Here is a 70,531-nt window from a genome sequence, read left to right on the forward strand (position 1 = left end):
TCTACCCAGCCTTCTGGCTCATCTCTATGACTTGGGACGACTCCTGTCCACCCAACCATTGAGCTCTATGACCCCTGGAAGCCTATCCCCCCCTTCCTCCTTGCAGCACCAGGTGGGGGAAGGGGAGGGGAGGAAGAACCCCTGGAGCTGCAGGAGTAGGGGCGGGGCCCTGAGGGGAGACGTGGGGGCCTCCACCTTCTCCCCAAACACTAATTAATTTATTCTGCGTCCCTGTCACCCCACATCTGCCTGTCCCGCAGTGCAGCTGTAAATTCGTAACCAGAACATATGGTAAAAACATCCACAAATTAGTGTTTCTATAACAAAGGCTGGTATTTCCCCTTCCTACCAGGACTATCATATGATAACGCTGAATACAATCTTTGCAGTTTCACACTCACCGCACCAGCTGCAGTACAAAGGGGGCATTCACCTGCTGATTAAAGTCATTAGAGGTAAAATCCTGAGCACAGATGGACCTGGACACTCAGATGAGACAATTTATTGCTTCGGGTAAAAGTTGAAAGACTTCACTAACTTCTGGACCGACTTTGTCTCCTAGGGAGCCTGTAACTACTGACAGGTTTCAGAGTAACAGCCATGTTAGTCTGTCTTTGCAAAAAGAAAAGGAGTACTTGTGGCACCTTAGAGACTAAACAATTTATTTGAGCATGAGCTTTCGTGAGCTACAGCTCACTTCATCGGACGCATCCGATGAAGTGAGCTGTAGCTCACGAAAGCTCATGCTCAAATAAATTGGTTAGTCTCTAAGGTGCCACAAGTACTCCTTTTCTTTTTGTAACTACTGAGGAGTTTCTAGCACATTCTAGCACAGTTTTCAGTCTAAGTCTTTTGCAGACCCCTTAGACATTGTCTGTGGACCCAGGCCCTCTCAGAGCTCCAGAGAGGCCCAGGCCACTTCCAGCTTTTGAAGCTCCTAGCCATAATAAAAATAAAAAATGACGCACATGAAAACAAAATAAGGCACCAAAAAAAAAAAAGTGAGACATAATTTGAATATTTCTTTATTTAACAAATGCTTTTCTAGCCTTTTTCTGTGCAAATGCACTAATTAGTGAGGAAAAATCTTTCTAGCTTTCGTGCAATGTCACAGTTGATATTAAGCATGGCGAGCCCATTCAAACGCTCTTGTCCTTTAGTTGAACAGTGATAGTTCTTTACCTGCTTCAACATGTTGAAGATGCGCTCACCTGAAACCACTGATGCAGGCAAACTGACAAAAATACGCAATGCAATCATAATATTAGGAAACACCCCAAAGAGTCAAAGTTCGAGTATTTCTTGAAGCAATTCCTTTGGCTTGCAATCCGGTTTAAAGTTCGTGGAATATATTCATTTGAGGAAGATGACCTCGTCACTGAGATCTTTTGAGATTTCTTTGTTGTCCTGTTGCTGAAATAGTTCAGCTGCAGAAAGTAGATCTTCATTATTCAGTCTGTTGAACTGCCAAAGAAACCCAAAAGGGTACAAATTAGGGCATGTCTACACTACGAAATTAGGTCGATTTTATAGACGTCGATCTTTAATAAGTGATTTTATACAGTCAATCGTGCATAGCCATAGCCATAGCACGGCAAGCATGGAGTCCATTCAGCTGCGCACTGCTGTTGTGAGCATTGTAAACACCTCGCACATTATCTTGCAGTATGTGCAAAGCCTAGCTAGGAGCCGCCAGCATGAGGAAGATTGTGATGAGGACATGGACACCAACGTTTCTGAAAGCATGGAATGTGGCAATTGGGATATCATGGCGGCATTGGGGCATGTTGATACAGAGGAACGCCAATTCTGGGCCTGGCAAACAAGCACAGACTGGTGGGACCGCATAGTGTTGCAGGTATGGGATGATTCCCAGTGGCCGTGAAACTTTCGCATGCGTAAGGCCACTTTCATGGAAATTTGTGAGTTGCTTTGCCCTGCCCTGAAGTGCAGGAATACCAAGATTCCTGACAGTTGAGAAGCAAGTGGCGATAGCCCTGTGGAAGCTTGCAACGCCTGACTGCTACCAGTCAGTCGGGAATCAATTCGGAGTGGACAAATCTACCGTGGGGGCTGCTGTGATCCAAGTAGCCAGAGCAATCAAGAAGGGTAAGTGCTAAGAAGGGTAGTGACTCTGGGAAATGTACAGGTCATAGTGGATGGCTTTGCTTCAGTGGGGTTCCCTAACTGTGGTGGGGCAATAGACAGAACGCATATCCCTATCTTGGCACTGGACCACCTTGCCAAAGAGTACATAAACCACAAGGGGTACTTTTGAATGGTGTTGCAAGCACTGGTGGATCACAAGGGTCGTTTCACTGACATTAACATGGGATGTTTGGGAAAGGTGCATGATGCTTTCATCTTTTGGCACTCCAGGCTGTTTGGAAAGCTGCAAGAAGGGACTTTCTTCCCAGACCAGAAAATTACCATTGGGGATGTTGAAATGCCAATAGTTATCCTTGAGGACCCAGTCTAGCCCTTGCTCCCATGGCTCAAGAAGGTGTACACAGGCAGCCTGGACAGCAGTAAGGAGCAGTTCAACTATAGGCTGAGCAAGTGTGGAATAGTGGTAGAATGTGCCTTTGGGCATTTAAAAGGGTCCTTGCGCAGTTTGCTGAGTAGGTTAGACCTCAGCGCAACCAATATTCCTGTTGTTATTGCTGCTTGCTGTGTCCTCCATAATATCTGAGAGAGAAAGGGGGAGACGTTTATGGCGGGGTGGGAGGTTGAGGCAAATCGCCTGGTGGCCAATTTTGAACAGCCAGAAACCAGGGCAATTAGAAGAGCACCGAGGTGTGCTGTGCATCAGAGAGGCTTTGAAAAGCAGTTTCATGACTGACCAGGCTACAGTGTGACAGTTGTGTGTGTTTGTTCTTGATGCAAAACCGCCCCCTTTGGTGAATGTACATCCCTGTAAGACAATCCCTCTCTTGCCCTTCGACCCCAGCTGGCTCAGAAAATAAAGTCCCTATTGTTCTGAATCCATTCATTCTTTATTTATTAAAAAACACTTGAGATCACTGACAATGCTGACTAGTAAAAGGTTGCCTGGGTGTAACAAAGGGTTTGATAACGGAGTGAGGTGGGGGAGGAAGGACAAGGCCACACTGCTTATTTAGCCACACTACAAATCAAAACTGTTTGAATGACAGCCTTCTGTTGCTTGGGTCATCCCCTGGAGTTGAGTGGCATGGTGCCTGGAGCCTCCTCCCCCCCGCGTTCTTGGGCATCTGGGTGAGGAGGATATGGAACTTGGCAAGGAGGGCAGGCGGTTATACAACATGACATCAGAATGCATTCAAATTTGGACATGGGCTTCTGAATAGACTGAAGTTCAAGTCGAGCCTGTGCAGTGAGATTGAGAGATTCAAGCTCAGATAAAGCCTTTCTTACTGAATTCAAATGCTGCGCAACTGGTTGAACACCAGCAATCCATGCAGACCATCTAGTACTGGACATCCCATGCAGTGAAACAGGAAGATATTGCTTCAGAATTTCCCACCTTTGTGGACTCCTACTGAAGAGATTGTACATTTGCTGAACAGTTCCAAAGTAAGTAATTGCTTCCTTGCGTGATTCAGCACAGTCAACACCTACAAGGTTTAGTGTGTGGTTTCCACAGCTGGAGAAAATACAGTTTGAATTATGCTCAAACAGAACTGCTTGTACACCTTTCATGGTGTCAAGTATCAGGGGGTAGCCATGTTAGTCTGTATCCACAAAAACAATGATGAGTCTGGTGGAACCTTAGAGACTAACAGATTTATTTGGGCATAAGCTTTCGTGGGTAAAAACCGCAATTCTTCAGATGCATGGGCAAATAAATCTGTTAGTCTTTAAGGTGCCACCGGATTCCTCGTTGTTTTTGTACACCTTTGTACTTCCCAGCCATATAAGATCCATTGTCATAGGCTTGACCAATGCCGACTTGAAAATCTAACTTAAAACCTTCTAGAATTGCTAGTACTCGAGGAGCAATTTCTTTTCCAGTTTTTCTCATGAAATTATCAAACAAAATAAACCTTTCTTCAATTGAAAATGTTGAGCTGTCTACAAACTTAACATATCGAATAACCATAATAATCTGTTCCTTGTGAGAACAATCTGGAGTGGCATCAACAATGATTGAAAAACACTTGGCATTTCGAATCTCATCAAGAATTGTTGTTTGTACGAATGATCCACATAGCTCAATAAACTCATTTTGTATGCGTGTGGAGAGATAATGGGCTTGCATGTGTTTTTGACTCTCTTGCGATTCTCAAACACGTTTAACATGCTCTGATAAAAGTGGGTCATATTTGCTGAGGAGCTCAGCTATGCCTAGAAAGTTTCCATTTGCATGATCACCAATACATTGACTAGAACCAAAGAACGCCAATCCCTGCTCAGAAAGAAAAAGGATGACATTCAGGATCCGCTTAAGAAGTTTTTTCCAGTTATTAGCTTCTGTAGAGCATTCAGTCAAGAGTAAATACTCAACGAAGGAATAGTAATTAAGAACACAAAATGAAACAGTCAGATGAGTTTTGATTCAGTGATAAGGATAATAACCTAAGCACACAAAGTATAATATAACAGGCTGAGCTGAAGACAAAGGGATGGCATATATATCATAAACACAGACACGGATACAGACAGAGGGATAATGTCCAAAAATTTCAAATGTGTGTCCTCATGAAACTCTCTACAAGATTGTCCTCACAAATTTTCACCTTGAATCTGGGCTTATATACTACGAAAGACTATGATGATGGCCAAGCTACCAAGCTAGGGCTCAACCAACCAACCAACCAACCAGTCACCTCTTTTAGCTACCATAGGAAGATAATAATGAGGAATTCTCACACATAAATAATTCCTTAGTCAACTAGACGTAAAACTATAAAGACACTAAAATGTAACAATTCTCTACCTTTCAACATGCAATTGATCCAGCACCAGTCACTAGTAGTGGTTTGTTTATATAATCAGCTGATCTGAGAGGACACGTTCATCATGTTAACAAAAAAAATGATGTCTTTTACCAAATCACACCTCTTATTTGCTTAAGTTTGCAGCTCTAAGCTGAGAGAGTGTCACAGTTTGGTCCGATAGGGATGTGCATAAAAACAAGTTGCAAAATTTATCAAATGCCAAAAAATTAACAAGTGTCTAAATCTGAGGCCCCCTTTGAGCTTGAAGCCCAGGCCAAATGGCCCTCCTGGCCTCCCCTCTGATTGGCCCGGTGTGGACCCTGAAAACCACTGCCATAAACTATTATTCTTGTCTCCTATGTATTAACTACTATTAGCTTAATTAAACTCACTTTATAGGTAACAGTTTATATCTATGAACTAACAGAATTTTGAATTAGAAAATCCAGTACACTAGAACAAACTCTGACTGATACACGTTCACTCTGCAGTTTCACAGTTTTCAGCCTCTGTCAGCCCAGAGTTTGGAGGATGTTTAGTTATATCTTGAGGAATCCTTTTATGTAATCTTTGTTTACTGTTTTGAGCTCCAGCTTCAATAAAGCCACATATTCCTCAGTGTGATATCTTGGTTTCTTGACTGAACAATTATCCCTCTGCTCCTCTGGTTTACAGTCCCTTTGTACTCTGAAAAAAGAAAAGGAGGACTTGTGGCACCTTAGAGACTAACAAATTTATTTGAGCATAAGCTTTCGTGAGCTACAGCTCACTTCATCGGATGCATTCAGTGGAAAATGCATTCATGCATCCGATGAAGTGAGCTGTAGCTCATGAAAGCTTATGCTCAAATAAATTTGTTAGTCTCTAAGGTGCCACACGCACTCCTTTTCTTTTTGCGAATACAGACTAACACGGCTGCTACTCTGAAACCTGTCTTTGTACTCTGACAATTTCTCCATTCCTGTCATTCCCCTTGCATGCCTGAGGGTGCTGTCCAGAGATGTTGTTTTACAGTCCTTACTATTTTCTTATTGTCACTACAGCTCACACCCTGCTTATTTCTTAAGTCAGTTTCTCTTTAATTACAGTTTATCTTTTATTACAGCTTATGTCCTTCACTTATCACTCTTGTGAATGATTGCTTTGTAGCTTCATGATCCTGGGATTTTGTGCGTGCGTGCGTGCGTGCATCCCTACAGAGGGCCCGAAAAATCCTCTCCCTAGAAAAGGGCAATATGTTCCTCTTCACATTCTAAATTTTCAATTAATGAATTTCTAGTTTTTGTGGCTGTGATTAAAATCTTTCCAATGTGAACTGAATGTATCCAATGCAGAGCTCTCTGTCTGAGTCTGCAGTTTTTTGTGTCATAGTTTCATTCTTTTTGTTCTTCCCACCCGTCTCTGTCAATGTGGTTCTGAGCAGAGCTGGGCAAATACCAGATCTTTTTCTCTGGCTAGATATAAAAAAAAAAAAAAATGGCCTGAACCGAAAATTATTTTTATAACATTTTCAGCAAATCACAAAATTGACCTTTTCTTGGTCAAACGAAATGTTTCATTTTGACAAAATCAAAATGTTTTGTTTCAATTTTAACCATCTCCTTAAAAATATATATAATTATATAAAAAGAAGGAATTTTTCAAACAAAAAATAATTTGAAATTTAAAATGCTGGAAAAAAAATTATAACAAGAAAATCTTTTGATTTTTCATTTACTTCTTTTTGTAACAAAACAAATGGGTGATGTTACCAGGAATTCATGAAATGTTTCAATATTGACAAAGCTGCATTTTCCCTGGAAAAACATTTTTGTGCTCAAAATGCCACCTAGTACTGATCCTGCTGCTTTGGATCTGCATCTCTGAGGCCATCGATAACGCACTAACAGAACCATGCCAGACGTGAGGACATCCCTTTACGAGATTCTGGAGCCAAATGGAAAGGTGTGAGAAAATCCTCTCTCTAGTAACCACAGGATATTGTTCAGTGTCAGATGACTTAGAATTTACAAATAAATTCTCCCTCCTGCACACTCAGCTCTCTATGAAAGAGCCATAGGCTCCATGCATGTCCCTGACCACCCCTTTCCCTCATTTTTTTACAGCGAAATACACAAGCCAAGAGGCAGAAGATTGTGTCTGAATTTCAGCAACTGCGGCAGTTCCTGGAGGAACAAGAGCGACTCCTGCTGGCCCAGCTGGAGAAGCTGGACGAGGAGATAGTGAAGATACAAAAAGAAAATATCACCAAACTCTTGGAGGAGATTTCCCATCAGTGAGCTGATCAGTGAGATGGAGGGGAAGTATCAGAAGCCAGCAAATGACTTCCTGCAGGTGAGAGTGAGTTAGAAATACTCCAGATCCCACCATAGGGACAGGACTGCTCCTAAAACATGGGCAGGGGAGTGCATCAGTCAGAGATCACAGTGTAACTCAGTGTGTATATTCCTGAAATGCGAATGACTATTGTTCTTTGCAGCCTCATGGACACATTTTTATTAGAGATGGAAAAGCCCCATTAGCTCAGGGAGTCCATGGCCCTCAAGCCACAGCAGGGCCTCTTTTCCCCATACTTGCTAAATCCCTTCTTTGGAATTAAAGTGTATGTCAGGTGGGACTGAAATTCTCTATTTCTCTCCTCTAGGACGTCAGAAGCACCTTGAGCAGGTATGTGGCTCTCTCACTCCCCCTCACACTTTGCAAAGCTGGGGAAGAGCTTGGAGATGATGTTAGCACCACATCTCCCCAGGGATCTACAGCAAAATGTGTGGGGAAGGTCACATTTTGCATACAAATCTCTCTGATAACTTCATGCTGAGGTTCGCACTCTTGTACAGAAGACTCTGGAATTTCCCATTCAGTGGGAAAGACTGACCTAAGACTAGCTTTCTCTTTCCCCACAGCCAGGGGATGTCACATTTCTGGGGGACTGGCTGCCTCAGGTTTGCAGGGATGGAATATGGGCCTTTCACTGTTGGGACATTAGGTATCATTCGCCCAGGGCAGCAGTGATCAAGAGTCTTTCCCACCAGAGGACTGTTTGGAGACCTGTGTGGAATGAGCTGGGAATGGGGGAGTTGGTGTCTCAGTCTGGTTCCTAGTGGACAGATTTCTACAGCACTTAAAATGGGAACTTTATGTCCATCAGAGCATGAAGGCCATGGAGAGAATTGTCCATGGAGACTCAATTCCCCTTTTATCCCCAGAGCTGGGGCAAAGGCGGGTGTCAGCGATTTTTCCTACGAAGCTCCGACTACCCCTTATGTTGTCTGACATATAATACACATTCAGATTATATATTTATTAGTTCTTTTCCAATAATCTTTGAGTGTTATTAAGTATCTTATATAACTCATAAAATACACATACATAAACTTTCTAATTGGCAGGGCTTTTGCTATCCAAGCTATTTTCATCTTATTGTTCTCTTTTCTGATTGGACTCTTACCACTGATTATGCATAGCTCACTTTGACCCTTGTCTCCGCATAGGGATATTAGGACTTTGATAACTGCTCCTTGGCACTACATTTTGGATGTCTGCTGTCTTTAACACATTGTGTGGTGAAAACATCTCTTTGTCCCAAATAGCGACTTAAGAACATGTCACTTAATAACAAGGTCTTTTAAGGCAACATTTCCCTTATGTCAAGCAAATGGCTCACCAGGCCAAAGCCAAGTCAGTCAGTACAAACGCACAGTCTCCGTCTGTCCAAACTGCTGTATAAGAAATGACCCTTGTACCAGTTCTCAATACTGAACATAACTAGTGGAAAGCAGACAAATGGAGCAGATATAGCAGGGGCCCAGACATCAGGATGCCTCCCATTTATTCATGACTTACTAAAGTTTACAACCATAAGGCCAAAATTTAGGGGAAATGGCCTAATTTGGGGCACCTCCGTTTCTCTCTCCCCACTAGAGAGCTGCAGGGCAGGTGCTCCAGAGCTGTGCAGCCTCCACATCTGCAGGTGGAGTCAATGGGAGCTGCAGGTGCCCAACCCCGCTGAGAACCAGGCCCTAGGGGCCTATAAGTCAGGATTGTAAATTAAGGGCCACTTGTTAAAGCTGGACCCAGCCCATCACTGGGCTCTGGTCAAGTACAGCAGCTAGTCTGGGCACATGGGCTGTGGGGAAGGAGAAAGCCCCACGGTGAGGGATCCCTCCAGCACAGGAGCCTCTTGTGTCTCCTCCCCAGCAGCTGCAGGCAGAAGGCGGGTTCCTGAGAGGGCTGGGAAGGGGGTGGGGGTGGGGGTGGGGGTGGTGAGGGCGGGTGGAAGAGGCAGGGGAGTGGAGCAGGGACAGAAGGACGTGGGATGTGTAAAGCTGGGCCTCTGACACTCTGCACGCTGGGCAAGACACACGGGGGCCACTGTCCTAGGGAGGTAGCTCTGGCTGGCTTCAGAACTTCCTCAGCCTGGGCCAAGGTCTGCACCGGCCCCTGGAGCCACTGAATAGCGGAGTCACAAATGGCCTCTCCCCTCTCTCCTTTTGCCAGTACAGGGGTGAATCTGGCCCATGGAGTCAACCTTCCCCTGCCTCAATTTCCACATGGATAAAATGATTTTATTATTATTCCTATTTTTGCCTATGGAGGATGAGGGCCCCGTCATGCTGCTCGCTGTAGAGACGCTGAGTAAACAGACCCCACAGCTCACAGTTAGAGCCAGGACTTCGCAAACTCTCAACATCCTTTAGCATTGACCAAAGTGGGTAAAGTTACTTTTATGCCAAAGTGTTTGCATGATCTGGGTCTAGGTTACAACAAAATGCAGTAAATGAATGAGAGAAACCAACTGGAGTCTGAAGGGTGGGAGGGGATGATGAGGGAAAATTAAATCTTTTAGAGATTATATGTCCTGGGATGGTTGTGAGACTTCCATTTCTGTGAGGTGCCTGAATGAGACAGGAAAGAGAAAGTTTCAGATTAGTTTATATTAAATACCTGAGGGTGTCTCTGGGCCTCTCGTTCTGTTTCTCTGTAATGATGAAAACACAGTTCTAGGAGTTCAGAGTGGTCATGCTGTTATAAATATGAAAGCCTGATATCCTGTCTCTTTTCTTCTTTCCCCCTCTAGACACTCTGCCATCTGCACTGGAGATGTGGGCTGCAGCCTGGGGCTGTGGGTTGGCGCCCTGGACCAGCACCCACTGGAGCCCAGGGTCAGTGCTCGCAGTTGTGTGGCAAGGCCGGGGATCAGCACCCACTGCTATGCAGCCAGGGGTCAGCACCCCAGAGCCAGCACCAACTGCTGTGCGACTGGGGCTGCGGGTTGACACCCAGGGTTAGCGCTTGTGGTCCGCACCTGCTGCCGTACAGCTGGAGCTAGGAGCCAGTGTCCTGGGCCAGCACCTGCTGGACCCTGGGGTTGGTGCCCACTGCTGCATTCCCAGGGCTGGGGATCTGCGCCTGAGGCTGGCGACTGGGGCTGGGGATCAGTGCCCATGGCCAGCACCTGCTGGAACCCACGATCAACACCTACGAGCTGTGCCCAGGGTCAGCGGCCAGGGCTGGGGGTCGGAGTGCACGGCCAGCAGTTGGCTGCCACCGGGGTTTGGGGCTGGCGCTTGGGGCCTGCGCCTGCTGCTGCATGGCCAGAGCTAGGGGCTGGCATTCAGAGCCAGCACCCGCTGGAGCCCAAGGCCAGAGCTGGGGATCTACACCCAGGGCCGGCAGCCGCTGGAGTTCAGGGTTGGCACCTGGGGTCAGTGACTAGGGATGGGGGTCAGAGCGCACGGGGTCAGCACCTGGGGCCAGCAGCCGCTGGCAGGATTGGGGGTCGGCACCATGCAGCCAGAGCCAGAGATCGGAGCCTGCTGCCTCGCGGCCAGAGGTCGGAGTCTGAAGCCCCAGAGCTGGAGCCCTAGTCTGCAGCCAGGCTCCCTAAGTCCCTCTCCCACCCCCAACCCCAGGGCTGAAGTCCAAGCCCCACTAAGCCCCCCCGAGCCCTCCCAAGGTAGAGAACTCACCTTGCTCCTTCAGCATTGTGCTCCACCTGTCTCCGGAGATGTGCAGAGTGGTGCATCCAGGAGCATTCGGGAGGGAGGAAGAGGGGCCAATGCTTTGCCACCGCCCCCATCACCGCCCAGGAAGCTGTCGTGGTGGCAGGAAACCCCCTGGTGGCCGCATTTGAGAAACGGTGAGTTAGGCCACGTCTACACTGGCACTTTCATCGTTATAACTCTTGTCACTCAGGGGTGTGAAAAAACACTCCCCTGAACGACAAAAGTTATAACGATAAAAAGAGCCGGTGTGGACAGCGCTACGTCGGCGAGAGCCACGATCCCGGTGACGAAGCTGCCGCCAACTCTCACGAGGGGTTTTATTTTGTCGCCAGGAGAGCTCTCCCCCGGCAACCCAGAGCGGCTACACAGCACAGCCACGCCATTGTGAGGTGTGCACTGTAGACGTAGTCTTAGGGAGACTCAGGGAAATAAACAACTGGAGAAGGAGTGCTAGAGAAAATGATGGGTAAGACTGGATGAAATGAGAGAAAGGGGAAAGGGGAAGAGAGAGGGGGATGGAGATGTACAAAATGCTTCTGAAAGTGAGACCGTAACATTAATTCCACCCCAAAGTTCATGGACAGTAATTCCACTTCAGAATAACACTTCACATTTGTGGATGTTTTTACCCTGTGTTCTGGTGATGAAAGTTCCCTCTCAGCTCCTTTTAAGCCTGACATTTACTTAAGGTAAATTAAACATATAAAACATTCTTCTTGTCTATTTCCCTTTAACTTCCCAGCTGTGATTTTTGAAGGTAGACATAGGATATTTCCCCCTAAATTGGCTGTGTCAATCCAGCACCAGTGGGGATATCTGTGTATGTGACTAGGATGGTAGCCTGGACCCTACTGTAGTATGTTGCTCTCCAGCCTGCACTTTGGGCCATGTGCTTTATATAAACATGTATGTCAGGAATTGTCCAGCTGTGCTCGGGAGAGAGCTGGTTGGGTCACTGTACTTCTCATCTTCCAAACCTGCCCATGTGTGACAGCAGCCATCGAACTGTGTGACAGATGTTTGAAATTTGGAATACCTGGATTTTATGGCACATCGCCTGACAATCAACAGATTATCACAATAATTAAAACCATTATAATCAAATCAACTATTGAAAAACGAAAACTAAAATGTATGTCAAATGGAACCACTCAATCCCCACTCCCACAGCCGCAGGGTTTATAGTATGGCCTCCCCAGTCAGGGCCGGTTTTAGGGAAAATGGCACACTGGCTAACTTGTATTTGGTGCCCCACTTTGCCCCTGGCCCCTCATGGGCTCCCCACCCTCCCTTCCCCCAAGCCATGCACTGTGCCCCCTTCACCCTAATCCCTGCACCTCTCTCCTGCACCCCTAACCCCTGCACTCCCCTCCTGTGCCCCGAACCCCTGCACTGTGTCCCCTTCACTCCTACCCCCTGCACCTCCCTCCTGAGCCCCACCTCTGCCCCCTGCCATGGCAGTGCTGTGACATGGTCAGTGTGGTCACGCTTTATCGCCAGGGGAGAGCTCTCCCGGCGGTGAAAAATAACCACCCCAAATGAGGGGTGGTAGCTTTGTCACCGGGATCGCGGCTCCTGGTTGTTACCCGAAATTGCGCCAGCTAGTAAGCTTAGGGAGGACTAATGACCCACCAGAGTTTGGCGGAAAGCAGCACGTTTATTATACTGATAGCTAAGCTCAAAAGAAGGTGGGTGGGGGTGGTCACACTCGCATACTCACGCTCCCAGGACAGGCACAGCACTGGAGAGGTCAGGATTCTTCAGGGTAAGTGTATGAAGGTCAGTCTTCCCAAAGCACGATGGACTGCGACGCAGCGAACCACTGGCCGGGCGAAGGGCCTTCAAGGGAGGTACAAGCTTGTGAGTGCACTCCTGAACACATGACCCCTTCCCCTTTTAAGGACCTGCTCTTCATAGCCTGCGACTAGAGATGACGTGGCTGCGTCTGGTTAGTCACACTCCACCTCAGCCAGTGTCCACGCATTGCGGGGGTGATTGTGATCACTGCCTAATTAGAGTCCCAGACACCTTGTCTACCGGGGAGCTCTTCTGATCTTCCAGCTGTTTAATCAGTCCATTCATCCCACAACCATTCCAGGAGGGGGAAAGCCACTTCACAGGTATTCAAGGAGGGAGAAGAGACAAAATGGGGGGGAAGTGTCACAGACCTTTCGAGCATAGTCATACAGAGCACACAGATCACGGCTGTTCCTACAACACCGGTGATAAACGCTGTGTATACTGGTGCTTTTCAGCACTAAAACTTTTGTCGCTCAGGGGGGTGTTTTTCCATTTATGGCTGGTCTAAACTGCCAAGTTTTTCCGCCAATAGCCAGCTGTTGGTGCTGACACAGCAGAGGTGCACACACTGGAAAGTCACTTTCTGCCACGAAACGCCTCAGTTGCAGCACTGTAAGAAAACCACCTCCACGAGAAGGATAAGGCTTTTTGCACAAAGGTTTTATTGCCAAAGTGCCAGTGTAAACACATTGTAATCGGCCTCCAGAGGTGTCCCAGAAGGCCTGCAGTGACCGCTTTGCTCACTGTTTTGAACTCAGCAGCCCTGCAGGCATGTGCCCCTCTCCTTTCAAAGCTGGGAAACAAAAGACCAAATCATTAACGTGGAATGCTCCTGCTGCGTCCCACAATAGGAACATAAAAAGAAAAGGAGGACTTGTGGCACCTTAGAGACTAACCAATTTATTTGAGCATAAGCTTTTGTGAGCTACAGCTCACTTCATCGGATGCATACTGTGGAAAATACAGAAGATCTTTTTATACACACAAACCATGAAAAAAATGGGTGTTTACCACTACAAAAGGTTTTCTCTCCCCCCACCCCACTCTCCTGCTGGTAATGGGGGGGGGGGGGGAAGAAAACCTGGATTTGTGCTGGAAATGGCCCAACTTGATTATCATACACATTGTAAGGAGAGTGATCACTTTAGACAAGCTATTACCAGCAGGAGAGTGGGGTGGGGGAAGAGAAAACCTTTTGTAGTGGTAAACACCCATTTTTTCATGGTTTGTGTGTATAAAAAGATTTTCTGTATTTTCCACAGTATGCATCCGATGAAGTGAGCTGTAGCTCACGAAAGCTTATGCTCAAATAAATTGGTTAGTCTCTAAGGTGCCACAAGTACTCCTTTTCTTTTTGCGAATACAGACTAACACGGCTGTTACTCTGAAACCTGTCAATAGGAACATAGAGGCAGGCAGGCAGGGGTGGATGTGCGTATGTGTGTGAGAGAGAGAGAGACACTCTGTTCTGCACAGAGCCAGGGAGGGAGGCGAGGGCTGATGCCGGAGTTTCCTCCTCCCCATGCATCAGGACAGGTTGCTTCCAGCAGCTGTCTGAACTTAAGAGATAGCATGCCCACACAGTCACCTCTCCCAACACACACTGTCTCTCACCCCCCTCCCCCCCGATACACACATGCTCCCTGTCACACACTCGCCCCCGCAACACTTCAGTTGAAAAGCGGCTGGCAATCTAGTAGGATGCTCATGGAACAATGGGATTGAGAAACCTGCACCATGTGATGCTGTACCTGCCCCATGAGGCATTGCAAATCCTTCCCAAAGTATCCTGCGGCCAGTTGTACGGTGAGATAGTTACCACAGTGCCCTGCTCTCTGTGTCGATCCAAGAGCTGCTAGTGTGGATGCTCCAGCGACGCAAGGAGCTAGTGTGAACATGCAACAGCAGTTTAATTAAAGCTTGGCAGTGTAGACAGAGCCTTAGTTTTATCTCAATCAGTTGGGGTGAAAAGCAGAAATTGGTTAAGTGGGGAATAATCACAAGTAAATCAAAATTAGTTGTTGTCAAGGCTGATTCCCCACTCTGGCAATTCGAGTGCAGAAGGTGGGGACCTGCAAGTATTCTAAAAATTAATACTGGCCACTCCAGGCTTATATTAGACTCCCAAGGTTACAGCTTTTCTCTGACCTTGGATGGGTAGATGCTGCCACCACCCAAGTGCAGAACCCCTTTGAGAGCCCAGGAAGGTACACTTGGGAATTCCTTCCTGTGGGGTACCCTCAAGCCCTTTCACCCCACTCCGGAGAAGAGCTAAGTAAGAAAAAAAAAAAAAGAAAAAGGGAAATCAGCTGTTGCCACCAGCTAATTAAACACCATGTGCACAAACCTCCTAGGACACCAAAAATCCAACCCTGTTCTTAAAAAAGGTAAATTTTATTAATTAAAAAAAAATACATCTGGGAACTCAGGCTATTGCTAGCTTTTAAAAGAGCAACTATGAGGATTAAGCACCAAGAATAGCTTTCTTGAGGTCCAGTTTAAAGGTTACAAGCAAAACAAAAGCACCTGGGGTTAGCACAGAAGAATCCACAATCCATAAAGAAATAAAAGGGATAAATCTAATCGCGTCTTCCTAGACGTTTCCTGATCCACTTACATATCTGGGGTTTCAAATGAGATTAATCTAGTCCTGACCGGAAGAGCACGCCCAGCACCGCCAAATGTCAGGCGGACTGCGTCCATGCCCAGCCGCTGCACGTGGTCCAGCTCTTCGTGCATGTGGCAATGCCACACCGGGCCATCCCTTTCAAGGGGGCCCACTGACTGCCCTGCCCTGGGGCCCCAAATTGCTGTTGGCAGGCCTGCCCAGGGATTGTGCAGCCTATTTGCCACCGTTCTCTATGATCCAGGAGGACTCTGGGGATCCTGAGTCAGATCGGGTTGCAAATTCTCGTTGGACGTATTCCTGGAGGTTTCGTCATATGACATAATCTTTAATTAAAGATTAATCCTTAATTCCGGGAGACTCCAGGACAATCCTGGAGGGTTGGCAACCTTAGGGAGAGTTGGTGTCACTGAGATGTAGTGGGGGGGGAACAGCCCTTGGGAATGAAAAAATGTGCTTCTCTAGGCACAGTGATCCTAATTGGTATGACCGGGAGGATCCCCTTCTACTCAGCATTCTGGTTCATCTCTATGCCCCTGGAGGACCCCTGTCTACCCACCCCCCAATACCTCATCTATATGGCCCCTGGAAGCTCCTCACTCTCCCTCCCTGCAGCACTAGTGATGGGAGGTGGTGGTGGGAAAGAACCCCTGGAGCTCTAGGAGGAGCAGAGGGGCTCTGAGGGGCAGAGGTGGGGGCTGGTTAGGGGGTAGAACTAATAGCCGGGCTGGGGACAGTCAGAGGTGGGCGTAGCAGGGACACAGAATTAATTAGTTGGGATTTGGGGAGAAGCTGGAGGTTCCACACCAGCTGGGAGCCTAGGAGAGGGAGACCCAGGGACTAGGGAGTGTGACCTACAGGCCACCAGGGAAGGGATGATGCTGTGGGAAAGAGTTGAGGGTGGGGAGATGTCACCTGGATGAAGAAGAGGTGGCTGTGTGGAGGGGAGAGTCAGGGACTGGGCAGATTTAACCAGAAGGGAGAGAAGAAATGAAATGGGAAAAGGTGAAAATAAAGTAATATAAGAATAAGGAGAGAAGCCTGGGGAAAGTGGGGTAGCTGAAATCTAAAGAGTGAAAGCAAAACCATCCTGAGAAGGGAAACGTTCAATGGGCACCGAGAGGGTAGGGGATAAATTCAGCAGAGACAACTGAGCACCTGGAGCTGCCTTGTGTTGACCTAACTCTGGGGTGTAGACCAGACCTTCATTTCAAATGATATCTCACAGGGCAGACTTTGCATAACTTTTATTATAATCTTGTAAAAGGGGAGAACACAGGCGTACATCCCGTCACACAGACCAATCAGAAAGGAAAACAGCATGAAAAATATCTTGGACAGCAAAAGCCCTGACAATAAAAAAGTTCATGCCTGTGAATTGTATGAGTTATAGAAGATAAAAATATTAAACAACACTCAAAGGTGATTGGAAAAGAATTAATAAATATGTGATTTGGATGTGTATAATATGTCAGACATTGTAAGGGGGTAATAAGAGCTTCATAGGAGAAATCCCCCACGACCCGCCTATGACCCAGGAGAAGGGAACTGGCCAGCATTTCTTTCTATATGCAATGGCAAGTATCAAATATCCTGATGGTTGGTGATGGGGCACTAGACGGGGAAGCTCTGAGTTATAGAGAATTATTTGCCGAGTGTCTGGCTGTTGGGTCTTGCCAAAATGCCCAGCGTCCAACTGACCACCATATTTGGGATCTTGAAGGAATTTCCCCCATGTCAGACTGGCAGAGAGCCTGGGGTTTTTCTGCCTTCCTCTATGGTATGGGGAACAGATCACTTGCAGATTTAAACTAGAGTAAATTGTGGATTCTCTGTAAGTTGAAGTCTTTAAATCATGATTTGAGGACTTCAGTAACTCAGCCAGAGTTTAGGGGTGAATTGCAGGAGTGGGTGGGCGAGGTTCTGTGGCCTGCAATGTGCAGGAGGTCAGACTAGATGATCATGATGGTCCCTTCTGTCCTTAAAGTCTATGAGTCTAAAGTGTTTAAATAAGGAGCAGAGCCTTTCTAAAAGATTTGCTGTAGCCAGAGGTGAAAGTAAGCCGGTACGGTGTACCAGCAAGAGCCAGTATGCTGTGCCGGACTGGCTTCCCCGGCGGTGATTTAAAGGGCCAGGGCTCTAGCCACCGCGGGAGCCCTGTCGCCGCTACCCCCAGCAGCGGCCTAAGCCCCTGGTCCTTTAAGTCACCACTGGAGCCCGGCTGCTGGAGCCCCAGAGCTCTGGCAGCTGGGCTCGGGAGGGGATTTAAAGGGTCCGGTGCACCGGCCACTGCGGGGAGCTCCGGGCCCTTTAAATCACCGCCGGAGCCCTGCTGCCGCTACCCCGAGCGGCCGCAGGGCTCCAGCTGCTGTGGCGAGCCCTGGGCACTTTAAAGCGCCGCCGGAGCTGCTTCTTGGCAGTATGTTGTGGGTGTCTGTTGTCTCTAAGCACATTGTGTGACCAAAACATCTTGTCCCACATAGGATCTTATGAACACATCACTTAATAACACGGCAACTTAAGGAAACATTTCTCTTATGTCAGTCTGTCAAAACTGCTGCATAAGAAATTACCCTTATACCAACCTTCTCCCTGCCTCAATGTCCACATGGATAAAAGGATTTTATTATTATTCCTATTTCTGCCTTTGGAGGATGAGGGCCCCATCTACTGCTCTCTGTAGAGATGCTGAGTAAACAGACCCCACAGCTCACAATTAGAGCCAGGACTTCACAACCTCTCAACATCCCATTAGCATCAAAGGGACGAAAGTGGGTAAAGTTACTTTTATGTCAAAGTCTTTGCATGACCTGGGTCTAGATTATGACAAAAGGCCGCAAGTGAATGGGAGAAACCAACTGGAGTCTGAAGGGTGGGAGGAGATGAGGGAAAATTAAATCTCTCTTAGAGATCGTCTGTCCTGGGATGGTTGTGAGGCTTCATGGATATTGGTTCCATTTCTGGGAGATGCCTGAGAGAGGAAATAGAAGGTTTCAGACCTTTTTATATTAAATACCTGAGCATGTCTCTGGGCCTCTCGGTCTGTTTCGCTGTCATGATGAAATGAAAACACAGCTCTAGGAGTTCAGAGTGGGGACGCTGTTATAAATATGAAAGCCTGAAATCTCATCTCTTTTCTCCTTTCCCCCTACAGACTCTGCCGTCTGCACTGGTGACAAAAAGAGGTAGGGTGACGATAATTCCCAAAGGGATAATAGGACACCGTGTGGGGCTAGCCCTCCCCTCCCTCACCCTAGCAGGGCTGGAGTTGCTGCTCACCCAAGCACTGCCTGCCCCCACACACTGGCTGCTAGATTGAGCCCCGCTTGCCTCTCTCCTGAGCCCTGCCGCTCGCCCCCCTGCATGGTCTTCTGCAGCCCACTTCTGCCAGAAAAGTCGGGATGGCTAGCACAGGGCTTTAATGGGATTGTTCCGACAGGATGAGGTTGCAGCTAGAGATTTAAATTATGAGAAAATTCCCATGAAAACATCTTCATGAGATTGTAGCTAAGTTACCAACCAAATCGACACCCTGCCATGACACACAGCCCTAAAAATAAGCACATTGAATAGTGAGGAGATCCCACGCTGAAGTCACAGGAACAATCCTGACACCAACATTGATGCTGCATTCATGTCCACACTGATGCACAGAAACACTCTCCCTGAGCAGCATCCAAACACCCTTAACTCCGACCCTGGGGTTTTCATAGGCAATCACAAGACTTTTAATATGAAATTGAGATGAATGAGTAGAGAGCTCCCTCCCCTTCATGCCAGTGCAGGGGGTCTCCCCATTGCTCTTCTCCAACATCCTGCCTTTCCTTTGGGCAGGGCTGGGCTCTCCCATTGGAGCTGCTCCCTGCTTTCTGGACTGGGGAGATGCTCTCCCTCTGACACGGTCTCGTCTCTCTGGGCTGGGGATGGGGCTACCCCACCGAATGCCACTTTCTACTCTTTGGTCTTCAGTAGCTCTTCCCCAGTGTTGCACCTTCCTCTGTTCCCTGGCCTGGGAGTGGAGGCTGCATTAGGGGAGGGAGGTTTTCTCAGGGGGTTAAATCTGGTACCTGCCACCTCTTCTCCCTCCTCAATAAAAGCTTCTGACACCTTCCTGGCTGTGTCTCTGCTGCTGGGAATGGAGCAGCCCCAGAACAGGAAGCTGGGAGGCTGAAGCCTCTGCAAACAAATGAGAAACCAGTGAAGTGGGTCGCATTATATAGACTGAGGAGCTCCCGTGACATCTCTGTTCAGTCTCAGGTACCCAGGACAGAGGCAGCTCCCTGGGATCCAGGCCTGTCCCAGCCAGAATGAGGCTGCTGGGGAGTGTGAGAAATGGTCCCAGCCTCCCCCAGGGCTGAGCTCTGCTCCTAACGTTCTGATTCTCTCTCCCCAGTGAATGTGACTCTGGATCCAGATGTAACCCTTCTGCCCGTCAGAGTAGGCAGCAACAAGGGCCGGGTTCAATATCTAGGGGATTCATTACAATAACACAATGCAAACCGGCTCGAGCCCCCACCCAGTGACCTGGGACAAATATATACCACCCCTGCTGGGCGCCTCCAAGAGGCAATACTTCCCCTCTCGCAAGCACATAGTCTGAGTGTAGCAAAAGCCTTTTAATAACAGAGAGAAACAATGTGGCATTATGTTGGGGAAACACCACCAACAGGATTCCTAACACAACCCATGAGCAAAAAACCCACCCCAAGCAAATTGGGGCATGTCCTTTCCCTTTGGTTCTTGAGTCCAGCAACCCAAAATCACCCAAAGTCCCAAAAGTCCAATGACCCAAAAGTCTCTTTTTCTGGTCAGGGCAGCCCCAGAGTTTGAAAGTTTATCTGCAGAGCTTTACCTCCCAACCTGGGTGGAGATTGGGGGGCGGGGTGGGGAAGAGGTAAGGGGCACCTTACGTGATCTGAAGCTTACCACCCCACAGCTCCATAGGCCTTCACTCCACTCCGCCAGCAGCCCCACAAACTGCTTCGCTCCACTCCACTGCCCACAAGCAGCTCCCACCATCCCACAAACTGCTCCACTAACCCATCCACAAGGCACTCCAGCCATCCCACAAACTGCTCCACAATATATCTTCAGGCTTCCCCACTACTTAACACAACACTCAGTAATTTCAGCTCTTAGTCAGTTCAGCTCTTTGATGAATTCAGCTTGTAGAAGGGTAGCCTCAGGGCTGGTGCACCATTAGCCCAAAGTGAGCTCAACAGCCTGTAATTAGACTCCTAATGGAATCAAAATTAGCTCTGATATTCCACAGTAAAGAGAGGAGGAAGTGCAATTAGCATGTAAGGCCCTCACCCAGAGGCCCATAGCACCAAGTATTAATACTTGTCCCCAGCCTCTCTCAATTCACAGAGTTTTGGAACCCATGACCCTTGCCTAGCGAGTGCTACTTAGTTGATGGTGAGTCCCTCCATCATAACAAAAGGCCAAGTACAGTTCCAAGCACAGTTCCCATAATCAGGGTAATAACAATTTATTCTTCCTGCCCCAATAACAGAGACACTGGGGATCCCACAGCAGCCAAAGTGACCATTTGGGCAGCTATGGCCTCATTCTAGGCAGGGTGGGTGTGCCTATGCAAATGAGATCAGCCCCTGAAGTTCTTTTCCACAACTTGCCACACCTCACCACTAGATGTCAGGGTGCAGCTCATTCTGACCTTGGTCCTGTCTGAGGATGGGAAAAGTGTGAGATATGGATTAACCTGGCAGGATCTGCCCAAGAACCCCGAGAGATTTGACAAGAAGCGCTGTGTGCTGGCCTGTGAGGGATTCACCTCGGGGAGACATTGCTGGGAGGTGGAGGTGGGCTATCCTGGGCTGCAGGGGTCGCCAGAGAGTCTGTGAGGAGGAAGGGAGAGATCAGTCATAGCACTGAGAGGGGGATCTGGGCTATGGGGCAGTGGGTGGGCCAGTTCCAGGCTTTCACCGACCCTGTGACCCTCCTGCCCCAGCACCGGGTCCCCAGCAGGATCCAGGTTTGTCTGGACTGTGACCGGGGGCAGGTGACATTTATTGATGCTGGTGACAACACCCTGATCTTCACTTTCCCACTGGGCTCATTCCGTGGGGAGAGAATCTCTCCCTCGTTCTGGGTGGGATGGGGATCCCAGTTCAGACTGTGTCCCTGAGGGTGGAAGGAGCTGGAGGTTCTGTACAGCAGGGATCCTGGGAGAGGGAGACCCAGGGACTGGGGAGTGTGATCTACAGGCCACCAGGGAAGGGATGCTGCTGTGGGAAGGAGTTGCGGGTGGGGATATATCACCAGGATGAAGAAGAGGTGGCTGTGCAGAGGAGAGAGTCAGATACAGGGCAGGTTTAATCAGAGGTGAGAGAAGAAATGAAATGGGAAAAAGTGAAAATAAAGTAAAACAAGAGTAAGGAGAAAAGCGCGGGGAAAGTGGGGGAAGCTGAAATGAGAAGAGTGAAGGCAAAACCATCCTGAGAAGGGAAAAGCTCAGGGGCCACCAAGCAGGGAGGGGATAAATTCACCAGAGAAAACTTGGCATGTGGGTTGGTATGATCAGTGACATGGATTACAGAAGAGTTAGGGAGACTCCGAGAAATAAAGAGATGGAGAACAAGAGCTGGAGAAAACAATGGGTAAAACTGGATTACATGAAAGAAAAGGACAAAGGAAAGAGAACATGAGAGGAAGATGGGGATCTATAAAATGTTCCTGAAAGTGAGACTGTAACATTAATTCCACACCATAGTTCATGGACAGTACTTCCACTTGGTACCTTTCAGAAAAACATTTCAAATTTTTACCCTGTGTTCTGGTTATGAAAGTTCCTGATCAGCTCCTTTTCAGCTTATTTACTTAAGGAAAATGAAACATAAAAATATGCTTCTTGTCTATTTCCCTTTAATTTTCCAGCTGTGACTTTTGAAGGAAGACATGGGATTTCCCCCCGCACCCCGCCCCTGAATTGTGTGTGTCAACCTGACCCCAGTGAGGATATCTGTGTATGTCACTATGATGATAGTCTGGACCTTACTGTAATATGCTGCTCTCCAGCCTGTACTTTGGGCCATGTGCTTTATATAAACATGTATGTCAGGAATTGTTCAGCTGTGCTGGTGTGACACCAGCAATCAAAATGCATGACAGATGTTTGCAATCTGGAATACCCGGATTTTATAGCAGATCACCTGACAATCAACAGATTATAATGGTTTTAACTATTGTGGTAATTAAATAAACTATTAAAAAAAGAAAACTAAAATATCTATCAAATAGAACCACACAATCCCCACTCACACAGCATCAGGATTTGTTGTACAGCCTCCTCAGTCCCCAGCACATGTCCCCACTACTTGAACTTCAGGAGAAATTGCCATTATTTCTGAGGCCAATCACCGGAGGGGGACTTGACACACACTGTGCAAGCAGGTACACAAATGCTTACTAGACAGATTAGAATATTAGAGATCAGAGCTCCAGGGTTCTCTTCCTGGCTCCATTATGCAGTGGTGGGTAGTGACAGGTAACTAGATCGTATCTACTGTATGCATTCATTCCAAAAGGCAGTAGGAATGAACAGCTCCTGCCTGGACTTTCCATATTGAAGACCTGGGTTCTGTTCCTAGTTCCACCTGAAGTGACCTTGTGCAGCCACTCAATTAACTTGTAATCTGGAGGAGAAAGTGTCTAATACTTCATCGGATGTGAAGTGAGCTGTAGCTCACGAAAGCTTATGCTCAAATAAATTTGTTAGTCTCTAAGGTGCCACAAGTCCTCCTTTTCTTTTTGCGAATACTTCTCTAGTTACTCGGGTTGGGATTGTGGTGATATTTGAACTCATGGGTTTCTAGCTCCTACTTTGTTGCACTTTGTCATTGGTACTGGATATTTGCTGGCAGAAGAGTCTGTCTCACGTGTCTATGAAAGGCTGCCTGCTTTTGAAGCATGACAGAAAAAGCAGCTGAAATTAGTGCAAATAGTGAACGTCCCACTAATTCAGTGACTAGGGAGCTCTGCTGGCCACATGGTGCTGATCTTCCTGCTTCCCAGTTGGGAACTTATATTTAAAGGGAACTAAAGTACGTGAAACACGTTGTCTGCATTTCTTCCACCCATCAGCAATTGCTAAGGTAGCCACAGGGGTGTTAATGGAGGAGAGATGCTCCAAGGGTCAATCTTTCTAAGATGGAGTCCAAACTGTGAATATGTTTGACCCCCTCCCCCGCTGTAAGAGGTGAGGATTTATTTTCTCTTGCTCCTCATTTAAGAAGCTAGGACCCTGCATCTGGCTGCCAGGGAGCATCAGGGCCTGGAGTAGCTAAATTACAGCTCAGTGGCCAGTTCGTCTTACATAGCTGCAACAGGGTAGCCAATGTGATGCAACAGCAGTAACACTGACCCCGATTCCCAGCTGCAATGAGTGCGGTTTCATGGACTTCAGTGGATCGCAGCCAACTGATAACTCCTGGAGATGTGGCCAGTTACAGAGCAGCCAGTGTAACTGCCTGCATCCCCAAGAGCATCTCTAGTCAGTGCTTCCTTCCCACCATGGTCAACTTCCTTTTCCTGGGCCCAGGAGGCTGCTCCCGCGGCTCTCCCAGGCCCCCTCAGTCTGGCCCCAGATTCCCCTCTTGCAGCTGAAACAGACAAATACACTGAGAGCCTGGCAGACTGGAGTTCTCTGTTTAACCTGGACCTTTTATGGGTGCAGGAGCCCCCATGTTGGCTGCCCCCTGCAGAGTGCCAGGACTTTGCTAGAAGTGGTGACGCTGGTAGGGGAACAGAAGTAGTAGCCAGGCCAAGAACAGGCACCAGAGTGAGCCAGGGTCTAAAGGGACCTGAGGCCAGGTGGGGAGGGGGCAGTTGCAGTCAGCAGGTTCAATTCTCACACTCTTCCCAACGCTCCTCCTCCATTTTGCCCCTTTTCGTTTTCTTTGATGGACTTTCCAGCTCGGTATCTGCCCCAAACCTTGTTTTTCCTTTTTTCTGTGCATGGGTGCAGAGACCTCTCCCCGCCAATGCTGCTGCTGTTCAAAGCATTCTGGGAATCATGACATTGGCACCAAGAGCTGCAAATGGCCCAGACTGAGGAATTCATCTCCCCGGTCTCCTCCCCTGGACGTCACTTCTGTTGGCTTAAAATAATGGATGCGGAGAGGGGGAAATGAATACAGGCATGAAGAAAAGCAGCAGAAACTCTCTGGGAAGAACAGCATAATAAAATAACTCTTGGGTCTGTTCCCCCTAAGCTGGGGGTTAGGCTGATCCTCCCGGCAATGAGACCCCAGATAGACTATCACTCTGTTTATATAACAAAGGCCTATATTTCCCCTTCATACCAGGATCGTGATAGGATAACTCTGAATACAGTCTTTGCTCTTTCACGCTCACCGCACAGCTGCAGTACAAAGGGGGCATTCACCTGCTGATTAAAGTCATTAGAGGTAAAATCACTGAGGACAGATGGACCCGGACACTCAGATGAGACAATTTGTAGCATAGGCACCAACCTCCCCCCTGCCCCGTGGGTGCTCGACCCCCGGCCCCACCCCTGCACCACCCTCACCCAGCCCCAATTCCACCACCTTCCCCCAAGTCCCAGCCCCTGCTCGCCTCTTTGTCACCGCCTCCCCTGAGCGTGCCACATCCCCACTCCTCCCCCTCCCGGTCCCCGAACTAAGGGCTGCCAAACAGCTGTTAGGCAGTGGGCAGGAAGCACTGGGAGGGGGAGGAGCGGGCACGCCGCGCACTCGGGGGAGGTGGGGGGGGCAGCTAGGCTGCTGGTGGGTGCGGAGCACCCACTAATTTTTCCCTGTGGGTGCTCCAGCCTCGCAGCACCCACAGAGTTGGCGGCTATGATTTGTAGCTTAGGATAAAAGTTGAAAGACTTCACTAAAAAGGCAACTTCTGGACTGACTTTAACTGCCAGGGAGCCTGTAACTACTGAGGAGTTTCTAGCACATTCAGGCAGTACAGTACCTAACGAGTTCTCCCATCTCCCTTGGGCCTGTGCTTAAGCTGAGTCTGTGCTCTGTTCAGGAGGAACTGTGCTGTATCGACCTGAGCACAGGATGAAGGATCCCCTGGTGCTAGATCCTGCTCTGCCCCCCTGGGTGAAACCCACCCACAGCCTGGGGAGCCAGTGCAACCCCCATCCTGACTTAACCCCAAACCTGGAAGCAGCCCCAGTGCCCCATGGAAGGGGAATCCAGCACCACCAAGTGATGCAGAAGGGCTGCATTCAGCCTTCTAATGCTGGAGTCCTATGTCCAGGTCTCAGGATGGGGGTGGATTTCAATTTCCTAACCCCCCTGTGCTTTATCTGCAGAGAACCTGGTTGCTGGAGTGAAGTGTATTTCACTCTGGGTGACTGACCAAGTCACTTAGGAATTGAGCCAAAGCCCTTTGAAGTGATTGGGAATCTTTCCACTAATTTCAAAGGGGAACCAGATCAGTTAATTACCTATGCCCTTTATTTATTTATTAAATCTCCAGAGACCCACCAATCACTGTCTCCCTTCCAATTAGCTATAACTATCTCAAGGACTCAGCTGCAGCCCCAGTATTGGGTACATCTGTTTCCCATCGCTAACGCTCTTAAAACAAGATGGGTGAACAGTATGATGGTTTGAGGCACCTCCCCACTACCTGCCTCTAGTGTGAAATGGGCTGCAACACAGCCCTGCAAAATCCACAGCCTCTAGCAACCCAAGCCCAGTCATCTGGATCCCCACAGACAAAGATTTTTTTAAAGATCCCCCCAAACAAGAAACAAAAACAAAACCAATGCAAACCACACTGAGCACAGGATGAAGGATCCCCTCCATGGTTCTGCTACAGGATTTGAATCATGTCTTTGCAGATCCCCACTGAACACCCCACCGCATCCTATATGGGAATAATTGCTGTGCGTAGACCAGCTGCCACCTTGCCAGTGGGTTACAGAAGTATTTGATAGTCAGCTATAGAACATTTGCAATCAGGACTCCCAGCTCCTATTGCTGGTTCTGGTGAAGTCTACCAGATAGCAACAGGAGAACCAAAACACGTACCTGATGCTTTCAGATTAAAGACAGTGGAGCTGACTAGCTAAGACCTGAGGCTTCCCTGTGGGAGACTGTGGTTCTATTCCCCATTTTGATTTCAGTGATCTTATGCAACTTCTTTTTAAATTATTTGTAAAATGGGCAGCAAAGACATACAATATTGGATTGCCTTCTAGAGCTGGGAACACACTGGCTTGGTCAGCAAAAAGGGCTGGGAAGTGCCTGCAAATACAAACAGCACTCAGTAAAGGTGAGCTTTATACTCATGGCCTCCTGGCTTCTAGCTTGTTTCCCTTTACCCCAACCCACGTGTTTTTAGCCTTGCTGACAAGGGCAGCGCTGGGCAGGGGAGCTTGTGGGGGCTGTAGCCACTCCAAAATTTTCCTTAGCGGCCTCCCCTATAGCCACCCCTCCCAGCACAAAGCACAAGGCTGACATCCTCACTGCCCTGATGCTGCTGGTCTAGGGCTGGTCCCTACAACCTGCTTGAACGCCACCCCCAGGGCTGATATGGTAAAGCTCCAGGGCTCCCAGCCACCCACATGGCCCAGGCCCAGCGTCATAAAGGAGGGCGGGGAAGTACCTGGTCTCTCCTCCAATCACAGCCCCCTTTGCTCTTCGCACTGGGCCAATCATCGCCCAGGGCCGAACGCACCTTTAAACATCCTCCCCCCGCCTGCCTGAGATGGCTGAAGTATAATAAAGGAGAAGGGGGGACGTTCCCTTCCGTACCAATCAGAGAGCTGGGAGTTGTGATAGGCAGCTGAGCGCGCCAATCAGACAGCGGGGTTAGGCTCCGCGTATTTCTTTGGATGAGCTGGCTACACGGAGCCTCCGGAATGGCTGGCCCGGGGATTCCCCGCCCCCTGCCAGGCCCGCTCCGGCCTGGGCTTTGGCTGCGCTCGGGGTGAATCGCGGCCGCTGGCTCCCGGCGAGATCCCCGCGCCCCGGCGGCTGGTGCTGGGAGCCCGGAGCCCGGGCTGCAGCCGGGAGAGGGGAACCTCCAGCCGGGCCCTGCCCGCTGCTCCCCGGGAGCCTCCCCCAGGGCAGAGCCCCCAGCCCGGCCAGGGCCCCTTCCCGGCCCGGCCCCTGCTCCGGGGGGCCCCGCTCGGGGGGAAGGTAAGAGAGACCCGCCCCCCCCCGGCACCCCCGGGCGGCTCCCCGCGGAGCCGGCTGCGATTCCCGGGTTGTGTATCTCGGGAAAATGGCCCCCGAGTGCCATTGTGCGCAGGGCGGGGGGGAGCGACACGTGGGGGGGGGGGCTGAAGAGGGGCGGGGTGTGGGTCGGGGGGGAAGAGGGAGGCCGGGGGCGGGGTGGGGGCGGTGGTTGCACTGAAGGGAGGATGGGGCGCCTCCGGGGGCAGGGGGGGAATGACGGGGCTGGGGGCAGCGAGGCTGCAATGGAGGGAAGATGTGGGGGGTCACTGCGAGGGAAAGGGGGGATGTGGGGAGGCTGAGAGCAAGAGGAGACTGGCAGGGGAGGGGAGAGACACAAGGCAGCTCCCCCGCCCCATGGGGTAGGAGGGGGTGACGGGCTGCCCCGCCCAGCAACCAGTGAGTCTCCCCCTGCCCTCCCAGCAAGGGTCAAACAAGCCGGGGGGGGTGAGCAAGAGACTTCCCGGAAGGGCTGAACATTTACAAGGCAAACGGCCACACGCAATCCCTCCCCCTCCCCTCTGCACACTCTGCTCCCAGTTTAAAGACAATCTCATTATTTGGGGGGGGGTCTGACTCCTGGGTTGACAGGACTGTACAGGGGCTGGTCTGATTTCGGTGCAGGAGTCAGGATCAAACCAGAGTCCCCGCGAGCCGCAAGGAGTGGAATTGGGGTTTGGTTCAGTGGCAGACGGTGTGTTCAGTTCCTGGTTCAATAGACCCCAAAATGGTTTGGTTACTTGGTAGTTGCCCCAGAAGGGGGGCCCCTGCAGCTTGCTTCAGTGGGGAACTGAATTTGGGTCATGGGGCCCGTGTCAGGTGGGGCAATTGGAGGGAGGAGCTGCACCAGGGGGTGAGGATGGGGGAGAGAAGTCCTGTCTAAGAGGGAGAAGAGTTGAGCAGCCTTTTAACTTGGGCTTGAAGAGTTATTGTTAACTTCTGGGACCAGGGAGCCCCCCACTTCTTCTCTCTCATCTCCCTCCCTGGTCCTGTTGGCTGCCACCTTCTCTTCTTCTACTGAGGCATGCCATTCTGGTAGCAATCACATGCCAGTGTGTTGTTTTATTTTTTATAATGAAAGTAAGATCAGAGTAGCTTTTATTTTATTTCAATTATTGAGCTGAAAAATTGCTGAAACTTTATTTTAACTGGCAACCATTTTTTCCCCCCCAGTTTGATTCAGATTCAGTGAGTAAGAGGAAAAATGATGGTTTAAGTCTGGTTCCAGTTTAGTTAAGCATATTGGTTCTCTGGTTCTGTTCTGGTGTGAGTCCAGGTGGGCAAATGAAAACTGCAGCTGTTGAACTGTCCATGGGGGCTGCTAGGACAACCCCAACCCAGGGAGGCTCAGTCATAAGGGGGCAGAGGGGAGGGGGAAAGCTGGTTATTGCTAAGGGCTTGTCTACACGGGCACTTTATAGCGCTGCAACTTTCTGGGTCAGGGGTGTGAAAAAACACCCCTCCGAGTGCTGCAAGTTTCAGCGCTGTAACGTGCCAGTGTAGACAGTGCACTAGCGTTGGGAGCTATGTCCCTCGTGGAGGTGGGTTTTTTTAGAGCGCTCCCGGCGCTGTGCCGCGACTACACAAGCCAAGTTAAAGCGCTGCCAGCGAAGACATGCCCTAAGGCAGAGGAGGCTGGTGTCTGTGTGTCTCTCTGCTCATGATATTAGAGCCCTAGAGTTAGTTGAGCTTCCTGGGTCAGATGCTTCCAGGGCTTTCCCTGCACTCCCTCCCGCCACCCCCAACTCTGCCATCACCCCCTTCAGTGGTCAAACCAACCAAGATGACAAACATACCAAGAATATGCCAACATGTCACCTGAAGGTTCAAGTGGTGTTTCAACATCTAAACAAGTCCGAAGCACAAATACAGCTACCTACTAAAGAAACAGTGTCTCCCCAACCTAAATCCCAGTGTTTGTTGGTCACTGTCAAAGCCAGAAGTACTTAATGAGGTTGTTAAGAATGCTGGAGACCCAACATGGTTCATGTGAACAAACATGGCTGTCACACACCATACTTTGTATTTAAGCAAGAGATACCACACACTACAAACTGAAGGCCAATGTTAAATGCATTGTCATTTGTTAATCTGGAAGCTGGACACTGGTTCCAAACAAGACCAGCAAATGCTCACTATCTTTCTCTAAGAAACTCAACTGACTGGTTAGAAGCATGCAGTGCAACAGTGCAAGACTCAGCAGTTGGAAAAAGTGAAGAACTCTCTCATCATCTTAAAACATTTGCTTACATGGCTGATGAATGCACTCATGCAAATGGGCATTAAGTCATTGTTTAGATTATCATGATGTTTGTGGTAGGCCAGTAGATACATTTCTAGATGTTCAGGTTATAGAAGACACATTGGCTGCATCTGTGACAACCCACATATTAGAAGAGTTAAATGCTAGTAAACTGGACCCCAGACAGAGGCCTGCTTGTGCATTGGATGGAGCTGTGAACTTCCCTGGAAGACATGGAGTATGAGCTTTGCTCAGAGAAAAGTGTATCCCTAATATTTCCTATAAACACTGCAGAGGCCATCTTATCTGCAGTACCCAGAAAGATAATGGAGCAAATAATTAAGGGATCAATTTGCAAACAACTAGGAGATAATAAATTGATAAGTAACAGCATGGATTTTTCAAGAACAAAGCATGTCAGACCAACCAAATAGCTTTCTTTGACAAGATAACAAGCCCTGTGGATAGGGGGGAAGCGGTAGTTGGTATATCTTGTCTTTAGTAAGGCTTTTGATAGTGTCTCGCATGACCTTCTCATAAACAAACTAGGAAATACAACTTAGATGGAACTACTATAAGGTGGGTACATAATTGGTTGGAAAACTATTCCCAGAGAGTAATCATCAGTGGTTCACAGTCAAGCTGGAAGGGCATATCGAGCAGGGTTCCACAGGGATTGCTCCTGGGTGCGGTTCTGTTCGAACATCTTCATCAGTGATATAGATAAGGGCATAGAGAGTGCATTTATAAAGTTTGCGGACGTTACCAAGCTGGGAGGGGTTGCAAGTGCTTTGGAGGATAGGATTAAAATTCCAAATGATCTGGAAAAACTGGAGAAATGGTCTGAAGTAAATAGGATGAAATTCAATAAGTATAAATGCAAAGTACTCCATTTAGGAAGGAATAATCAATTGCACACATACAAAATGGGAAATGACTGCCTAGGAAGGAGTACTGCGGAAAGTGATCTGGGGGTCATAGGGGATCACAAGCTAAATATGAGTCAACAGTGTAACACTGTTGCAAAAAAAGCAAATATTCTGGGATGTATTAGCACAAGTGTTGTAAGCAAGACACAAGAAGTAATTCTTCTGCTCTATTTTTACTGATACGGCCTCAACTGGAGTATTGTGTCCAGTTCTAGGCGCCACATTTCAGGAAAGATGTGGACATATTGGAGAAAGATCAGAGAAAGGCAAAAAAATTATTAAAAGTCTGGAAAACATGATCTATGAGGGAAGATTGAAAAACCTGGGTTTGTTTAGTCTGGAAAAGAGAATACCGAGAGGGGACATAACAGTTTTCAAGTAAATAAAAGGTTGTTACAAGGAGGAGGGAGGAAAAAATGTTCTCTTTAATCTCTGAGGATAACATAAAAAACAATGGGCTGAAATTGCAGCAAGGGAAGTTTAGGTTGCACATCAGGAAAAACTTCCTAACTGTCTGGGTAGTTAAGCACTGAAATAAATTGTCCAAAGAGGTTGTGGAATCACCTTCACTGGAGGTTTTTAAGAGCAGGTTAGACAAACACCTGTCAGGGATAGTCTTAGATAATACTCTCTTCCTGCCTTGAATGCAGGGAACTGGACTAGAAGACCTCTCAAGGTTCCTTCCAGACTGGTGATTCTATGATCTACTCAACTAGTACTAGTACGAGCTGGAGAATCTTCAAGAGACGTTTAAAAAGCCATAAATTTAATGCCTTTGTTGTACTCTCTTTTTCAACAAGAGTCCAAAAAGACTGAACGTCTTGAAAAAACTAAAAGATGCTCCGGGACTGAAGTTCAAATTAGTCCAACCTGGGTAATCTCACTGGTTTTCTCATGAGTGATCCTTGGCTGTTGTCTTAAAATTACTGCAACCATTATTACTGACTTTAGAAAGTATCTACCACAATGGGATGGATCTAAGTAGTGAGGCGGGTGGACTACTTTTGCGACTGCGTTCAGAAAAGACAATCACCATTCTCTCTTTTGTAAGTCTACTGTTAAAACTACTTGGATGATTAAACAATGTCATCCAGGCATCTGCTACAACACTAGTAGACCTTTGTCCAGCAATAGAAGCTATACTTGGATCAATCAGAGAGATATGCATTGAAAACGTACTGGAAGAAGCAAAGACTTTAGTCCAGAAGTTGACTAATGAAGGCACTTACGTTGAATCCTTAAGTGAAGGTGAGAAGACGTGTTTGTTAAGCCAGCTGAAAAAGTACACAGACTTGATTCTTACAAATCTACAACAGAGACTTCTGGATTCCATTCAGTCTTTTACAGATGCCTATCTTATAAAACACCGACAGTTGAGTGGAGTGATGCACTACCAGAAATGGGGCTGAGATGCGATCAGGACAGAATAGAGAATTTGAACACAGAATGGAATGTCATACGATGAATGAATGAAGATTTCACTTCAACTTCTTTTTTATCGTCACTAGTGGCTTGACCTGATCTTTGTGCTGTGTTTCCTGGGCAGAAAGAAGTAGGAATTCATCTCTTGCTACTCCCAGTCACAACAGCTACAGTTGAGCGTTCTTTTTCATGATAGAATAGAATTTTATCTTCTGAAAGAAGTCGCCTTGTGCCTGATCATAAGAATGAACTAATGAGCATATCATTTGAAGGACTGGAAGTTCTGTACACGCAGGAAGTCACCAAAGATGAACGCATTGCATTCAAGAAGTTCATTAATAGAGTTGTGCAAAATTATAGCAAGAAACGAAGAAGGATGTAGATATTGTGCTTCATAGAAGGCTTGAGTACCCAATTTTAATTTTTGATTTTTTACAACAGGAGTTAAATCTAAATAAATGAAAAAAACGTTTCACAATCAGTTTTTAGTATGATGCCATACAGCCCACCTTTGCCCTCATGGACTCGCTCCTTGGCCCTCATCCTTCCTGTAAACTCGAACACCCCCCAAATTTCAATTCCTGGGGAAAATACTAGATGCTTCTGCCTCCTCCCTTGTGATCTGGGAGCCTAGACTGAGCAGCTGCTGCTTCCTCAGCAGGGTCTGTGTCAGGGAGAGACTGTCATTATAGCTCCCTCTGTGCCCAGCCCAGGTGGGGACTTTCCCCAGTGCCGGGAACTAGCCCCCTGGGGCCGTCCTTGGCTCTGCCAACATCAGCTCCTGAGTCAGAGCCTGCAAGTGAGGAGAGAGACCTGGGGGAAAGGGCTGAGGCCAGGCAGGAAAGTGACATTCTGCTGGTGAGCTTGTACCAGAGTGGGAGGGGCTCCCTATATGTCTGCGGCTCCCAGAGCTGCTGCCCTCGGACCCACAGCCACTCTCTCAAAGGAAAGCAAACGCCCATGGGAACGGGACAGTCACCAGTTCTCCCAGGGAGAGGGAAGGAGATAGAAAGGGGAATGGTGAGAGTGAAAGGGGCAGCAGGAGCAATAAATGGGGAGGGAGGTTCCCAGACCCGCCGGGATCCATTCCCTACATCACCCCTGGGCAGACTGACTCTCCTGGGAACAAGGGGAGGAGCTGACAGAGGAAAAGCCAGGTTTTGCCCCGTCTGAGTCCCCGCGCTGCTGGGGGTACGTGCTGCTGTCAGGGCCAATGTCAGGGGGAACCCCCCCAAAGTGCCTCCTTTGATTCTGCTCTTTCCTAGCATTTGTCTTAGAGACTCTGACCCTGGGGGCAGGGGGTTAAAAGTGTCCCGGTGGGTTCAGTGCTGGTGGGAGGGGCCGGGTCTGTGTTGTAATAAAGTGACTGAGGGTTTTTTAAGCTAAGCGTTTTCCCAGCGTGGCAGAGTCCAGAGTGTCTGTCTGCAGGGAGAGAGCCTGGGGGGAATCGGGGTGTGAAATGGACTCAAGCCCCTTCTGAAACCTCCCCCATCACCGCTCTTCCCCTGACAGGCTGAGGAATCACATCCACGTTTCACTCCCGATGGTCCCATCCTCCTAGGAAACAGGGAAGGGAAGTGGCTGTGGTGGAGCCAGCTCAGGTAGGGGATTTTCAGGGATCTGCAGGGCGGGTTGTTGTGAAGCGGGAGGGGAAGAAATACTCAGGGTGAGACAGGGAGGGGACACGGTGCGATAAACCTGCTGGGACATGTTCAACCTGGGCCTGATTTTCAGAACAGGCCCATTGGGAGGGAGTGAACAGTCCCCCATTTCTGAAAGAGGGAACACTACAGTTACTATATTTCAAGTTCCCAAACAGAGGGGAGGGATGGGGGCAGTTCTATTTTGACTGTACAGTTTCTTTCCGCTTTGAATAGCTAACATTTATAAATAACAAGCGTAATGGCCTCAAAAATAAATGTAAATCAAATTTAAGTGTACCTCTTTGCATGCAGTCAGTCCTTTCGTACTGCGCATCTTCCTGTTGTGCCCATGCATATGTCTCTGTAGAGCGTACCTGAAGTTGAGCTGTACAAGCAGGATCCCTTTCAGCCACTCAACAGTCAATATCATGCCACCCTTATTTCTGGGCTGCTGCTGGTGACGGGACTGCTTTCAGGGCTGGGTGCCCAGCCAGCAGCTGCCGCTCTCTGCTAGCTCTGAAGGCAGTGCCCAGCCAGCAGCAGCCCAGAAATAAGGATGAGAAAACCAGTTAACATGCATGCTGCTGTTAGGGCACGCCAGGAATAGCAGTTCATCCAGATTCAGTGCTGGAAAAAGGATGAGCAAGGAAAAATCACGGATATTCATATTTCAAAAATCTGCCCGGATGGAGATCAGAGGGCCAAAAACAAGGTCATGTCTGGGGAAAACCCAGGTGTATGGTAACCCTAGGAAACACCCCCATGGACAGGGCTGGGAAAACTGACCAGATTCTCAGTGCTGAAGCCACTAGCCAGAGGCTACCATATTTCCCACTAGCCAGAGGCTACCATGAAATATGAAGGTCTTGAGATTCCTGTCCCTGTCCCCTGCTTGGGACAGGATTAGTTGGCAGCAGGCACTGAGGGGAGAAACTGATGTTATTTCAGGGTTCGGTGACCTTCAAGGATGTGACTGTGTATTTCAACAAGGGGCAGAGGGCTCTGCTGGACTCCAGTCAGAGAGCCCTCTACAGGGACGTCATGCAGGAGAATTATGAGACTGAAATCTTGCTGGGTAAGGGATTCCTGTGCCCTCAGCTATTAGAAGCTGTGAGGTCTGCATTTCTGAATCTGGTCCGGTTCTTCCCTACTCAGTTGGATTTGGGGAGAATGGGTTGCATAGTCCACAGCTCCAGTGTGAGAGACACTTCCATCTTCATATCCCCTTGAAGGGAACAGGTCCATTAGGTTTCTGCCTCCCATGCTAATTCATCTTCATCTCCCCAGCTTTCAAGGGGCCAGAAGCAGGGTATTGTCCTGCCTATATTGTTTCTCCTTCACACACCGTTCACCTGCCATCTTGGGACTAGCTCCATCCATGGGGAGGGTTCTTGGTGCTGCATGCTTGGAAATAGGCAGGAGTTTAACATCTGAGGGATGTGTGTGTGTCAGCAAATCCCCCCAGAGCGCACCTACCCTGAGAACTCCTAGTGAGGGCATGACAACACCCTCCGCCCCCAGATATCTGCTGCTCCCAAGGGGTCGGAGTTACCACAGTCCCATGTAGGGTCAGGTTAAATTCAGGGAATGATACTCTACCAAGACTCCATGGACCCTGATCTTGCCTGATTTTATCCCCTGTGCAGGATTCCCCATTACCAAACCTGAGCTGATCACCGGGTTGGAACGAGGGGAAGAACCAGGGGATCTCTAGGCCTCCAAGGAAAGGGAGATCCTGAGAGGCACCCACACTGGTGAGGAGTCCGTGAAACTGACAGAGAAACCATCTGGTGAGTGAAGGAAAAAGCTTCGACTCCTAAAAACATGCTGTGAGCAAGAGCCCCCAGTTCTGCCCCGTCTCACCCAGGTCAGGGCTGTAGTCAGCAGGTTTCGTGGCATCAAGGCAAATATCAGTCACGGCTTCCCACCCATCCTGTTAGCTGTCAGGAGTTTCCTCCTTGACTTTACAGGAGTGTTTGGATGGGATGTGGAGGTAGAACCCAGTTTCTGAGGCTTTGTGTACGCTACAGAGTTAGGTCAACATAAGCTGCCTCACTATGGAGATGTCTACAATACAGTGTTCTTCCCACTGCTTTAACTCGCTTGCTTCGCCAGCCTAATAAATCCACCTTACCAAGAGGCATAGCACTTAGGGTGACACAGTGTTAGTGTAAACACTGCATTGCTTATGTCAACTTCAGTGGCCTCCGGGAGGTGTCCCACAATGCCCCACAGTGACTGCTCTGGTCACTGTTTTGAACTCTGTTTCTTGGCAGCCAGGTACATGCCCCGCCCTTCTTAAAGCCTGGGAATTTTTGAAATTGCTCTTCCTGTTTGCTCAGTGTGGAGAGCTCATCTATCAACTACCCAGCTGAGCATGCCGGCTCCACGCGGCAGACGGGCTCCTGCCTGGAGTACGCCAGAGGTGGTGGATCTCCTGGGCCTGTGGGGACAGGATGACGTACAGGCACAGCTCCGAAACAGCCGTAGGAACTTCGACATCTACAGCCAAATTGCTCGGGGCATGGAGGAGAAGGGCTACGACAGGGACCCGCAGCAGTGCCGCGTAAAAATCAAGGAGCTGCGGCAGGCGTACCAGAAGGCAAAGGAGGCAAATAGTCGCTCTGGGGCGGAGCCGCAGACGTGCCGCTTCTACAAGGAGCTGCACGCCATCATCGACGGCGACTCCACCTCCACCGCCAAGCGTCCCATGGATACTTTGGGGGACCTGGAGTCACAGGGCACCGGGGTGAACCCTGAGATCGAGGTGATGATCAAGGAAGAGGAGGAGGAGGAGGAGGAGGAGTATGGGGGACAGGCGACAGGGGGATCCGGCGGCGTGGCGAGCCAGGACTTCTTTTTGACTCCTGAGCAGTCTAGCCAGTCCCAGCAGTCCAGCCCCGGTGAGCCTGATGCAGGGGAGGGAACCTCTGGTAAGTACTCAGTTTGCTTCAGTACTGCAGAGACACATCTGCTCACGTACAGCTTTTTTGAATAGGCTAGAAGAGGAAGTGAAATAACCAAGAGAGGTACAGTTGCTATCTGCTCATTCCCCTGTACAACTCGGCAGAGGGGGCCCTTCAGCATAGTTTGTTTATTCACACCAGGATGTCCTGCGATCCGTAGAGCTCTCTAGGAAACTTTCCTGGGAGGTAGTCTGCAGTCCTCTGCCAAAGGTTTCTTGGGAGGGCTGCTTTGTTCCTTCCCCTATGGTAGGACGCTTTGCCACGCCACTCAGCAATTACTTCCGCAGGCACCATTGCAGCACACAGGCTAGCAGCATGCCGACCCAGCCTGCAGCCAGGAGCTCTTCCCTTTCAGCCTGTTACTCTCCGGAGCGAGAGATCACCTAGGGTCCCCACCGCCTGTGGAAACGGGGCTAGTATGCAGTACAATAGCCCGATCTGCTTGTGCTGCTGCCCCAGTGCTACCGCCTCCTTATTGTCCCAACTCCCACCCCACCCCACCCCACCCCCCGGCCATACTCGCCATGGGTAGGGCTGCTCTGAGTCCCAAGGGGAAGTGAGCGTGTTGTGCTTGTAACTTGTTTCGATCAAGGGGAGTAAATGCACTGGCAATGGTACCTGTCCATTGTTTCTTTAGCAGCTGCAAATGCGGCCTTGAGGGCCTCTCCGTCCACCCCAGAGGAGCGGCTGGGCCAGGTGAGGAGGAGAAAGAAGAGGACAAGGGAAGACATGTTTCAGGAGGTCCTGCGAGCCTCCCGTGCTTCGGAGCGCGAGCAGAGGGCTTGGAGGGTAATGATCAATGACAAAATGCAGAGGGATAGCGAGGACAGGCGAAACGGGCAGCAAGAGATGATCACGTTGCTCCGGGAGCAGACAGACATGCTGCGGTCTCTGATTGAACTTCAGGCTGAACACATCCGTGCTCGCCTTCCCCTGCAGCCCATAGAGAACTGCATTCCGGGACCTCCCTTTACTGGCCTCCACGTAACTTCCGGGCCTGGAGCAGTACCCCAGGCACTCCACCCCACGGAAGATTACACACAATGACAGCTGCACGAATACCCAACTGTGAGAGCATCTTGAGTGTATGTGCTTGTGAATTCCCTCTTCCTTCCCCTTCAAAGATACTTTCCCCTGTATGTATGAAGTTTTTACTTTAGCATTACCTAGGTATGTCTGCATAGGTGTGGAATAAAAATGTAAATTCAGTTTTCATAAGTATCTTTATTAGTCTCCAGCCAGGGGTGCCTGAACACCATGGGGCCATGGATTTGGCAAATAACTATAGGTATATAAAGGTCTATTATCAAGGGTCAAAGTCTGACTGTGGATAGACTCTTGTTGCACCTATTTAACTCAAAGGGAGGAGCACATCTGTGTTCAAGGGCCAAAATTGTTACTAAGATACTGCTTCAAAAAGTAGTGACTCCTGTGTACCAGTCCACATGATGGTCAAATGACCTGAAAACATTTAGGGACTGAGGCTGACTTACATGAAGGGCGCTTTTACGCAGCTTTGACTGTGTAAATGCTGTACAGGAGCAGATGTGTCTCTGCAGAGGGCATAAACATCAGTTCCTCGCACATCAAGGCCCCTTTATGCCGATTGAGTTATGTAAAAAAAGGACTTTGTGTAAATGAGAATCGGGCTTCGTATTTTAAAAAAAATAAACTTTTTTACAGAAGAGTACAGAAATTAATGCATCTATTTTTTGTTTTTGCATTTACAAACCTAAAAACCAAGAGAGCCTTTTTTTAAAAAAAACCCTGTACCAAAAATATAATTTGGGCTCAGGTTCTTTAATCCCAAAATGGAGCCTGGAGCAAACAGCTATGCCTAAAAGGTAAGATCCTAATGGCTGAGATGTATAAAATAGGACTGTTACAGAGCCTTTAACCATCGCAGCACTGTTCTGCAATGGAGCTGAAACAATACATATTTCCATAAACTCACCCTTTCAAGCTACGCAAAGTGAGATATATAAAAATAGCTATTGCACTAGTTTTAATTATGGATTAAATTGTTACAGAGCTTGGAACTCTTGCAGCCTATCATGTTATATATATATATATATATATATATATATATATATATATATATAACCATATTAAAAACTTTCAAGCCGTTTCTGGCTTATTTTAGTATGAGTTTGAAAGAAAACAATACTTAGTATGCATGAGCTCTCCATCTTATCTTGGATTCCTCTTTCCAGTAATAAATACTCCCACACGTGTATTAAGAAAAAAAATCGTGAATAATTGTGTGAAATACCTGTTAAAACTGTGGTATGGCTAATGAAAATGTCATTTTATACAGCACTACAAATGTAAAATAAAATATGCATGAATAATTATAATACTCTCCATCAGTGGCAGGTCCTCTGCTGGACAAGGGACTTGGAATTTGGAGTGAGTTCAGTCAAGGCAATATCAAGGTTACTTCCCAACTCTGAACTCTCGGGTACAGATGTGGGGACCTGCATGAAAACCCCCGAAGCTTATTTTTACCAGCTTAGGTTAAAACTTCCCCAGGGTACAAACTATTTTACCTTTTGCCCTTGGACTTTATTGCTGCCACTACCAAGCGTCTAACAGATATATAACCGGGAAAGAGCCTGCTTGGAAACGTCTTTCCCCCCAAAAATTCTCCCCAAACCCTACACTCCCTTTCCTGGGGAAGGCTTGACAAAAATCCTCACCAATTTGCATAGGTGAACACAGACCCAAACCCTTGGATCTTAAGAACAATGAAAAAAACAATCAGGTTCTTAAAAGAAGAATTTTAATTGAAGAAAAAAAAGTAAAAGAATCACCTCTTTAAAATCAGGATGGTAAATATCTTACAGGGTAATCCGATTCAAAACACAGAGAATCCCTCTAGGCAAAACCTTAAGTTGCAAAAAGACACAAAACAGGAATATACATTCCATTCAGCACAGCTTATTTTATCAGCGATTTAAACAAAACAGAATCTAATGCTTATCTAGCTAGATTACTTACTAAGTTCTAAGACTCCATTCCTGTTCTGTTCCGGGCAAAAGCATCACACAGACAGAGAGCCTTTGTTTCTCCCCCCTCCAGCTTTGAAAGTATCTTGTCTCCTCATTGGTCATTGTGGTCAGGTGCCAGCGAGGTTATCCTAGCTTCTTAACCCTTTACAGGTGAAAGGGTTTTTCCTCTGGCCAGGAGGGATTTTAAAGGTGTTTACCCTTCCCTTTATATTTATGACAGCAAGAAAGCCCTGTTTACCCCCCACCCAGCTCCCCTCCCCATGCCCCCTCCAACACCTCTCATCTCCCCTTCCCTGATCACCCCCCACCCAGGTCCCTTCCTCTAGCCCAAAGAAGCTCCCACACCCCCACTAAGTGAGCTCTGATATCGGCACCTGCTCGTTCACCCTCATGACCCACTCACTCCTTCCCTGTGCTCCTGTTGGCTACACAAGCAGCCATCTAGGGACACACTGGAGCCTGGCCTAGCTGGGGTGGCCCTGCACTGGGGAGTGGGCACAGCTTCAGCATTTCACCTTTGCACTGGGAGGGGTGGTTATAGCCCTTGGAATTCCCCCCTAGTGCTGCTCCCGATCACAAAAGTTATCATTAATAAAACCCCCATACCCCCAGCCCTAGAAAGCAGAGAAGTATCAGACACTTTCTCCCCCAGTTTACAAGGTAATTGGGAAGCTGCACAAAATCACTTCAGGTGGAACTGGGAAGAGAACCCAGGTCTCCAATGTGGAAAGTCCAGGCACTAGCCACTCATTTCTACTGCCTTTTGGGATGAATGCATGAAATAAATACAACCTGGTTATGTGTCACTACCCACCACTGCACAATGGAGCCAGGAACAGAGCACTAGAGTTGTGATCTCCAATATTCTAATCTGTCTAGTATTTGTGGACTTGCTGGCACAGTGTGTGTGAAGTCCCACTAGGGTGACCAGATAGCAAGTGTGAAAAATCAGGACGGGGTTAAGGGGTAATAGGAGCCTATATAAGAAAAAGCCCCAAAAATCAGGACTGTCACTATAAAATTGGGACAGCTGGTCACCTTAAGTCCCACTCTGGTGTTTGGCCTCAGAAATAATGGCAATTCCTCCTAAAATTCAAGTGGTGGGGACATGTGCTGGGGACCAGAGAGGCCAGGCTATTAACCCTGCAGCTGGGGGAGTAGGGATTGAGTCGTTCTACTTGATCTATATTTCAGTTTTCTTTAATAGTTCAATTCACATGATAGTTAAAAGTGTTATAATCTGTTGATTGTGGGGTGATGTGCCATGAAATCCCGTGGTTCCAAACTGAACATCTGCCACGCGTTGACAGGTTTGGAAATTGAGAAGTAAAGTGACCCAACCTGCTCTCTCCTGTTGAACAATTCCCGATGTGCATGTTTATATAAAGCACATGACCCAGAGTGCAGGCTCGATAGCCTGCATCTTACTGTAATATGTTGCTATCATCATAATGACATACAGAGAGGTCCTCATTGGTATTGGGATACCCCACTCCCAAATCGCTTATGTCAACCCATGTCTGCCTTCAAAAATCACAGCTGGAAAATGAAAGAGAAATGAAACGTAGAAAATATGCATCTTGTTTATTTACCTTAAGTAAATGTCAGGTTAAAAGGAGCTGAGAGGAACTTCTATAACCAGAATACATGGTAAAAACATCCACAAATCTGAAGAAGTGTTGTTCTGAAAGGTACCAAAGTGGAAATATTGGCCCTGAGCTATGGGGTTGAATTAATGTTAGTCTCTCACTTTCAGAAATATTTTATAGATCTCAACCTCATGTTCTCTCTCCTCTCTTTTCTTTAATCTCATGGGTTTTACACATCATTTTCTCTAGCACTCCTTTCCCATATGTTTATTTCTCTGCATCTCCCTAACCCTTCTCTATTCCCCATCACAGATCATTGCACTCCAGGTTCCCAGTTCTCTCCCCTGAGTTTATCCCTTCCTCTCTTGCTGCCTGCCCCAGAGTATTTTCCTTCTCAGGACAATTTTGCTTTCACTCTTCATTTGAGTTTCCCTCCACTTTCTCCAAGCTTCTGTCTTTACACTGGTTTTACTTTATTTTTCTTTCTTTCATTTCTTTCCCCCGTTCTGGTTAAACCTACCCTGTACTTGACTCTCCACACCTTCATCCAGCTGACATCGCTCCACCCTCTAGCTGCTTCCCACTATAGCATACCTTCCCTCGTGACTTGTAGGTCACACTCTCCAGTTTCTGGGTCGCCCTCTCCCAGGCTCCGTGCTGCTTTGGAGCCTCCAGCTTCTCCCCAAAACCCCAAATCCTAATTAATTAATTCTGTGTCCCTACCACCCCCACATCTTCCTGTCCCTAGCCTGGCTGTTAATTCTACTCCTTAACCCCCACATCACTTCTGCCCCCAGCCCCTCCCTCAGTTCTGACCTGCAGCCCCCTCCCCCCCATCTGCCCCTCCGCTCCTCCTGCAGCTCCAGGGGTTCTTCCGCCACCCCTCCCATCGTTGGTGCTGCAGGGAGGGGGAGGAGCTTTCAGGGGCCATAGAGATGAGATATCGGGGGTTGGGTAGACAGGGGTCCTCCAGGGGCACAGATATAAGACAGAGCACTAGTTAGATGGGAATCCTCCAGGTCAGAGAGACTAGGATGACTGTGGCTAGAGAAGCCCATTTTTCCATTCCCAGTGGGCTCTTCCCCCACATGTCAGTGACACTGTCTGATGAAGGATCCCCAGAGTCCTCCTGTATCATAAAGGACAGTAGCAAATAGGCTGCACAATCCCTGGGGCAATAACAAGATTGGCTTCTCTACCTCACCTAATGCTTTCTGTGTGATATATGCCATCATGTGCCAGCAGTGCCCCTCTGCCATGGACATTGGCCAAACCAGACAGTCTCTATGCAAAAGAATAAATGGACACAAATCTCACATCAGGAATCATAACATTCAAAAGCCAGTAGGAGAATACTTCAATCTCTCTGGTCACTCAGTTACAGACTTAAAAGTAGCAATTCTTCAACAAAAAACCTTCAAAATCAGACTCCAATGAGAAACTGCATAACTGGAATTAATTTGCAAACTGGATACCATTACATTAGGCTTGAATAAAGACTGGGAGTGGCTGGGTCATTACACAAATTGAAACTATGTTTGCAATCTAATTTCTCCATGTTAAGTATCCCCCTACTGTTACTCACACCTTCTTGTCAACTGTCTGAAATCGGCCATCCTGATTATCACTACAAAAGTTTTTTTTTCTCCTGCTGATAATAGCTCATTAATTAGCCTCTTAGAGTTGGTATGGCAACTTCCACCTTTTCATGTTCTCTGTGTATATATCTATATATCTTCCTACTGTACGTTCCATTCTATTCATCCAATGAAGTGAGCTGTAGCCCACGAAAGCTTATGCCCAATTAAATTTGTTAGTCTCTAAGGTGTGTGAGAAAACTCTGTCCTTGCCTCTGTGGGTCCCGCGTTTCTTGGCAGATTTTGCTATCCTCAGAGGCTCACTGTGACCTTCCATGTAACCCTTCTTTCTCTAGAGACAAGGGTCACAGTCTACTGAGCCATTTTCATCATAAGCCAGCAAGGGAGGTGAGGAGAAGTTATCCTTCCTTGCACAGTCTCTGTTGTCTCCCAGTCTCAGTGATTAATCAGGGGGAAAAGCGGGGGGCGGGGGGGGAGCCTGGGCCCCCCTTCTACTCCAGGCTCCAGCCCAGGGACCCTAAAAGTATCAGCTATGGTAGCTGATCTTTTAGAAACATGACATGTACAATTTCCTGGGCTACTTCCCCCACAGCAGCCCTTACTTCCTCAAGCTCCACTTCACCCTTACCTCAGGGCCTCCTTCCTTGTGCCTGATATGGAATATCAGGGTTGGAAGGGACCTCAGGAGGTCATCTAGTTCAACCCCCTGCTCAAAGCAGATGTGTACTACTCAGTCTCTCCAACAGCACAACTTCCTCCCACAGTTCCTGACATGCACACCCACCTGACTGACTGGGAGGCTTTTAACTAGTTTCAGCCAGCCCCTGATTGGCTTGAGGTGTCCCAATCAACCTAGCCTTCTCGAAAGTTCTTAATTGGCCCCAGGTGTCTTAATTGACCTGGAGCAGCTGCCATTTCACTTATCCTGGTACCAGGGATTTGTTTAGCCTGGAGCTAATATATCTATCTCCCACTACTTTTCTATAGCCATCTGGCCTTGCCCCGTCACAGATGCCACAAGTACTCCTCGTTCCTAATGCTCTCTGTTGTTTGACACCAGAGACTGGACAGAGACTTCATGATAGAAAGTCCACAGGAGGAGATCATAGAGACTACACTCTCTGAGGCTAGAGAGGCTGATTTCAGAGTCCCCAGTGGGATATTCCTCTCCCTCCCTCCTCCCACCGTGGTCTCAGGGACACAGGCGGAGCCAGGATCCTACCCCCAGCACCCAGAGCCAGGGTCGGATTCTCTCCCCAGGGACAGAGTACGGAGGGAAAGTGAAGATCGGGGCCTCATCACCAGCATTGCTAAATGTCACCTGCCCCCGGCCACAGTCCAGACAAACCCGTATCCTGCTGGGGCCCCGGATCAGGGGCAGGGGGGTGGCAGGGGAGGTGAGAGCCCAGAATAGATCCAACATATACCCCATAGCCTAGATCCCCTCCTCTGGGCTGATATCTCCCTTCCTCCTCACAGACTCTCTGGCCACCCCCACAAACCAGCCTCCCTCACCCCCCACCTCCACCTCCAAGCAATGTCTCCCCGAGGTGAATCCCTCACAGCCCAGCACACAGGGCTCAGTGTCAAATCTCTCAGGACTGTCAGGCAGATACTGCCGTGTTTCTTCCCATCTCACACTTTTCCGATCCTCAGACAGGACTAGTTGGGGATGAGCCATGTCTGGATTCAGAGTCACGTTCACTGGGGAGAGAGAATCAGAGCATTGGAGGCAGAGCTCAGCCCCAGGGAAGGCTGGGACCATTTCTTACATTCCCCAGCAGCTCTATTCTGGCTGGGACATTCCTGGCCTGGATCCCAGGGAGCTGCCTCTGTCCTGGGCACTTGAGACTAAGAAGAGATGTCACTGCAGTTCCTCACCATTTAATAGGAACCACTTCACTGGTTTCTCATTTGTTTGCAGAGGCTTCAGCTCCCAGCTCCCCATGCTGGGGCTGCTCCATTCCCAGCATCAGAGGCACAGACAGGAAGGTGTCAGAAGCTTTTGGTGAGGAGGGATCAGAAGAGGCAGATACCAGGTTTAAACCCCAGAGGGAAGCTCCCTCCCCTAATGCAGCCTCCACTCCCAGGCCAGGGAAAAGAGAGGAAGGGGCAGCATTGCGGAAGTGCCAATTAAGACCAGAGGGTAGGAGGTGGCATTGGGTGGGATAGCCCCATCTCCAGCCCAGAGAGAAGGGAGCGGGACCAGCATCAGAGGGAGAGCATCTCTCCAATCCATGAAAGAGTGAGCAGTTCCAAAGGGAGAGCCTAGCCCTGCCCAAAGGAAAGGCAGGATGTCGGAGAAAAGCGATGGGGAGACCCCCTGCACTGGGGTGAAGGAGAGGGATCTGTCAGCACTCAGGGGAGGGAGCTCTCTACTCATTCCTCTCAATTTTATATTAAAAGTCTTGTTATTGTCTATGAAAACCCCACGGTCAGAGTTAAGGGTGTTTGGATGCTTCAGGGAGAGTGTTTCTGATCATCAGCGTGAGCATGAATTCAGTACAAAGGTTGGTGTCAGGATTGTTCGTGTGACTTCAGCTTCTGATCACCTCACTGTTTAATGGGTTTATTTTTAGGGCTGGGTGTCATGGCTGGGGTTGGTTTTGTTGGTAACTTTAACTACAATCTCATGAAGATGTTTTCACTGGAATTGTCTCATAATTTAAACGCAATTTCACCATGTCTGAACGATCCTATTTAAGCCTTGTCCTGGCCATCCCGACTTTTTTGGCAAAAGTGGGGTGCAGAGGAACATGCAGGGGGGCGAGTGGTGATGCCAGCCCCAGACAGGCAGGCAGGCAGGCAGAGTTCAGGAAGGGAGGAAGGTGGGGCTTGAGCTAGCAGCAATGCCAGTGCATGGGGGGCAGCGACACCAGCCCTGCTGGGATGGAGCGGGGAGGGCTCAGACTAACCCCACATGGTGTCCCGTTTTCCCTTTGGGAAATATCGTCAACCTACCTCTTTTTCAAAAAGAAAAGGAGTACTTGTGGCACCTTAGAGACTAACCAATTTATTTGAGCATGAGCTTTCGTGAGCTACAGCTCACTTCATCGGATGCATACCGTGGAAACTGCAGCAGACTTTATATACACACAGAGAATATGAAACAATACCTCCTCCCACCCCACTGTCCTGCTGGTAATAGCTTATCTAAAGTGATCATCAAGTTGGGCCATTTCCAGCACAAATCCAGGTTTTCTCACCCCCCCCCCCCCCCACCCCCATACACACACAAACTCACCCTCCTGCTGGTAATAGCTCATCCAAACTGACCACTCTCCAAGTTTCTGAGGCTGTGGATGACATTGCGTTCCGCATGGCTGAGGTTATGGGGCAAGTGATGCTGCTTTTCCACAATTTCAGCCCGTGCACGTCGGCGGAAGCACTCTATGTAGAAGTCCAGTCTGCTGTTTCGACCTTCAGGAGGAGTCCACCTAGAATCCCTCTTTCTGTACCAGCAGGATAGTGAGTTTGTGTGTGTGGTTTTTGGGAGGGGGGTGAGGGGGTGAGAGAATCTGGATTTGTGCAGGAAATGGCCCAACGTGATTATCATGCACATTGTGTAGAGAGTTGTCACTTTGGATGGGCTATCACCAGCAGGAGAGTGAATTTGTGTGGGGGGGTGGAGGGTGAGAAAACCTGGATTTGTGCTGGAAATGGCCCAACTTGATGATCACTTTAGATAAGCTATTACCAGCAGGACAGTGGGGTGGGAGGAGGTATTGTTTCATATTCTCTGTGTGTATATAAAGTCTGCTGCAGTTTCCACGGTATGCATCCGATGAAGTGAGCTGTAGCTCACGAAAGCTCATGCTCAAATAAATTGGTTAGTCTCTAAGGTGCCACAAATACTCCTTTTCTTTTTGCAAAGACAGACTAACATGGCTGTTACTCTGAAACCTGTCAGTAGTTACAGGCTCCCTAGGAGACAAAGTCGGTCCAGAAGTTAGTGAAGTCTTTCAACTTTTACCCAAAGCAATAAATTGTCTCATCTGAGTGTCCAGGTCCATCTGTGCTCAGGATTTTACCTCTAATGACTTTAATCAGCAGGTGAATGCCCCCTTTGTACTGCAGCTGGTGCGGTGAGTGTGAAACTGCAAAGATTGTATTCAGCGTTATCATATGATAGTCCTGGTAGGAAGGGGAAATACCAGCCTTTGTTATAGAAACACTAATTTGTGGATCTTTTTACCATATGTTCTGGTTACGAATTTACAGCTGCACTGCGGGACAGGCAGATGTGGGGTGACAGGGACGCGGAATAAATTAATTAGTGTTTGGGGAGAAGGTGGAGGCCCCCACGTCTCCCCTCAGGGCCCCGCCCCTACTCCTGCGGCTCCAGGGGTTCTTCCTCCCCTCCCCTTCCCCCACCTGGTGCTGCAAGGAGGATGGGGGGATAGGCTTCCAGGGGTCATAGAGCTCAATGGTTGGGTGGACAGGAGTCGTCCCAAGTCATAGAGATGAGCCAGAAGGCTGGGTAGATAGGAGTGCTCCATGCCATAGGGGCTAGGAGGACTGTGGCTGGAGAAGCCCATTTCTTCAAACCCAGTGGGCTGTTCCCCCCATGTCTGAGTGACACAGTCTGACCCAGGATCCCCAGAGTCCTCCTGGATCATACAGGACAGTGGCAAAAGGCTGCACAATGCCTGGAGCAATGAGATCAGTTTATCTACCTTGCTCACTGAATGTTCTCTATGGTTTGACAGTGCAGAGGTTTCACAGAGTTGAGACCCAAAGCAATTTCCAGGGTCATAGAGTCGGTGCTGTCTGAGGCTGGAGAAGCTGATCTCAGGGTCCACAGTGGAATATTCCCCACCCCACACCCCACCTCAGGGACAGAGGCTGAGCCGGGTGTCTGTGTCCCAGACCTGGAGCCAGGGTTGGATTCTCTCCCCACAGACGGAGCGGTGGGTTGGTCCTTGCCAATGAAACTCAATTTTGAGTAGTTGAGGAGGGAGCGAAAGCCCCTGCAGTGACTGCCACCCTCCCTAGCCTGAATCAATGCGTCCCTCCTGCTCCTATCACATAGAGCATCAGGGTCCTGTGTGCAACTGGTGAGAGAGCTCCTTCCCCTTCCCGTTCCCTGGCCCGCCTCCCTGTGAGTGAGGGCCTGTGCTCTGAGCCAACCCAGCCGTGCCAATGATCTCTGAGTTCTTGGCTGCAGTTCTAAGCCTGAAACTGGCAGGCAGCCCAGGAGAATTGGGCAATTCTGACATCCGAAACTTTCCAATCAAATTGGTCTGACTCACATCTGGTATTTCTGCTGAGTGAGGGAGCAGTGGCCATATGTAAACTCAGTCTCTCCACTTTACAGCCATGGATCCTAATGCTGCAGCCCTTGGGATCCTGGGAATCCAGCCTGTGAAGTGATGGTCCTCCCAGCCACCCTTAACAAAGCAGACACCAGACCTTAACAATCACTTTATTCTGGTTAGGCTTTTGCACACCCTGGTAGGCTACCTCTGGGTCCAGCGTCAGTTCAGGTGCACTTCACGGACTCACCCTGGGCTCAGCACAGGAACGGAGGGGTTGGAGGAGGGTGGGCACTGGACTTCCCTTCACTTCCCTCTGTTGGAGCAAAATCTTAATACCCCACCTCCCTCACCATCACCCCATCCCTGCTATTGTGCAGAAGACCCAGGTGTTACCCGGTGCAGAGGGAGACCTGGTGGGGCAGGAGGGAATTTCAGTGGCTGCTGCACTCAGAGAGAACCACCCACCGATGCATGCGACCCGACAGAGCCTGCACTGAGGGCTCCTTGTCCAGGAAATGCTGGGACAGCTGCCCTGGAGTGAACAGGTTTAGGTTCCTCCCAAAGACAGCTTGCTGGGAGGTGGGCTGGTCCTTGCCAATAAACCTCAATTTTAAATCTCTGAGGAGGAGGGAGCGAAGGCCCCCTGCAGTGACTGCCACCCTCCCTAGCCTGAATCAATGCATCCCTCCTGCTCCTATCCCATACAGCATCAGTGTGCAGCAGGCGAGAGAGCTCCTTCCCCTTCCCTGGCCCCCCCGTTGGCGCGGGACAGAGGCTCTGTGTGTGTCTAGCCAGGCGGGGCGAGGGAAGAGCAGTTTTGCGCTATGCTATGCCAGGGGGGAGGGAGCGTGTGAGCCCCTGGCTAGAGATCTTGACCTGGGTCTGCTCCTGGCTTGCCTGAGGTAGATAAAAGCCTTGTGCGATTGTTGAGTGTGATGCTTGTTCCAGGGTTACTTTGAGCTGGGACCCCTTCCCTGACGCTGGATACCGCCGCCTGACATGGATTAGGGCTGAGTCTTCACAAATAACCCCTCCCCCCGTGTATGGAGCAATCAAACTTCCCTCTCACCTGGTGCCGGCTGCTCTGCTCAACCATCAACCAAGTCACATGGCATCTGTCTGTCCCCACTCCGTCTACAGGCTCACACCCCAGAGGCAGCCTCTGATTGCAGCCTCCTGAACCAAGATGCTGGGAGCGCTGCCCCCAGGAACCAAGCTCAGTTGTTCAATGGGCTCTGCGAAAAGAAGGCTCCCCTCTGAGCTCTCTTTAACTGCTGAATGGTCGTTCACTCGGCCGAATGCCTGGAACGGACTGCGTGGGAATAAGGAAAGAGCAGAAAGTGCTGGGAGTTTGCCCAAGGCCCGACACACACCCTGGATACTGCAGGACAGGTTTTCATGATGAAGGAGCTTTGCACCAGTCTCCTGTATCCGCCAGCAAATCGCTTCCCTGTGACATCATGTCCCGCAACACAGAGTCCCAGCTTTGCCTCTCTTTAAAACCCAAAGTGACACGAGACTGAGCCCTGCAGTCCACCTGGATTACACCGGGTACCAGCCGCCAGTCACTGTACCGCGTGGGCCACAGTGAGCTAACCCCAGCCTGTGAGAGCCACACAACCTGAGCCAGGAGCCAGCCAAGCCACGCCTCCTGGGAAAGATCCCACAGGGCAGTGTGTTTTCCTCACCATACCCGGGGCAGTACGAGGAGTGTGAGATCACCACGGCTGACTGAAGGAAGCAAACCACAACACTCCACCCTGGCTACCTCGAGCAATACAGCATCTCCCCACCTCCGGGAGGTTCGCCTGGCAACAAGATTCCCGGCTTCATGAAACAAGTGCATCCTGCAGTGACAGTGCCCCACTCTCTAGGCAAGGCACTAGTGGGCAATTGACCTGACCGGGACGGCAAGCCCCGATCTGCGAAGATAGAGAAGGAGGGAAGGAAGGGATTTTGCAATGAGCCATGGTGCAAGTGAAGGGCAGTGGATTGCACCAAGTAGGGACGGCACCCCAAATCAGAGCAGGGGGAGAATGCACTCAGCAAGGACTGTACCCCTGAGTCAGAGCAAGAAGGAGTGGGGAGAACTCCATTCTGACTTCTTTGTTTTGTGTCTGTCAGTGGTAGCTCATCACTGCGACCACCTGAGGGAGGTGTTGGGTTGAGATCAGCTGGTCAAAGCAGGCAATAGGGACAGAATCTGAGACTTGAAGCTCCTCGAGTGACCTCTGACCTTTCTAGACCTGCCCTTCAATCAGACACAGCGATTGTAAAGTTGAATGTGATAGTAACTAGACCCATTTGAAACCCTTCACCACACAACACAAAGCCCGTAGGATTCATCATGAACTATTTATTTCTCCTCCCCTGGATCCCTGCAGCTACCAGCCACCTTGGAGCTTTCCCTCCTCTCTCCCAGGCTGGGCTCACTTGATTGCAGGAGCTCAGCGGAGGGTCCAGCTTTGCTCTTTCGCTTCCATTCTTCACCTCTTTGGACGGCTGCATTTGCAACTGAGCAGCCTGATGGAAACACTGAGTCCTCTGTCTCTGCAGGCAGGCCCAGCCGCCAAAGCCAAAGGCTCCCTGAGAACAGGGCGAGGTTCCCCTGAACTCTCAGGAGCGGAGGCTGGGCCCATAGGGTAGGGTTACCATATTTGAACTTTCAAAAAAGAGGACACTTCAAGGGTGGGGGGGAGTGGTAGCCTTGCCCCCTATCTACTCCCTCCCACTTCCTGCCCCGTGACTGCCCCCCACAGAACTGCCAACCCATCCAACCCCCCCTGCTCCTTGTCCCCTGATCGCCCCCTCCCAGGACCCTCCCCTCTATCTAAGCCTTCCTTCTCCCTTTCTCCAACTGCCCCCTCCTTAGACCCGCACCCTAACTGCCCCCCTAGAACTCCACCCCCTACCTGTCCCCTGACTGCCCCGCCCCCTATCCGCCCCCCCGCCCCCTGACAGACCCCCAGCTCTCCCACACCTATCCAACCACTCCCTGTCCCCTGACTGCCCCCACAGAACCCCCAACCCATCTCATCCCCCCTGCTCCCTGCCCCTGACTCCCCCCCCGAACCTCCGCCCCATCCACCCCCTCCCCCGCTCCCTGTCCCTTGACTCCCCCGACCCCTCTCCAAATGCCCACCTGCTGACAGGCTCCCCCCAGAACCCCTGACCCATCCAACCCCTCCTGCTCCCTGTCCCCTGACTGTCCCTTGGGACCCCATGCCCCTTCTCCAGCCCCCTGGCCCCCGTACCCTGCTGCTCAGAGCAGTGTGTTTGGGGTGCGGAGCCAGACACAGTGCCGTGCTCCCCCGCAGAGCGTGCAGCTCCCCCTCCATCCCCAGAGTGCTGCATTGGGAGGGAAATCCTGGACCTTTGGAGAGTTTTAAAAATTCCTCCCGGAGGGCGATTTAAAACCCCAAAAGCCGGACATGTCCGGGAAACTCCGGACTCATGGTAACCCTACCACAGGGACTCCAGGATCTGCAGCTGCTGCCACCTATATGGTGAATCCTCCGACTCATCACCAACCAGCTCTTCCCCATTCTGCAACCTGGCCCCACGGTCTGACCGTGCAGGAGAACAAAAACCCTTTGGGACAGCAGGAGAGTCTCCTCGATGCTGCACTCTTTGCGTGGCTTCCCGCGGTCACCAGGAAACACGACTACCCTGCCTCCAGGAGTCTCTCAAGGAGCTGCCAGCACAGTCACTGGGCACCCACTCCTAATGGTCTCGGGCAGTGGCATTGCAGAGGGAGCTGAGCAGACCATCCCTTCTGTGACTTCCTGAATTGCTGCCAGGACGGATTCTCCTCTGCGCTAGGGAGAGTCCCCGAGGACAAGCAGCTGTGGTGCAGGAAGGGGCAAGAAAAGCACTCCCCCTGAGCCCTTGACTAGCAGGCAAACAGGACTCTGGGAGCCAAGGGATCGATGTGTCTTGCTGGGAGAGCCGAGCTGGAGAGCAGAAAAGGGCACTGGAGGAATTGTAGAAAAGTCAAGTGTCATGGCTGGGTCATGGGCAGCCAGACCTAGTGGTCAGAGGCAGAGTCCACACTCACAAGACAGGAGTCGAGAGTCAGCTGGGTGAGGACACTGGAAGAGCAGAAGCAAAAGACCAAATTGGGTTCAGAACCTCAAATCAGATGGGTCACCCCGAGTCAGGATGCCAGGAAATCAAGCCTGGGGAGTAGGAGCAGGAACAGCTAACACACGGTCCAGAAGGGGCGAGGAGCTCGGGTGTTCAGACAGCTTCTTGTTCCTGCTGCTGGTTTAAGGAGGTCCCGGGGGCCGATTAGCTGCTCTGGGACTCTGCCAATGGGCCTCAGGGATGGAGCCTCAAACTGGGTCTGGACTTCGTCAGTCCTAGGTAAGCAGTTTTTCATAGGCTTCCAGGTAGCATGCTGGAGTGTGGCTGCTCCCATGAACCCTGCAGACCCGGGTTAATGACCCAGGGGTCAGGACAGTGAGTGATCTCTCCCCGCTCAAACCTCCTGCACGAAACAGTCTCCAGGGTCCCAGATGCATCCTCTGAGAAGAAAAAAACACAAGTCATGAGGACAAATAGACTGTGTAACAGGAGCCCCCTCTTTGTTGCAACAGCCCCAAGTGTCCAGAAGAGTGGACGGTTCTTACCTCCAGGAGATGCCTGGGATCTTCCATCTAAGCCTCAAGGGGACCCCTGTTGCTTGGTCTGACAGGAGGAGATCATCTGTCCCCACTGCTCCCTGCGCTGGGCTGGCTGCAGCACACATCTGTGTAAGAGGCTGGGCCAGAGAGATGTTACAATCAGGGTCCAGGCACCCCAGAAGGAGAACAGAGGGTCTGAAACCAGAAGACGAAGCAATCAAATCAGCGGATTCGACAGAGAAGTTTTCTACCCTACAGGGACATCAAAGAAGGTCTGTTAGGAAAGCTGAGATGTTAGTCTGGAAACTGCTAAGGCAAAGATTGTGACTTGTTAAGATTCAGTTTTAGTCACTACAAAGTGTGTTGTGTTTTGTTTCTCTCTTTGAAATGTGTCTCTTTCTCTTGCTTAGTGTCACTTAAATCTCTTCTTTGTTACTATGCTTCCCAAAGCACCTCAGTGTTGTGTGTTCGAGTGAAGTGTGGGTCTCCAGCCTACCCAACAGGCTGAGCTGTGCCCTGTCTCTCTGAAGGTAGCGAATAATTTCTGAGCGGTGCTGGGACCAGAGTCCAAGGGCAGTTCACCAGACATCTCCTGTGAAGCCCAAAGAGACCAAAGGAGCAGGAGAGATTCTGGCCCCACTGACCCATGGCAACTTCCCACAGAAGAGGCTACACAGGGCTCCAGACACAGCCTCTTTGGGTGTGTACCAGAGTTCACTCACAGCTAGATGCTGGCCAGGCCTCGTGTCACCGCTTTCTAGATGGGCTAGCAACCCCGCTGATACTCACTCTTGCAGTTTGTTGGCTGGGAACTCAGCCCTCCAACCAGGTGACTGTCCTTTATTCCATTCCTTCCTTGGTCATGCTCCTTGCAAACAAAGTCCAAAAATGTCTTGAACAGAAACAAGGCCTTCCACCCTCGTGGGGAGTTCTTCCTCAGCCTGATTTCGGTTCGGCCTGCCCTTCTTGGGTTTCTATGGTCTTCTATGTCCCCTTCCTTAGGGACGGTGAGAGAAGCCAGTCCTACCCTGGACTCCAGAGTTTGGCCCAAGGCCATCTACTGAACAGCTCGCTCTGCTTCTGGACTTTTGCTGCTTTTTTCCCTTGTTTCCTCTCAGGTGGGGCTCACTTGGTCATCAATTTGGCCTAGCCCCAGGCTAGGCAGCCATAGGCCAAGCCACCCTGTTAGATACCCTCCTCCTTCAAATCCAGTCCAGCCCGGCTGACAGGTTTGCTGAGGGGATGGTGAAACCCCATTGCTGATCAGAAGGAGGTCAGAGTCTGTTCTCTAGGAGCTGAAGGTCCGTTTGTCCCGCTGCGGGAAATGGAGCTGGAGAGCGGAGATGTTAGGTGAAAGAGACTGCATGATGGAGTTGGAGACTGAGGGACGGGAGCCTCCTCCCAGAAACCCTCCCAGGAGAACAGGTTTGAGGAGAATTTCTCTGGGGAGCCTCTTGCTTGGAAAAAAACAAGGGTGGCACATTGATGGAGATGTCTCTGTCGCAGGGATGGGGGAAGCTCCCAGCCAGGCTATGCAGCAGGGATCCCATTTCTCCCCCAAGAAACCCATATGCCCAAAGAAGTCAATGGCTCTTACCTCCATGAGGGAGTGGGGTCTTCCCTCTCAGCCTCTTTGAGAACTACCACTGCTTGGTTTCCTAGGACAAGGGACCTGTCCCCACTGCTCCCTGAGGTGGTTCAGCTTCTGACTGCACCCATCTGGGAGGCTGTCACACACCCCAGGGCCTAGAAGACACAGGGGGAGGAGGCTCCTATTCATGTGACACTCTGAGAGCACAGAGAAGGGCCAAAGGAAGAATAAAGGGCAGGAGATGAAGCTAGCCCTCAGCCTCTGTCCCATCCTCACCTCCTCAAATGTGGAGCTTCCTGAGCTTCAGTTGGGCAGACAGTCTGTAGCCCTAACACAAAGGTCCTTCTGCGCCATATGGGGAAGGCAGATCTCTGCCTGGGAACACGGGGAATGGGATGGGGGTCAGAACAAGGAAAGAGGGGAGGGATATGGGTGTGAGGGAAAGAGCTCCTGCCCCAGATGAAGGAATTTGGGGGGCTGAGGGAAGGACCCAGCTCCACAGAGAGGGGAGAGAGTTTCTGTGCGTGCCAGGGGCCTCCATTTCTGCTTCCACTAGTCCCCCATTTATAGTGAGACACAGCAGTACCTGCAGCAGGGAGCGGGACTTGATGAACAGGGAGGGGAACCTTGAAGAGCATCAGATGAGCCACAGCCCTTGCAGCGCCTCGGGCATCCGGTGCAAGTGCCGGATGATGTGAAGCTGGCCCATGACCTTGGCTGTGACATCCTCGTGCTGCAGGGGAACGAGAACATGTCAGAGACTGAGACACTCCCCAGGAATCAGGGAGGATGAAGGGCACCTAGAACCAGCACCATCATTTCCACCCAGCAGCTGCTCATGTCTGAGTGGTAGATTCACCCTCCTGACCCCCAGGATGGAGGCTTGCTGTCCTCTCTAGTGACCTCCAGTGCCAACCCCCCTCTTTGTCGGGTGAGCTCCTGCCACCTCCCCATCCGTGCCCCTGACATCTGTTCCACCTCCAACACACCTAGGGACACCGCTCAAGTTCGTAGAACCCTCTCCTCCACCCCCACCTCCATCCCCACCCAGGTAGGGCAGGGAGAGGGCTCTAGAAGGGTGGCGGGGGGCGGGAGGGATTCTGGCAGCAGTGAAGTGGAATGGGGAGAGGTTGAGACCTTTCCCCAAGTCACCCCAGTGACAAAAACTGAAGCCACAGGATGGCAGCCCTGGTGAACGGGGCAGGTCAGCAGCCCCTGCTGACTGAATCCTCCCAATCTCTCAAGAGCAGGTCCAGCCCGACCAGCAGCAAGACTCAGCTTCCCACGCGCATGTGCCTCAGCCCTTCCTGGTCAGTCGCCATAACCAGTCAGTTCTTGGACTCCCAGGCTGCCAGGGATGGGAGCAACTCTCGATAGTGGCTCGGGTTACATGGACACTAGACTATAGGGAAATGGGTGCAGGTCTGTGGGGCAGGAAAGGTTCCCAGACGGTACTTAGGGGACTCTCCTGTCCTTCCCAGGAGTGATAGCAGAGCACCACATCCTTAGAAGAGAAGTCCATGAAGTCCAGAAGTCCCCACTAGGCTCCTTGCTACCAGGCCAGCGAATGGCGAGAGGATGGGAAGGAGGCCCTGGGCGCCACCCCAAGCTTCTGAGTCGATTGCAGCTGCTTACCGTGTCCCCCATCAGTTGCTGGGCTTCCCCCAGGAGGGAGTAGACCAGCACCAGCCCAGCCTGGCTGACACGCAGCAGGGGGTCGTGGATGGCCAGCAATGCTGTCTGTACGAAGGATCTTCTCTGCCCGATGGAGAAGAATTTTCCAAAGACCTAGAACCAAGAGGACAAGAGGCTCAAGCAGATTACCCAGAGCCAGCCTCCAAGTCCTGTCCATACAATGGCGTCTAGTGCCCCAAAGGGCGGGGAAGAGAGCTGCTGTGGCCAAGGCACTTCATTCCCCAGGAGGCTTTCAGGGTCTCAGGGCTCAGGAAAGCCTCTTTATTAAATGGTCGCAGATGCTTAGGGACCAAAGCCTCCAGTGGCTCTTTTGGGAGGGCAATTCATGGCAGGGGCCAGGATGGGCTGGAAATGGATCTCTAATGTGTGTGAGCAGGCCCACTCTGCTGTGCAGGGCACAGAGATGACAGGGGACCCTGTGTTGCTTCTAGCAGAGAGATCTCCTGCACCTCAGTGGCTAGAGGAGTGTGTGTGTGCAGGGTGGGGAGGGGGTTGGAGCTGACAGACCAAAGGTCTCTTCCCCCCAGTTAAGTGATTTCTCTAGTTGCTGGCTATGGCCTCTGCAGCTCCTTGGTTTCTTCAAGGGGAATCCAACCTGCAGCCTGACAAGGACAAGGAGACTCATGGCTCAGTCCCCATCACAGACACTCCTTGGAGACTTTTTTTCTGCTGCAGCAATTCAGCTTGTGGGAGGCGGGACAAGCTCACACAGTCTCTCTCACGGGGCGTCTGTGGAGCAGCGTTCTGTAGATGCCCTTGTCCATCCAGGAGCCATTCCAAGGCCTCCTCTGTGATGTTGTGGAAATCACCCATTTCACCTTTGACTCCAGTTTGGGGGCACTGTGTTACGGTGTGTTCGAAGGTTTGGATATTCTCACCACAGTTGTGAGACGGGGGCGGGGCAGGGGTGTCTTTGATTTTCTACTTGTGCAGCAAGTAGCCGCAACTTGGCTCAGTGCAATGTGCTTCTTTGGAACAGTGGCTGAGGTCCAGACACTCTGCCATTCCCTGGCCAGGTCTGGAGACATGAGGGGGGCCCATGTGGTCCATATTGGCTCTGGAGCTCACTATGTCCCCTACCCAGTTCCCAGGTTGGGGCATTCTGCTTCCTGACCAGCAATGGAACTGGGCAAAGCCCACCTCCTTTCTCTGCTTCTACAGGGTGCAGGGAATTCAACAAGGGTCTGATCAAGCAATTGTGACTGACTGACCCAGTGCTCTCCTCTAAGATACTTGGGGATCAGCCAGGGGGACAAGGAGCAGAGAGATGCCCAGAGCCATAATCCTATATTAACTCACCCACCCGGTGATTCTCGTCATGCCACGTAGCAATGCAGCCATGTAAGACACTCAAATCACGGCAACTAGCGAGGTTCCAATCTGGGACCTTTAGCACCAGCCTGTCCCACTGGTTGCTGGATGAGGAACTCTGAGCTGGAAATAAGGAGCGGGCTCTTTTCCTGTCTCCAGGAGGCATCCACTGCAGGGAGCCCAGCCAGCCCCACTCCCTGAGCTGTGTCATGCCCTGGCACAGTGCCCTTACCTCCCCCACTCTGGCTGTGTTCTTGTAGCCCAACAGCCTGCTGTCCTGGTGCCAGTCATAGCACCAGAGATCTTCCACTTCATGTATGGTCAGACCTGGAAGAGAGAGAGAGAGAGAGAGACTTTTCTCCTCATTCTGGTTGCAGTTTCTGTGTCCTTCCAATCCCATTGGTGGCTGCACAGTGGAGTGGAGGAGAACAGAGGCAGAGAGAGACTTGTCCTCCGGCTGGGGTCAGTCTGAGAGAAATGGTCTAGGGTCCCATTATCAACCTGTGGTCACTCTCAGTCCCCTGTTGGGTTCCGTGTCCCAGCTGGGTTCCTTACCCCTCTGTTGGAGCAGCAGTTGGTAGAGCCGGTAAGTCCCCTCCCTGGCCTGCCGGCTGATGTCCTTGTCTGGCTCGCTGACCAATAGAGCCAGCTGGGCCACATGGTGACCCATCCTAGGGAACTCGGCTGAGATCTAAGGGAAGGGAGAGCAGAGGGGACTCCATCAGCATTTTCCTGTCAGCTCCCTGTCCCCTCTGGGCCAGAGGGCTCCTTCCCCTTGGCCCCTCTGCAGGAGATGCTGAGAAGAGGAGCTTGAGATCGACCCTTCATTTGCTCTGCTGCCAAGGGAGCCTGGAGCTGCTTTGGGATGCCAAGCAGGGGCTGGAGCATGGTCCCCTTAAAGGCCCAGGGAAAACACTGAACCAGGACAAGAAGAACTTGACATAAGCCTAGCTCAGTCCTGCTCTGACTCTGCCTCCCCATGAAGAACCCTCCTAAGCCACAGCCCTGGCAGCAGCAGCAGATCCTGCAGCCCGCTGGAGCCAGCCCGCCTCCGCCTGGAGCCAGCAAGCTGGGCTCGGAGCTCACTTACGTCAAACTCAGGGAGGCTGACTGTGTATCTCAGAAGGGCTGTGCTGCTCCTGATAGCCCTGGCTCGCTCCTGGGACACCCTGGACACGACCCAGAAGTTGACATGCTGTGGGGAAAGGAGGAAGGTCAGACTCAGTGGCCAGGTGCACTCTCACTCCCCAAGACAGTCGGGAGCCCTGTGCTTAGTGCTCAGCAGAACCAGGCAGAGCTCTGGCTTGAAGTCCCAGCTCCTTCCTCCGTGCCTCAAGAAGGAAGGACCTGACACTGCATTGCACTGACCTCCCCAACCAAGGACGGCCCACTGGGGACCCAGCTAGGAGGACAGAGTAGAAAATGAATCTTCCAGTCTCTCCTTACCAGTCCCCCAAAGAGTTCAGGTAAAATGGGGCTCACCTCCAAGATCAAGTGGAGCCTGTCAGTGTCTGGGGACTCTGCCAGCAGGTTCCCCAGCATGGCATCCAGGACCTCTGGGATGACTTTGTGCAGAGCCTGCAAAGCATGGGTCAGAGTTAGGGAACCTGGGCCTATACCTGTCAAAGGATGGGAAGAGGGGTCTCTGGGAAGCACTCGGGAGACTCCCAAACACATCTCCTGGCCTTTCTCCTTCAAATCCCACTGCAGGCAATTCGCAAGAATTGATGACCCCTGGACCTTTTGCCGTCTGGGCAAAAGACAGCTTATGGAAGAAAGAAAGAAAGAAAGAAAGAAAGAAAGAAAGAAAGAAAGAAAGAAATTCCCCATGGAGGGGTAATCTCTTCCCTGCTGGAGGGAAGGATCCAACCCTGCAGCTTGTTCCATCTCCGCTACCCCACCCCTAAATCTGGAGCTCCAGCGAATCAAGGGAGCAGGGACCAAGGACTACTCTGGAAGAGGAGGAGGATGGAGGAGGAGGAGGTACCTGGATGCCGGTGGTGTCCTTCTCCGTGCCTAGGGTGAAGACGGAGTGAAGGGCAGCTCGCAAGAGGTGGGTCTCTAGGGCTGGCTCCAGGGCAGGTTTCATGGTGCTGGCAAGAGAGAGGAGCTGGTATTAGACTGTGCAGTACAGGGGTGGGACTGTCGCCAACACGGACACCAAGCCACAGGGATAGAGGCACAGGCTGGTGAGAATGGAAACTGAGGCACTTAGCTAGGGAATGACAAGGCCAAGGCATCCCAGACAGACAGTTGCAGGACAGGAATAGCTCCTGTTCCCTGGAGCCTGCTGCCCCTCCTGTATCTGAGCCCGGGAGTGAGCCCCTCCCCAAGGCCCCTGTCATGTGATGGGAGTGAAGAGAAGAGCCCCGCCAGGAGAGAGTGACCCTCCCCACCCCACCATCTCTGCCAGAGGCGCCACTCTTGGGAGGTGACCTGGGAGGGACAGTGACGGTGACTCCCAGCCTTGGGCCTGAGCACCACTGGGGTGAGGGGAGCCGGCGGGGTGGGGGGGTGGGGCTGTCTCAGTACCAGAGGTAGCCCACTGCAGCCAGGGAGTGGGCGAGGACGGCGCTGGGTGACGAGTCATCGGGAAGCTCCTCGATGAGCTCCTGTGAGACGCGAAGGAGACAAAGGAGCGTGTGAGATTCAGGCCCGACTGACACCTCCCAGTGAGGAGATGACACAGCCAGTGCCCCACATGGCCAGCAGGATCCCCCACCGCCTCCCACTCCTCCCATTCCTTTCTGCCCATCAGACTTGTCCCCCTTCCCGGATTCCTGCCCAGCTCACTCCCAATCCCCTTCTCTCCTCCTCTCTGTCAAAAATGCCCCCATTCAGCCCCATCCCGATGACCGAGCTGGGACCATGTGATTCCTTGGCCCCCACTCTCAGCTGCCCTCCAGCCCCACAATTTCCCCCCTGTCCACTACTGACCAATCTCACAATTTCTCCCTTCTCTTCTCCCAAGTCTTCAGCCCCAGCAATCCTTGTCCTCTGCTGCCCGCTCCAACACCACCCAGCCCCCACCCATTAGCCCGGCCATACCCCTGCCAATCCCATGTCTCTCTCCTCCCTCCAGCTGCCGTATGGCGTGTCTCACTCACCACGATCCTCTTCACCACAGCCGCCTTGCAGCAGCGCGGCTCCAGCGTGTCCTCTCCTCTCTCCTGTGCAGCCAGACATGCGGGGTAGATGGCCTGAAGGAACAGGAGCTGCTGCCCCTCGTCCTGGACCCACAGGGAGTGGGGTATAGCGAGAGAGAACCTGTTAGCTAGGGACCTTCCTGCCCCACCCAAACCAGCTCCAGGGCTCAGGCCTCAATGGGGGATTGTGGGGACCCGCCTATTGTCCAAATCCCCCACCACTCCTACACAAGCAGGATCAGGAACTGGGACAGTGCCTGTGGGGGGAGATGACTTCAGCTGTTGTGGGACAAACACCCCCATCTTGGGGGTCCCACATCATGGATGTAAAAGGACCCCATTAGGGGTGGTGGATCATGAGGGACAAGACCTTTGGCAGGGGGTGGGGATGCTGGGAAGGGACAGGGCAATCTTGGTTCCAGCCCAGGTGGGGAACATTTGTACCTTATCTCTGCACTGGAGCTGCTCTCGGATGACCTTGAGAGCAGCTTCATCTTTGGCCACGTCCACCCCTTCCTCCTGCTCCGAATCCAGGGGGGTCCCTGCACCAGGGAGGGAAGGACAGGGGCGTGGTGGGCAGAGCAGGATTCAAGACCCCCCTTCCCACCTTAGGCACCCAGGGCAGATCGGGCCCCAAACCTCCCTCTCAGGGATGCCTTCAGCCCCCAACAGCTTCAGAAGCCCAGAGCAGAGCCCCCCTCCACTGCCCAGGACTCCAGGGGAGGTGCCGATTCCCCCGGCCCCGGAGCAGCAAGGACCAAAGTGGCAGCAGCTCTTCACGCCCCCACCCCCAGGTCCCCATGTGGAAGGGGCAGCTGTGTGACGGCTGCTGCTGTCCGTGGGGTTCGCGGGGCTCAGGCCAGACACCTGGGCTGGGGACCCCCCCCCATATCCCTGGGAGAGCGTCTGGGCCCAGGGTGTTCACATCCCGTCCTCAGCCCTCCCTCAGCCCAGCCTGGCTCCTCACCTGGAACAAAGCAGTGGCCTCCATCGGCCTGGCTGCTGCCAGAGGCCCAGGTGCTGCCGCTGTCCCAGGCTGAGCTGCCGGTGCTGGGACAGGGACCTTCCCCCTCCTGGCCGGCGGGGGCTGGAAAGGCCTCAGAGACCGGGCAGGGCGATGCCTCCTGATGGGAACGAGGGCTGGGCTCCTGGGGCCGCTGCTGCCCACACAACAAGCCCCAGAGCCACCCTGCCCGGCGCCCCTCCTGGGCTGGGTCCTGTCTGCCAAACCGCAGCCTGGGCCAGCTCCACTGGGGCCTGGTCGGGGCCGCTCCCAGCTCGGCGCCTGCGCCGGGAGCCGGGGTCCTTTTCCAGAAGGCCGGGCACTTCCGCCGTCTGGCCTGGACGGGACCTGCTTCCCCGCCAGCGGGGACGCAGGGCTTGCTCTGCCCCTTGGGAAGGCGGCAGCTGCTTCCCTCAGGCTCTGGGGCCACCTGCAGAGCCTTCCTCCGCAACATCCGCAGGAGCCTGGCCATCCTGGAACCGAGGGGGGAGCAGGGGTGAATCTGGGCTCAAGGCAGCCTTTCACTCATGGGCCTTTTCTGTCCCTCCTCCTCCCTGCTCCAACCACAGCAGCCCCTTCTGCCCCCACAGGAGTGCAGGGAGTGCTATCTACACACACGGGCAGGAGTTCATTGCATGATCTGCTCCCAACATTCCCCCTTGTAATCCCTGCTGCTGCAATATCCAGGAAGTCTCATCCTTTTCCAGCAATGGGGTCAGTCCCAAAGACCATCGGTTACTCTGGACAAGCAGCCCGCTCCTGTCGTCCCAGGCCACTCTCCCACCCAGGCTAGAGAAGGAACAGAAGCCAGGAGTCCGGACTTCTCCTGGGAAACCATTCCCCACGTCAAAGTCACAAAGACCCTAGATACAGGAAGACCAGGGCCCTCCTTGTTCCCCATTGATTTCCAGGCTCAGCAGCTCACAGGGTCTGGCCCAGCTCAGAGACTCTCAGCCTGGGGAACAGTGTCCCACAAGGGAAGGGCTGGGAGCCCCATTGCTGGAATCTTTCTAAACACACTGGAAACGGCTCTGGAGAAGCCCCTGCCTGGCCTAAGAGGGAGGGGCTCTTGGGGGCTGTTTGCATATGAAATCCCTCTTTGGAGATAGTCTCTCCCCGTTTCTGCCTCTCCCCAGACAGACAGGGGAAGCCGCCGAGGAACCCGAATGCCACTCACTTGCTCTCAGTGATGGGATAATGGATGGCGGATGTTCAGGGTCAGCAGACGTCCCTCGCCCTCCTCCTCACTCTCCAAGCCCAAGGGAGGCTGGAGAGGATGGTGACCTCAGGAGTTACCCTGCCCAGCCAGCAGGCAGGGTGATGACACGAGGGCGATCGACCGGCTGTGAAAACAAGAGTCTGTCTTATTGCCAAGGGACGGAGAAACTCAGCCAGCAGCAGGGGGGTGCAGAACACGGCCCTAGGGCAGAGGTGACAGCGCCTCCAGGATCCTGACATCCCAGCACTTTACTCACCTTCCTGGAGCCTCCCAAACCCACTGGGCTGTAGTGACGGGACCCCAACCCTACTGATGGCAAACGGGCCTCAGCTACCAGCTCAGGGTCACACTGAGTGTCAGAGCCATGGATGGACCCCTTCACTAACCGCTGCCGCAAACTCCCTCCCACAGCTGGCAATTGCAACCAGGCCCTAATGTCTGCTCCCCCTGACTTTGAGAGGGAGTGTCACTCCTGCTTCCATTGCTGCCTATTGATCTGTGGGACTTTGGGCAAGTTGCTCCCCCTCTCTATGGCTCTCTGGGACTCACATCCCTGAATGGGCTTTAAAAAAGACAATGGTTCAAGTTTGGCCCCAACTAGTTCTTGTTTCTCGAAACTAGCCATTTCAGCAAAGTTTAGAATTCTTGACATTCAACACCTGGAAACATCCCTTTCTCCTTCGCAGACGGCCTTAACATCCATTATCTCACCCAGGCTCCCTGCTGCCTGGACTTAGAGAATTAAACCTATTCCCATTGGACCTACCCAAGGTGTCACACAGCAAAGCGGTGACGGAGTCAGAAAGAGAAGACAACTGTCCTAATTCCTGTTCTAACTAACAAACAACCTCCCGGAGGCAGGGATAAAGCCCAGGAAATCAGGTGTGAACATTTTCATGGAAACCTTTTTCTGTCAGAAAATCCATTCAGACAAAACCACTTTGTTTCTTGAAATCGTAACAAATAGGATGAAAATTCTTTGCAAAAATATTTGTTTGCAAAACAAGAGCATCTCCTGTTTGTCACAGTGCAGTCAACTGTCTCGTCGTACACAAAGGGGAGACACTATGATCTAGAAAATTAGATGAGATGCTTCAGTCTGAGCTAAGTAGTTGCTGCTCTTCACAATTTCAAAAGAATAAAATACAAATAAAAGAGAATATTAGGTCATAATCTGCTATGGCTCAGTGTGATCGGACACCTCCTAGTCTGCACTGCTCCGAGTGACACGCTTCAGTGGATCCCCAGCATCCACCCATGGCGAGGTAGGTGGGAGAGGATTGTTATTCGTTCTTGTCAGAAGGAGAAACGAAGGCTGAGAAAGGAGCAGGGACTTGTCTTAGCTGATGCAGCCAGTCAGTAGCAGAGTTGCTCTCAAATGAGCTACGGACCAACAGTTGTTCCTAGTAATTATTCAGCAAATATTTCAGAAGAATTGGAATGTTGGAGAGGATCATGAACTGCTCCGAGACAATGAATGGAGAGCAGCATCCACATTGGTCAGACATATAACTGGTTGTGACTTATTTCTTGGTCATAAAAGAGAACAACAAAGACCAGAGTTTCCTCCCTGTCAATAGCCCCCTCCTCAGCCGATCAAGGTTGAGACTTTGAGGGGTGGGAGGCTAAGGGTTCTCATCAAATAGCCCAAAGAATGGCCCTGGTCACCACCGAGGGGATCACTCTCAGAGCACTATTGCAGTATCACCTCTCTGTGAGGGCCTCCCACAACCCCCCCACCCCGGCCCCCGCTCCACACACAGAGCTCCTGGTGGTGGGAAGAGAGCAGAGGAAAAGGAAAATGGAAGCAAGAAGAGAAAGGTAGGAGGGACAGAGGAAAAGGGAAAACAAAAAGGAGAAACCCCAATGTCCCCAGTAATTCTAAGGGACAAAGGCCTAGGTCGGAAATAAAATGCTGCCCCCACAATCTAGTGTTTTCCTTTCCTAAAAGTCAGCCGGCACCTGATGGATCAGACTGAAGAGGTTCCAAACCTCTCCGAGGCTCTTACCTTCTATACAGGGACGTCTGTTTTTGAGCAAAACCACTACAAGAAAAGGAGAAAACTCCAAAGAGGGTCCTCCTTGCGTTCACAAATGTGAAAGTGAATGCTCTCTCAGTCCTCCAGGAGAGACCTCGAGAAGGAGACGTGCTGAAGCAAAGCCACAGGGATCTCCGAGGTTGCCCCTGTCCTGCACCCCTGTCCTGCCTGGCTGATGTCAAGATTTCTCTGTGAGGTCATCGCCTCCCCACCACCTTTGTCCAATAGGCTGAGGTCCTGCCAAAGGCCCTTGTGATGTCACTGCCACACCCACCCCTCCCTTGCAGTGCTGATGTCCTGCCCCTGTCCAGTCACATTGGATGTTTCAGCCGCTTCCCCTGGATCACCCCACGCAATGAGCGTTCATTGTGGGCTCAAGCGGACTACACAGTAAAACAACAGAGGCTTCTCCCCATGCTACGCTCAGTTTTTCATAAATTAGCAGACTTTATGGACAGAAGAGACAATTAGAGCGTGTCATCTCACCCCCTGCATATCACATGCTTTCTGTAGAACATAGGAGCTAGTTTTTGACTACACACTTTCCAGAAAGGCATCTAGTCTTCATTAGAAGACATCAAGAGGTGGGGAATTCCCACCACTTCCCTTTCTAGTTTCTTCCTTTGGTGATTCATCCTCACGGTTGAATATGTGTGCCCTCTTTCGAATACGAATTGGTCTCTTTTGAATTTCCAGCCACTAGGTCTTGTTATTCTTTTCTCTGCTAGATTAATGAGCCCTTTCCTACCCGATATTTTCTCTCCATGAAGTCACTTCAACACTTTAATGACGTCACCTCCCGATCTTTTTTATCATCTAAACAGGCTGAGCTCTTTCAATAGCTCACTAGCAGGCATTTTTCTCCAGCCCTCAAAATGTTTCATTGCTTTTTGCTGCCCCATCTCCAATATTTCCAAATCTTTTTTCAAAGGTGGACGCCAAAACTGGATGCAGGATTCCATGATCAGTCTTCCTCATGGTGTGTCACCTCCCTATGCTCCTCACTGCTCTTTTCATATATCTAATGATGGCTTTAGCCCTGTTCACCACAGCATCACCCTGGGTGCTCATGTTGAATGGCTTGCCCAGAATGGCCCCTAAATCCTCTTCAGCCTCAGTGCTTTCCTGGATACACTTCCCCATTTTGTAGGTGTGGCCTGCATGCTTTGTCGCTAGCTATAGGACCCTTCATTTGGTTCTTTTCCAACTTGTTTTCTTTGAATGGCTCCAGCTTATCAAGGGATCCGATTGCTCTGTGTCACTGCCCTCTCCTCATCATTAATTACCACTCTGCTACTATTTTATCACCCACCAATGTTAGCAGCAGTGATTTTTTATTTGGGCTGCAGTTCATTGATATTTATTTTGAAGAATTAGTCCTTGAGAGCCTCTTCATATCCCTCGTGCCCAGAACCTGCTCCACACAGCACAGCGAGAAAAGGCCGCCCAGCCCAGCTCTGCCCTAGGGGCTAAGCACAGAACAACCTTAGGAGTTTGTGTCATCCATAGCTTCTGAACAACATGTGGGGGTCATCAGCTTACAAAGACACTCTAGACCGGTAGCGTAGACAGGCCCCAAATGTATCTAAGTGTCCCGCCTTGAAAAACAGGAGAGAAAAAAACAGAACCTTGAGTAGCTTTATTTTATAGTCGTGGAAACTGAGGCACACAGAAGCAAAGAGATTCGCTCATGGTCAAAAAGCCAGGAATAGAAAACGGCAGATCTGCTGATAGTCTGATGGGGTATCTGACGGTGCCGGTGACTATCACATGTGGGCACAACTTCTGCCAAGCCTGCGTCACCCAGTACAGTGAGGAGAAGGGAACGGTGACACCCCTGACCTGTCCCCAGTGCAGAGCCCAGTTCCAGAAAGGGGAGTTCAAATCCAACACACAGTTGAACAGCATCGTACAAAAGATCAAACACCTGGGTTTAAAACCAGGAAAAGGGCAAAAGGATTATCTGTGTGAGAGACACGAGGAACATCTCAAACTTTTCTGTGAGGACGATGGAGAAACTATTTGCTTGGTGTGTGAGAAATCCCGGGACCACAAGTCTCACACTGTGGTTCCCACTGAGGAGGCTGCCCAGGAGTACAAGGTAGGAAATGCTGTTGACTTTGCTTAATTAAACCCCTTAAGGACACCAGGTTTATCCCCCATCAATACAAGGACAAACATTCACACCTGGCTGCCTAAAGATAGGCACCTAAACGAAAAGGGCCTGGTTTTCAGAGGGGATGAGCACTGGGGGTTGTGGATAATGGGAAAAGATCCAAACTTTTTTTGCTCCAAGACTGCAAGTTCCAATACCTAACAGAGAGAACAGGGCTGACGGCTCTTTGTGCACCTGCAACCCGTCTGCCAGGTGGAGTGGGCAGCAAGAACATAAGACCATAAGAACAGCCATCCCCTTTCGGACCAAAGGTCCATCTAGCCCAGTAACCTGTCTTCCGACAGTGGCCAGTGCCAGGTGCCCCAGAGGGAATGAACAGAAGAGGTAAACATCAAGTGATCCATTCCCTGTTGCCCATTCCCAGCTTCTGGGAACAGCTTCTGAACAGCTGATCTGTGGCAGGTGGGAGGCGCTGGGAGGATGGGGCAGGAGCTGGTCTCTGGGCCGCCAGCGGGCAGGAAGCATTGCGGGGCAGGGGCAGAGCTGATCGGTGGGGCTGCCAGTAGGTGCTGAGCACCCACTATTTTTCCATGGTTGCTCCAGCCCTGGAGCACCCACAGAGTCGGTGCTGATGGTAGAAAAGAAACTTTAAATGAGAGGAGGGAAGTCACCCGGCATTGATTAAGGAAAATGCCACACGCAGGATTCATAAACATAAAACCGTGAGCAAAACACCCTCTCCAGTGTACGTTGGTCAGTGTCTTCTGCCTCATGTTCTGGAGTTCTACAACCAAAAGTTCCTTTGCTGTGCCCCTCTCTGCTCCCTCACCCCACCCCACTCACAGTGGCTGTCCTTGGTCAGTGAAGACTCAGGGTTCAGAGATGCATCTGTGTGAGCTCACCTCCCACCCTGGGGGCGTGGGGGAGGAGGAAGAAGGCACCTTGGTTGCTCCAGTGTCCAAGCACTTGCCCTGGTGTCACCACCCTGCCTCACACCCCACTGGCCCACTCCACCAGCCACCCTGCCAGCCATCACCTGCTTCTCTGCTATAACCTCTACAGATCAGGGCATGTCTACACTTTCAATTTAAAGCAGAAAAAGTCCCCTTTTTGCACAAAACCCTCGTCTCTTGAGGTTCTTTGCTGCTCTTAGTGATTTTCAACTCTTAGAGGGGGAACTTCCTTGCTGAAGCAGGCTGGGCAGAAACGCTGTCCCACATCAAGTGATTTCAGCTCTAGTGATCACTTAAAAAACAAAAGACTCTGAATAGAGCCTTAATTAGTTCTGTCTGTGAACAGTGGAGAGGAGCAAGTTAAACCATGCCTAGGACTCTTGGGTAAAGTCTACACTTCCCAGCAAGCACACCTGTCCCCACCTCCTCTTAACCTTCAAAGGGGTCTGGCATCCAAGTCCCCCACGTAGTGAGTTCAGTTCAGGGGAGGGTGACCCCCCCAATCACGACAGGCTAAATGCTACTCTGCTGCCCTTTATTCATACAATAAAGATAACACACTTTCATTACCCCCACATTCAATACTGAAGTGATCTGTAATCCAGCACCAGCCACAGCTGATCACTTTGGCAACACAGCCCTGTCTGCTGGATACCTAGGCAGAGTCCGTATGTTCATTTAAATACAGTCTGCACCTGAAGCCTTTTCCCCTCCCCAGCCAGCTGCCGGGGGGAGAGCTCATTCAGACCCTGCTTGCACACGAAACAATCTGGACCCTGACACATCCCTGCACGTCAGTGGCACTGAAAGCCACAGCTGGTACCTGTGTCCTGCTCTTCTTTCTCTGCCATATTTCGTTCTTCTCTCCTCCTTCAGCTCTTCCCTGTCCAGCAGCCCTGCTCCACCCATATTAACTCCTGCGGCCATTAGCCCAGATAACATTAGTAGGATGAGGGGGGGTCTTACAGCTTAGGTACACCAGGATGTACACACCAGGGTATTATAATTGTCTGACAAAGTGGGGGCCACCTGTGTCCTGACACGGTTGGGTTTTGACAGCGTGGGTGGACAACACGGTTCTGGAACCACATTAAAGAAACATGTTATTGCTCCCAACCCATCTGGGGCTGTGTCTGGGCTGGAGAGTGGGAGGCCGGGGATGAGACGCTGCTGAGGTTCCCTGCCCTCACCCCGGGAGAGAGGGGAGGACATGGGCTGATGTTAGGGCCCTGCCCAGGGTTGCAGAAGGAAGGGAGAGAAATGGCCTGAATTCCCTCCCCACAGGGACCAGATTCACTGACACACTCAGTTTGGCCTGAACTGTCCCAAATTTCTTCTCCTCTTGTTCATTGAGCCGCTTCTCTGCCCAGGAACTCGCAGGCCACGTCGACACTGCAGGGGTTTCAGCAGCGCAGCTGCAGCCCGGCAGCACAATAGCCAGGGAGACCGAAGTGTCACGTTAAGATCAGGCCCAAGCCTCTGTGCTCACTGACAGGGCTCAGAGACAGCCGGGAAGTGCTGGCACTTCTCCCGCGAAGCACCTGCCTTGTTCTCCGGGATCTCAGCTTTCACTTTGCTTTAAACTGAGTCTCCAGCTGTTTTGGTTGTGAAGAAAACCTCAAAACTGTGACCCAGATGTAGGGGATGCAGAGAGCTGGGCACAGCGGCTCTGAGAAGTGTGAACGGCCCCATTGCCTCAGTGAGGGGTGAGCTCAGGGATGATCATTTAAATATCAACACTGTTAATTATTTCATTCCCCTGTGAGAGCGGAGAGGGAGAATTGCAGCTCGGCACCATTTACTGCCAGTGACGCCTCCTTCCGGTGCCACAAGCGGGTGATGTTTGGGAGATGCCACCTCTCCTGTTCCCCCCAGTAAAGAAGGATCCGGCCCAGAGAGTCCAGCAGAGCCCAGGGGTATATTCTAGCCCCAGGATGGGAGCCAGGCCCCAGAAGCCCTTGAAGCCCATCAGCAACTCCATCCTGTTCTGAACATTGCACCATCGACTGTGAACAGATCATGGTGTCTCCTTTTGGTGACTCACATGGATGGAGCTTCTTTTGTGGGTGGAGCTTCAAAGAATCCAGCCATATTTCCCTGCCCCCCTCCCCCCCAGTCTGATCTCTGCTCATTTATGAAGCTGTTTTGCTGGATGCAAAGGCTGCTTTTCTGCCTCCTGTCTCTCACTAGCCCTGGCTGGCTCCCTCCCTCCCTCACTGCTTCCCTGCAGCAGCACCGCAGGGGTGTCAGCTGAACAGCACCCCAGGAGCTCTCAGCAGCTGCAGCCTGGGCCCTTGGGCAGGGAGGAGGAGAGAAAAGAGAGTGAAATGGGGAGATCTCTGGCGGGGGCTCAGGAGGGGACTCTGGGGGGCTGCCAGGGGTGTTGCACAGAGCGGGGCTGACAGGGCAGGAGCACGTTGCTGTGCTGTGTGAATGAATCACACGCTGTCAAAGGGGAAGAGAGCCCTTGGTTATTACAGCTCTGGAGCCGTTATAATTATGGGTGTCCCATTCCCCCAGACCGAGTGTGTTCCCTGTTCCTCACTGACCTCCAGCCACATCACAGCTTCACCCTGCACAGTTAACGGGACTGCACTGGCTCAGGTGCTCAGCTACTGCCCGTGGGAGGCCACATGAGCG

General features: G+C 50.7%; 1 protein-coding gene, 1 long non-coding RNA gene and 1 other non-coding gene across 6 annotated transcripts; 2 read left to right on the plus strand and 1 right to left on the minus strand.

Moving 5' to 3' along the window:
• The first annotated feature begins 7,031 nt into the window (after positions 1-7,031).
• On the plus strand, positions 7,032-10,082 carry LOC125629694 (uncharacterized). The gene is made up of 3 exons (XR_012665053.1): positions 7,032-7,253; positions 7,564-7,586; positions 9,997-10,082. It is a non-coding gene; the product is annotated as an uncharacterized LOC125629694 (transcript).
• LOC142069274 (uncharacterized) lies at positions 9,183-27,050 on the minus strand. 2 transcript variants are annotated; one of them, XR_012665048.1, is made up of 4 exons: positions 26,964-27,050; positions 12,645-12,763; positions 10,889-11,035; positions 9,183-9,814 (listed from the first exon to the last, which is right to left on the minus strand). It is a non-coding gene; the product is annotated as an uncharacterized LOC142069274 (long non-coding RNA). The 2 variants fall into 2 exon arrangements; XR_012665047.1 differs by lacking the exon at positions 26,964-27,050 and having other exon boundaries at positions 12,645-12,790.
• A 195-nt stretch (positions 27,051-27,245) lies between these two features.
• LOC125621602 (uncharacterized) lies at positions 27,246-38,433 on the plus strand. 3 transcript variants are annotated; one of them, XM_075119870.1, is made up of 6 exons: positions 27,246-27,499; positions 33,641-33,729; positions 34,720-34,846; positions 35,418-35,561; positions 36,048-36,704; positions 37,375-38,433. In XM_075119870.1, exons 5-6 carry the CDS (start codon positions 36,149-36,151, stop codon positions 37,782-37,784), a joined length of 966 nt encoding a protein of 321 aa, XP_074975971.1. In that variant the 5' UTR covers positions 27,246-27,499; positions 33,641-33,729; positions 34,720-34,846; positions 35,418-35,561; positions 36,048-36,148; the 3' UTR covers positions 37,785-38,433. The 3 variants fall into 3 exon arrangements, with proteins under 3 accessions (XP_074975971.1, XP_048674653.1, XP_048674652.1); XM_048818696.2 differs by having other exon boundaries at positions 36,114-36,704; XM_048818695.2 differs by lacking the exon at positions 34,720-34,846 and having other exon boundaries at positions 36,114-36,704.
• The last annotated feature ends 32,098 nt before the right edge of the window (positions 38,434-70,531 follow it).

This window comes from Caretta caretta, chromosome 14 (genome assembly GCF_965140235.1).
Source record: "Caretta caretta isolate rCarCar2 chromosome 14, rCarCar1.hap1, whole genome shotgun sequence".
NCBI classification, from domain to species: Eukaryota; Metazoa; Chordata; order Testudines; family Cheloniidae; genus Caretta; species Caretta caretta.

What these genes read in the sequence shown, in the direction of transcription:
- LOC125621602 (XM_075119870.1), top strand. Translation starts at nt 36,149, where the DNA reads ATGCCGGCTCCACGCGGCAGACGGGCTCCTGCCTGGAGTACGCCAGAG. An exon ending in TGCAGGGGAGGGAACCTCTG is followed by an intron (nt 36,705 to 37,374) that starts GTAAGTACTCAG and finishes TTGTTTCTTTAG; the next exon opens with CAGCTGCAAATGCGGCCTTG.